Here is a 64,591-nt window from a genome sequence, read left to right on the forward strand (position 1 = left end):
TTGCAGCAGGTGGGCGGTTGGTGGAGTTGGGGAATGGGCGCCAGTTGGTGGTGGTATTGCCTTGTGGTGGTTGTGGTGGAGAGGAACGCCAGTTTCTGGTGTTGGTTCTGGACGTGGGATTTGCAGTAGCTGGAAAATGGTGTGGCTCAGGTGGGGTGCTTTGAAGGGAGGCTTCAAAGTTGAGGAGTTTTTCGTGAAGTTCTTCAAAGGTAATAGAGGTATCTCTTGCTTGGACCGCACGGACTAACTCTTTGTACTCATCACCGAGGCCATCGAGGATTTTGTCTGTGATTTCTTCTTCATCAAGGGGGGCGCCAAGAAGAGAAAGATCATCGGCTCGAGTTTTGATGGATTGCATAAACTCAGTGATGCTAAGGGAGCCTTTGGTGGTGTGCTTGAGGTGGTGTTTGAGTTGTTTGATGCGGCCACGAGAGGGTTTAGCATAGGTGTTGGCTAGAGTTGTCCAGGCTTGTTTAGAGGTTTGGGCTTGAGCTATGAAGGAGATAATGGTGGGTGAAAGGGAGCCAATAATGGCGTTGAGAATCAGTTGATCCTGTCGGATCCATAAGCTGTAGCTGGGATTGGGTCTCGTGGTATTTTCTTGGGTCAAGGTGGCTGGCGGACATGGTTTGAAATATAACAATCTCCACAGATTAAACTTGCTGTTTTGGGTGATGAAGCCGTGACGGAAAAGTGATTGTGGCCTTGCTTTGCTCCAGCTGGTCCCTTACAGCTTGGTGCCATTAACAAGTGTCTTTTAATTTGATTAAGACACCCAAGGATAAAAATCCTTGTCCAAGTAAAGTCTAAATTAAACTCCTTGTTGATTTGGAACCGCTGGATCATCCAGGAAAGTAAACAACTTGTCCATATAGGATTGGGCTATATGTATTTCTTTTATATAAACAAAAAAAATATATGCACCACAAGTTAAGATCAGTTCGTACACTTGCACAAGCCACAGCCCCTTTTTTTAATTCATTGTTATATATTTTTTAGGCTTATTATCATAAAACGTCCCTGACGTTTGCGAAATTATCACATTGCATCCCTAATGTTTTTTTGTATCATTAATGGTCCCTAACGTTAATACATGTACTCTTAAATAGTCCTTCTGTCAAAAGAACCGTTAAATCTAGGGGTACAATCGTCAAATCAATCCAAAATTATAAAAAAAAAAATTCTTCCCTTCTCTCTCTCTGTTTCTCTTTTTTTTTCTCCTCTCTTTCCTCCTCTTTTCTTCTTCTTTTCCTTCGCTGTTTCTTCTTTTCTCTCCCTTTTTTTTTTCTTCTTTCCTTCTTTGTTCCTCATTTTTCTTCTCTCCTTCTTTCTCTTTTTTTTTTCTTCCCTTCTCTCTCTCTGTTTCTCTTTTTTTTTCTCCTCTCTTTCCTCCTCTTTTCTTCTTCTTTTCCTTCGCTGTTTCTTCTTTTCTCTCCCTTTTTTTTTTCTTCTTTCCTTCTTTGTTCCTCATTTTTCTTCTTTCCTTCTTTCTCTTTTTTTTTTTCTTCCCTTCTCTCTCTCTGTTTCTCTTTTTTTTTTTCTCCTCTCTTTCCTCCTCTTTTCTTCTTCTTTTCCTTCGCTGTTTCTTCTTTTCTCTCCCTTTTTTTTTCTTCTTTCCTTCTTTGTTCCTCATTTTTCTTCTTTCCTTCATTCTCTTTTTTTTTTTTTTTTTTTCTCTCTTTTTTCTTCCTCTTTCCTTCTCTCGGGGTGGTGATTTGGGTGGCTAGAGTGCTGGGTTGGTGGGCTATGGAATGGGGCAGGGAGAGAGTTGCAGAGAAAGTACATAGAGGGGGTGGTTATGGAGGTCGAGGTGGTGGTTTGGGTGGCTAGAGTGGATGGGTTGGTGGGCTGTGGGAGGGGGCAGGGAGAGAGTTGCAGATAGAGTGGTGGCTTTGGTGGTCGGGGTGGTGGTTTGGGTGGCTAGAGTGGTCGGGGTGGTGGTTTGGGTGGCTAGAGGAGACAAAAAGAGAGAGAGAGAGAGAGAAGGGAAGGAAAAAAGAAAGAAAGAAGAAGAGTGAGCAGGGCCAGGCGGAGAGAAAGAAGAAAGAAGAAAGAAAAGAAGAGAGAAGGGAATAAATTTTTTATTATATAGTTTTGGATTGATTTGACGATTATACCCTTGAATTTAACGGTTTTTTTGACAGAGGGACTATTTAAGAGTACATGTATTAACGTTAGGGACCATTAATGATACAAAAAAACATTAGGGATGCAATGTGATAATTTCGCAAACGTCAGGGATGTTTTGTGATAATAAGCCTATTTTTTAAGCTGCCTTCCTCTTTGTTTTGTCTCTTTGCAAACAAGCAAAACCACCACTTTTCTTTTGCTCCATTCTCTCTCCCTCCGCTGGTTCTCTTCCTCTTCTATCTTTATCTTCCTTTTTTTTTCTTTGTTGACTTGCTGGTGGCAAGTGCTCATAGGGAGGCATGCGTTGAGAGATCTCTGACTTTTTTTATGATGACAGAAATCATCATAGCCAGGAACATCGAAACCTGGAGTTGTGAGCAAATAAGAAAACTAAGCCATAGAACTAAGATTTTAGTTTTACCTTGAGATGGCTCTTGCTTTCTCTAGTATGCTTGCTGTCTTTCTTTTCTTCCTGTGGCTGTTCTCTTTTCTGCTCCTTCTGTTCTCTGCCTCTCTTTTTTAATCACAAGCTTGACTCTTTTATAGGTCATGAGTTTTGAGGAGTTTGAGATTGAGTGAACTATCACTCATTGGTTTTAGTGTTTGATACAGACATTCTAAGTACAACCATTACATCAAAAGAACTTTTATTCCTTTTAAACACATGCTGGATGAATTATTATTATTGTCACTCACTTTTAATAAATTTTCACGTAGACAGCCATTCCTATTTAATTCATCAAAATTATCGTTTCAACACATGGATTTCCCAAACCTTGGTCAACTCTTCCACTTTTTTTTTTCTTTTCAATTTGTTTTCCAATTGGGCATGTAGTTATACTCACAACTGTAAAATCAGTTGGCATTGGAAGGGTAGGTATTATTCTGCATTGGAAGGGTAGGTACTATCCTCAAAATTCTTCCTATATGCCACCATATTTTTTGTCGTTCAGTATATGAGTGCAATAGATTCAAAAAAGAGAGGATATTTTAGGCAGTGGAAGAAACATATATCAAGCTTAATTGTAGTAATGTTCAGACCGTCGGTGACTAGTATTGGATTGAATTGAATACGATCAACTAATCTTCTCAACTTCGAATTAGATGTGTAGAAGAAAAAAAAAACAGAGACAAAATAGCACCACGTGGGTGAACAGCTGCAACAACTCAGAATAACCTGCTAGCTAATTAGCTAACTAATTATTTTCTTCTTCTAATTATCTAAATTAGGTATGATAGAAATTTATTATACCCTAAAATTAGTTATGACCCAAGAAAATTTCACAACTTATCTACCTATTCTCCGTCCTCATATCATTCAATTTTAATCCACCACCACCACCTTAAAAACAAGACATAAATACATGTTAGAAACTATTGACACAGAATGACAGAAAGCACAGAATCCATGGAAGATACTCATGAAATCACAAGCCCTCTCAGTAAGCAAGCCCTTCCCATCAATCAATAAATTCCCTTTTTCTCTTTCTAATTTTGTTTTCTGGCTGTGCAGTTTCTAAGGACAAGAAAGATGAAGACTTTTATGGCCAGCCCTCATCTTCTCAACCAAAACTTCAAAACCCAGAAGAAGAAGAAGAAAACTCACCAGTGGAACAGGTTGCTCTGACTGTACTAACCACAGACGATCCCTCCCTCCCAGTCCTAACATTTCGAATGTGGGTTCTGGGCATCCTCTCCTGCACCCTCCTCTCCTTCCTCAACCAGTTCTTCTGGTACAGAAAAGAGCCTCTTTCGATCACCGCCATCTCTGCCCAGATTGCTGTGGTGCCTCTGGGGCAGCTCATGGCTTCCAAAATCACAACCCATGCCTTCTTCAAAGGCTCCCGCTGGGAGTTCACCCTCAACCCTGGACCCTTCAATGTCAAAGAACATGTCCTCATCACCATCTTTGCCAACTCTGGAGCTGGAACTGTCTACGCCATTCATATTGTTACTGTGGTTAAAGTTTTTTACAAGAAGCACATCACCTTCTTTGTGTCCCTGCTTGTTATCTTAACAACTCAGGTTAATATTTTTATTTAAGTAATTTGTTAACTTCTTCCAGTTATATTATATTGGTTTTGTAGAGTTTAATTGAAGATGATTATTTTGAAATTTTGTTGATTAGGGTTGATGATGGGGTTTGAAATTGAATTGAATGGTAGGTGTTGGGGTTTGGTTGGGCTGGGATTTTCAGGAGGTACTTGGTTGAGCCAGCTGCTATGTGGTGGCCAGCAAACCTTGTCCAAGTTTCATTGTTCAGGTAATACCTTCATCTTTTTCTTTTCATTTTTACTTACTATATATATATATATATATATGTATGTTTATAGATTATAGAGTGTTTAATTTTGTCATATCTTTTTTTTTGTAATTTACTATGAATATTCCATTGATTCCGGTGTGTTTGGATGGCCATGGAGTGGAGTTGATTGGCCTTTGACTGGTTGGTATCTTGATTGGGGGATGAGAATTTGGAAAGTATGGGTAGGTGTTTGCATTCAAGTAGTGTCCTTTTCAGTCTTTCATTTCACGCATGCCACGAAATAATGAAGCGACAGAGCTACTAATTTTCTCTGTGTAATTTTATCTACATTTATTCACGTTTTTTCTTATCAAATATAACATATTTTGTATATATGGATGATTTTGTCGAAAGATGCTACAGTCAGTCGTCCATCTATTACACATCATCATTCGCAATTATAGCACATCTTTATTTTCAGTCGCTTTTTTTTTCATGTAGAATACTTACATGGGGTTTTTACTAAAATTTGAGATCCCAACTATAAATTTACATTTGTTTATATCCGACGGTATCACTCGAATCTCATTTATTTATTAAGTAAAACACTAACATGTCACATGCCACATTATTTAGTGACTAAAATGTGAGAAAATTTCATTACCACAGGGCCCTCCATGAGAAAGAAGCAAGGCCAAAGGGAGGATTGACCAGAACGCAGTTCTTCCTCATTGCCTTCATATGCAGCTTTGCTTACTATGTATTCCCTGGCTACCTCTTTCAAATGCTAACTTCCCTCTCTTGGATATGTTGGATTTTCCCCAAAAATGTCCTGGCCCAACAGCTTGGCTCAGGTCTTTATGGGCTTGGAATTGGAACCGTTGGGTTTGACTGGTCAACCATCTCCTCCTACCTTGGAAGCCCACTTGCAAGCCCATGGTTTGCCACGGCCAATGTTGCTGCTGGTTTTTTCTTTGTCATGTACATATTGACTCCATTTTGCTATTGGCTTAATGTCTACAAAGCCAAAACCTTCCCAATTTTTTCAGACTCAATGTTCACATCAGATGGTCAAGAATACAACATAACGTCTATCATTGACTCCAATTTCCACCTTGATATCGCGGCATACGATCGAGAAGGTCCTCTTTACCTCAGCATAATTTTCGCAATAACTTACGGCGTTGGCTTTGCTGCACTCACTGCTACAATTGTACATGTTGCTTTGTTTCATGGAAGGTAACAATTTAACAATACACTATGTTCGAGTTTAGAGAAAATCTTCGCTAGAACTAGTTATATACAACTATGTACCGATTTCTATGAATCACGTTATGATAAAGATAGACACATAATTGTATACGATCAACGATAGAGAAGATTTTCTCTTAAATTTTTCACATTTGAGTCAATTGGTTTAGGCAGTGTTTAGAAGCTCATTCTTTGGCCATATGGTGTATTTGTAGGGAAATATGGGAGCAAAGCAAAGCAAGTTTCAAAGAGAAGCAAATGGACATACACACAAGACTTATGCAGAGATACAATCAAGTGCCTGAGTGGTGGTTTGTGGTCATACTTTTGGTCAACATTGCAGTCACTATTTTTACCTGCGAATACTACAATGACCAGCTTCAGTTGCCTTGGTGGGGTGTTTTACTAGCTTGTGCTATTGCCATTTTCTTCACCCTCCCAATTGGGATCATCACAGCCATCACAAATCAGGTACCTATTTTCTGGTACTTTCCCTTAACAGCCAATGTTGTTGGACATTTTAGTCTTTTAACTAATATGTTGCTTCATTAATCAGTTCATCTTTCTAATGACAGACACCAGGCTTAAACATCATCACTGAGTATATAATTGGGTATATATACCCAGGTTACCCAGTTGCCAATATGTGCTTCAAGGTGTATGGCTACATAAGTATGACACAAGCCATCACATTTTTGCAAGACTTCAAGCTTGGTCACTACATGAAAATCCCTCCTAGAACCATGTTCATGGCTCAGGTCACTTCCTATTTTTTTGAGTGCCACTATTTATACCTCATTCACAGATCACATAATGTGATAAATAAATATCGTACAAATAGTATAGTTGTATTTCTCTTCTTAATAATTTCCTTCCAATCCCAATATCCTTAACAATTAAAATTCACCTCTCAGGTTGTGGGTACCCTTATAGCTGCAGTTGTCTACTTGGGCACTGCTTGGTGGCTGATGGAAACCATCCCAGATATATGTGAGGACACATCATCAGTGTGGACTTGCCCAGGTGACACAGTGTTCTATGATGCCTCAGTCATATGGGGCTTGATTGGCCCTAGAAGAATATTTGGTAACATGGGCACATATGAGGCAGTCAATTGGTTCTTCTTGGGTGGGGCAGTTGCCCCCCTTGTTGTATGGGCAGCTGCTAAGGCCTTCCCAAACCAAGAGTGGATCAGGCTCATCAACATGCCAGTCCTAATTGGTGCCACAGGGAGTATGCCACCTGCAACTGCAGTTAACTACACTTCTTGGATCATTTTGGGTTTTCTGTCTGGTTTTGTTCTGTATAGGTATAGGCCAGATTGGTGGAGGAGGCACAATTATGTGCTCTCTGGGGCACTTGATGCCGGCCTTGCCTTCATGGGGGTGCTTCTGTATTTTAGCTTGGGGCTGGAGGACATTAGCCTTAGCTGGTGGGGAAATGACCTTGATGGGTGTCCCTTGGCTACTTGCCCTACGGCTAAAGGGGTGATTGTTGAAGGCTGCCCTGTTTACACTTGAAGAAATAGTATATAGTTTTTTTTTTCATTCATTCTTAAAGAATTGCACTAGTTGGATAGAAAATAGGATGATTTCTTTCCAGTCAACTGTTGTTTTCTTGGTTTGTAATGGGGAAAGCAACGGATTTCATTTGTAATTTGTGCATGGGCAGTATTCATGCCTAAATTTGGTCCAACAAAATGTTGGAGAAGTTTCACAAAAACAAAAAAAATGTTGGAGAATCCTACGAGATTGAAAGATTCTACAGAAATCATACTGGTGTGATATAGTAAGTTATCTTTTGGTATTTATATTTATCTTCGTACGTATATGTATCGTTAGAGACTTCTTCAATGATCGTTTATCTTAAATTGTAATGTTTGTACCATAAAAAAAATTGTACATGTTAAACAGAATTTACTATATAAATCATCTTATTTGATGGTCATAAAAAAATTAATGAGTCTCCTAATTAGAGGTTTGGAAGTAGCACGATCAACCAAATAGATGCTATTGATTTTCTTAAAAATTTGTGTACCTTCATTCATCAAGTAGGGATGAAATGGCCTCAGAAGAAGTAAATCATAAACTAGTTGGTGAAACCAACGTCGCAAAAGAAATTTATTCTCTAAATATTTTTTAGATACATATCTATTATTTTTTATAAATATTATGGTATTAAACTATACCGACTATAACATTTAAACAAAATCCAACCTTAATCAACCATACCATTTTAACAACCAAAAAAAAAATCAACCATAACATATTGGCATGAGGAAATTCCCAAATATATATCTAAAATATTTTGAAAAATCATCTAAAAACTAAAAAAAATAAAGAAGGGAATTGTTTGCCTATTCCCTCCTGTTCCTATCCTATGTATATATGTAGGTTTGACTGCGAACATTACAAAATCCCTCGCTATTCGGAGAGGGAGAGAGAGAGAGAGAGAGAGAGAGAGAGAGAGAGAGAGAGAGGGGGAAATTGTTTTGCTTGAACAGCTTCAGCTTCAGTCGAACTCAGTTACTTACACAGAGAAGAAGCACAAGAAACCCATAGCAATGGAAACCCAATCAGACGGCGAAGGCTCCGCCATAGCCACCATCAGAAACAGGAGCCAACAGCTCGAAGCTCGAATGGAGTCTCAGCGCACCACCCAGCTAGAACTCCTCTCTTATCTCCAAACCCAAGTCGTCCCTGCCATTGTTCCCACCATTGATCTTTCTCTCAAGGTCCTCTCGGCCTTCAATGGCCGACCTTTCACTCCCACACCTTCCCTCCCGGACCCTAAACCCAACCCCAACAAACCAATCGAACCAATCGAACCCACTCGCCCTTTAACCCCAGAACCCCAACTCAGTCGCCTCCCTTCCCCTGAACCCAAACCCACAAACCCAATTACCGAAAGCCCGAAGCTTTCTCCGAATCGGCCGAATCCGGAGCCGACCGACCAACCCGAACCCGAGAACTTCAGCCCCATGGATGAGATGGGAAACCCATTGTCTGTGGTTCGGGCTATGGTTGCGGTTTGCTTGCTTGAAAGGGTGCCCTTTTCGCGGGTTGACTCGTTGGCGATTTTGCGAAAACTTGAGGGCGACCAGAATGCGACTTCGGAGGAGAAGGCTGCGCTGCGAGAGCTCGGAGGAGAGTCGGGAGCGATATTGGCGGTGGAGATGGCGTTGAGGTCAATGGCGGAAGAGAACGGTGGCGTTGAGTTGGAGTTTGTGGTGAGTGGCAAGTCGAGAGTTTTGGTTTTGGGGATTGACCGGACTCGGCTGATGAAGGAATTGCCTGAAAGCAAGCAGTTTCAGAGTCAAGATTCGAATTTAGGAGATGGGAATGGGAATTTGAATCAGAATCAGAGTCAGCAGCAAGTGGTGACTAATGGGGTTGATGGTAATGGTGGGGGAGTGTTTGGAATGGGAGGGCCTGGTTCAAGGCCAATGCAGGACATGTGGATGGGACCTAATGATACCCATATGGCCGGTTTGCCGCCTATGTTTCCTGGGAGTGGACCGCCGGGTTCATTGATGGGTCCAAGGGGTGCTCCTAGTCCTAGAGTAATGGGCATGATGGGCATGCCTAGAGGGATGAGTGGTGTTCCTCCAATGCATAGAGCTGGTAGTTTGGGGCCAAATGCAACAATGGATAGCCCCAATTCGATGTCTCATAAGCCTAGGAGTGAAGAGGAGGAAATGAAGGATCTTGAGGCATTGTTGAATAAGAAGACTTTTAAGGAGTTGCAAAAATCAAAAACTGGTGAGGAGCTTTTGGACCTGATTCACCGGCCAACTGCTAAGGAGACTGCTGTGGCTGCCAAGGTTTGTCAAATGTCAATACTTTTACTTGTATTGTTCTTAATAGACTCATTTAACTGGTTCTCTGCATAATCTGGAAAGCTTTTTTTTTTTTTTTGGGTCAATAACCTGGAAAGCTGGTATATGTAAAAAATATTTCCTGTCTGCTATTTAAGCTATAAATAGGCTTAAGATCACAAATGATCGTGTTTTACCCTATATGTCGAAGGTTTATAGATAAGTTCTTCGGCTTTAATTTTGTTAATAATACCCTTGTGGTCTACTCCGTTACCAATTTTTAGTAAATCTCTACCTTCCATGAATGTGTGTTATTAACAAAATTGAAGATTTGAGTAAACTTGGTAACCAGCGTAGACCACATGACTTACCTTCCACTCAACTTGTCTCCAAAGAGACTCGCAACATGTACTGTAAACCACATGGATCCTTTGTGAGTAGTGAAATGGGTGGAAAATGGCCATAATGCTCCTGCACCTGATGTGCACGTGGATGACCGGTTACAAAAATTGACGGAAATTTCACTAAAATTGGTAACAGATGTAGACCACAAGAGTTACTATTAACAATACTAAACAACATGACTTGTCATATAGGGTATGTGTGACAGTAATGCCACAACCACGTGGTCTTACTAATCAAGCACCAAAATTATAACACGTGGTGGCGACAGGTTTATAGTTTAGGGTTATTACTAAATATACACATGCTAAAACACAGGTGGATTGGTAACACTGCGTAACACCGAAAAATTACATGGAAACTGCAAGGACCGTTTATGCTTTTAGACTTTATAAGTATTGATGTGATATTTTCAAATTTTGTGTTCTCTTCTCTGCTTATTGACCAAGAGCACCAAAGCAATGATTTTGGGTTCTGTAATCAATGAGTAGGAGGCTTGTGGTGAACATATTATTTTGCTTACAGTTTGTTGTTTATGTTAATACTGGGAATCAATTATTCGATGGACTCATTGCTTGGGCATAAGAAATGCTAAAACTGGGGTTGGCTGCATCAGCAGGAAAGTCTGAACTCAATTGATGTCTTTTTTTGTTTCAGTTCAAGACTAAAGGTGGTTCACAATTGAAGGAATACTGCACATCCCTAACAAAAGAGGACTGCCGGCGCCAGTCTAATTCTGTACTTGCATGTGAGAAGGTCGGTAAGAAATATAGTGCATTGACTGTTCTTACAAGTGCAAAAGATGCTTTTGATCATGACTTCTGAAGTCTTGAAATTAATAGTGATCAGAATGCTGCCTCTTGCTTATTATTTTGTTCTATGTTGTACAATTTCAATTCATAGCATGCGTCTAGTTTAAGTTTTATGTTTTGCACTGGGGTCTTTGAACTACCTAATAATGTGCTGTAACGATCTTGCCAGAAAGTGTAACCAAACTAAATGATTGAGCTCTGATTTAATGTTGGCTTGTGGCATCCAACTTTCGAGGATTGCATCATTGGATTTAGTTTTGTCTGTTTCCGAAATTGAAATTTATGTGCACACTGGCTATTTCAGTTCTACTAACTATAATTTGTGTGAACTTATTCAAAGTTGTTTTGAGATGTTCTACTTTTCCTTTTGGTGATTCTATTTCTAGTTTTTATTCTAAAATCACTGCAAATAACTTTAATCTTAGTACTTAGAACTATTGTCCTTTTTTCACATTGCATTTTATTTTCTCCTTTCAGGTTCATTTTAGGCGAATAATTGCTCCACATACCGATGTCAATTTAGGAGACTGTTCTTTTCTGGATACTTGTCGTCACATGAAGGTAAAGTTTACCTTCATTACTTGAGTGATAAATTAATTATATGTTAGTGACTATTTTTCATAAAGTAATACATTGTTGTCTCCATTGTTAGACATGCAAGTATGTACACTACGAGCTTGATCCAACACCAGATGTGTCACACATGATGATGGGGGCTCCAGCTCTCAATCCCCATAAACCATTGAAGCCTCAGCGTGCTGAATATTGTTCTGAGGTTGAACTTGGTCAACCACAATGGATTAACTGTGATATCCGCAACTTTAGGATGGACATTCTAGGGCAATTTGGAGTAATAATGGCAGATCCACCATGGGACATTCATATGGAATTGCCCTATGGGACAATGGCTGACGATGAAATGCGCAATCTTAATGTTCCTGCATTGCAGACAGATGGTCTGATTTTCCTTTGGGTCACTGGACGTGCAATGGAGCTTGGGCGTGAATGGTATGTGTATACTTTGACCATCTGTCAACTGTTGCATCAAATGTATAAGTTATAACCATAGATGCTAAAATTGGATCTGCTTATTCTTTGGCTTTCACTCACAGAGATATCACCATTCTTGTTGCAGTTTAGAACTTTGGGGATACAAGCGTATCGAGGAGCTAATTTGGGTAAAGACTAATCAGCTTCAACGAATAATTAGAACAGGGCGGACTGGCCACTGGCTTAATCATAGCAAGGAGCATTGCCTTGTTGGAATAAAAGGGGAACCATTAGTAAATAGAAATATTGATACTGATGTCATTGTTGCTGAGGTTAGAGAGACAAGCCGTAAGCCAGATGAGGTTAGTGGAATATGCTTCTTATAATTGTGCAGTGAAATATCTATGCAAAATATAGTTCTTCATAATGAGCTTACAGGATGAACTATATTATAATTGTACTTTTTCCCTTGCAATTTAAGAGGTGGTGATCTAGAAGTTATTGCCTTCTACCACATAGTGTAGTAATTATCGTCTTTATTGTATTTTTATCTATTTAGTTTTGTTAAAATTTGGCTAAATATACATGCATTCCTGCAGATGTACCCTTTGCTGGAGAGGATAAGTCCAAGGACTAGAAAGCTGGAACTGTTTGCTCGCATGCACAATACTCATGCAGGGTATGCTTTCTTGACTAACAGATGTAATTGTTAAATGAAATTCCTTCGTTATTGTTCATCAACAATGTTGTATGTTGTGATTTTTGGCATAACTTGATAACGAAACCGGTGACAATCTGAATCTAGCATGGTCTTGGGTTTTCTGTAGGTTAAAATGTCTTTGATAGTGCAAGTAAGCAAAGTTCAGTATCATGCTAATGTGGGTAATAACCCTTTCCCGTATTTATAAGGCCTGTACCATTGTTTTTTCCTTTTTTTTCCTTTTTCATTCGGCTTCTATTGTTTTTGGGGGTTTTCTTAGAACCAAAGGTAAGTGTGAAGGGTTAAATCGAAAGTGCAACTCTTTAAGTAAGAAAAGTTGAGTCTCATGCTAATGAGGGTAGATAGCCATTTTAACCCTTTCCCGTCCTAAAAAAGCCTTTACCATCGTTTACTCTCCAAAAAAAAAAAGGCCTTTACCATTGTCTATTCTCTCTTGTTGTCTGTGGGGCCTTTACTTGAAAATCAAGCTTTCTTGGGCATGGCTTTATGTTTTATTCTAAACTTTTTTGTATCAGGTGGATGTCACTCGGTAATCAACTGAGTGGTGTAAGATTGGTTGATGAAGGCCTGCGTGCACGATTTAAGGCTGCTTATCCAGACGTGGAGGTGCAGCCTGCTTCCCCACCCAGGCCCTCTGCTATGGAAGTAGACTCTAATGCTGCCCAAATGCGAAATCCATTTTCAGTAACAGAACCGAAGTCTACGGCCACTCAATTTGCAGAGCCTGCAGTTCCAGATGTACCCTTTGCTGCTTCCGAAGTGAAGCCAACACCAGTTGACATTGACATGGCCGGTTGAGTAAATTTTAGATCCATCACAAGTACTTGTCCAAAACAGCATCCCGTCTCATCCATCCGTACTGAGATGTTGAGATGAAATCCTGCCTGGCCCTCATCAATTTTGTCAAATGTGTTATAACTCTGTCAAATGTGTTCCAACTCTGTCAAATGTGTCTACCTCCATGTACTTTTAAGATGAGAAAAAAGCTCAAGTGCTGTTATGAGGCCTTGATAGGCTGTGTACCATATATAGTAGAGCATGCAATATTTCACAGTTACTGTGGTTATGAACTTGCTGCTGTTGATCCTTGTGGTGGCAGAGTTACATTCGCTTATTATACAAGCATATTCTTTCAGACTTTCGGTTCATCTCTTCTTTCTTTTTCTTTTTTCAAATCTTATTATGATGCTACATTTAATTGGTGACCCACGTAGATGAGACACTGTCTTGGGCAACATGTGCATCCAGCTGGATACTTAATAATTGTATAATCTATACAAACTACAACTAATCACCGCCACAATCACCGGGCAGTGTTCTGTCAGGCTGTCCTTGGTACTTTGAGATGGAAACCCATGTTATCTTCTCTTCTCTTGATAGCAAAAAAATGAATTTTTTTTAAAAAAAGTAACTTTGTAACTTTCTCTTTTAGGTTAAAATGATCCTTTGACTGCCCTCCGAAACTCGAGGGATTCACCAAAAGAAAGTAAGAAAAGCAATGCTAAATCACATATGAACATGATATGCTTCATTATTCTATTGGATTTCCAAAAAGAATTACAATACCAAAATTCCATATATCAACCAATATGCCAATGTTTGTAGAACCTTTCATGAGAAGAAGAAAAAAAAAAAGAATCCAAAAACAGCCATGTTGAAGCTGTTCAGAGATTGCCACTGAGCAGTGAACATACCACAAATCCAATAACAGCTACCATGAGAACTGGGAAACTTTGTGATGGTGCAGAAGAAGGGGGTGCTGGGATTGTGCCAAAAACTGTGGGGTAAGAAGGTGCAGAATCAGGCAATGCACTAGGGCCATAGGAGGGAGAGTAGGCAGAGCCATTGCCAAAAGAAATGTGGAGCTTCTGGTTCTTCTGGCAATGACCCGGTTCACCGCTGGTGAAGTAAAAGTCCCCCAATGAAGTGAAATTGAACAGAGAGTTGCCATTGTTCATGTACAAGATTGGATCTTTGAGGTTGCAGCTGGTGTAGGCTTGTGCTGTGACTTGAACCACTGAATCTTGGCTTGGTGGGTACAAAAACACTGCATTACACCGGAAAAAAGAACCAATTTTTTTCTTCAGTGGTTTTGTAATGAGAAAACAGAAAGAACAATATTGAAAGAAAGAAACAGAAAACTCTTACAGAGAGAATCTCCCATCTTGAATTCATGGGTTTTTGACCATTTGGTGTAGACTTGTGGATTTGTTGAAGTGGGTATGCCCCAAGCATCTAGATCTCCAACTTTGTACTGGTAGCAAAGCACTTTGGATTGTATTAGCATAAGGACTTGCAAAACCAGTAAGAGCTGAAACCTTGGACTTCTAAGATTGGCCATCTTTAACTCCTCTCTCTCACTTCAAACTTTCTCTTTCTCAAATGTACGAGTGAGTTGAGAGAATCAGTGGATGGGCAAATCTTATTGGCTCGAGGGTGTCTGCATACAGACAACCTGAAGACAAAATTACCAAATGCCCCCTCGTTTTGAGCGAGAGTGGTACATCTTTTTAGATGGTCAAAGACTCAATATCAAACCAGCTGTGTCAAAACTGGTTAAACATCAAAAGAATAATATAAGGATGGTGGAGGTCTCTGTAGGGAGACTTGGTTTGTTCCTGCTGAGTGGTAAACAATACATAGATAGATACAATACAACTTACAAGTAACTACAGAGATGGGCTTTGCTGAAAGGGTTTAATTGGAAAACCAATCACATGGCCAATAATGGCACATGCGCAAGTTGCATGTTCATGACTCTAGCATGAATTTAACTTAAAATGGGTAAGTTAAATAACTATGTTAACATCAGTCGTTTACGCGCTAGCATAGTTCTTAAAAATCCATTAAAGGTACACATTCTTTCACGAGCATGAGCCACTAATGTTATAAGTGCTGATAAGTTGAAAGGTAGAAAAAGGAGAGTGGGGTTGGAGAAATTTTTTTGGAATATGACTAGGAAGATGAATTGAGTTAGTTATTGGATCATGATGTGGAGAAGACATGAACGAACATGAAAGCCTGTCTCCTTTTCACATGGTTTGTCGTCCGGAATTCAGTCAGAAGAGGACACTCATGGGTAACAGCTACTTGGGGGTTGTCTAAGGTTATGTTTTAAAAAAGAAAATAAAACATCCAAGCAATAATTGAACAAAGAGTTACACTCGCTAATTAACTTCCATCTTCCGTCTCCGATGATAGCCGTGAGCATGAGTTTTCCCCCCTCCCCTACCTCCTTTCGGCAAAAACTTCTATTTTCTGTCTACAATTAGGAAATTGTTAAACATTCTCTTTATGCCTTTATGCACTTCAGATTTACAAAAATTCAAGACTACCAATTTCAAATTAGAAATGTAAACCAAATTGATATTATACTTCCACGATGCTGCCTCTAAGTACGTCCAATAGAAACAAAACAAAAATGAGAAGTTGAGGGGAAAAAAGAACGAGAACAAAATGGCCAAGAGGAAGAAGGAAAAAAAAAACACAATTTATAAGTGACTGAAGGATCCTTACATTTTCTAACATCAACCATATGACAATTTAGCTGATGCAAGCACCAGTCTACAGCGATTGGAAAATACATTAACTACAGATAGCAACTAGACTCGTTAGTTAGTCATTTCTTTGTGTTATAGCCACCCCCCTGAAACTCCTTCATGCCTTGTTTTCAAGTTGGCATCAATCAGAGACAGCAAACAGAAAACCAAGATGCAGCTTGAACGTTCACATTAGAATAGGTGGCTTGTTTCAAACATCAAAAAATTTCCAGGTGTCTTTTCTTTTATTGTTATATTCATCATCAATTAGTCATTTAATGGCTCTGCTTCTGTGTCCCTCTCATGTGTTGTCCATTCTTCTGGTTCTACGATGAAACATAACATATTCATTATTAACCATCACCACAAGAAATCCACAAGAAAAAGGGGTGGAATGCAATTGTGATAGTATAGCATACAGTCGAAATATATCAATTAATTAGGAAGAAGCAAGGACTACAGCAGAACTTACTCGATTTTGGGCCATCAGCAATCACCATAAGCCGCCTCTGCAATACAGCAGCCACAGAGAGGAAAATCGAGCACATACCAAACATGATAGTGATGGGAAATGCATCAACCTTCGAAAAGGAAACAAACCAAAACATTATTTACAGAAAAATGTACAATCATATTTGTATTTCTATGAGAGAGAAACTATTTGAGGATACCCTCACAGTTTTTGTTTTTTGTCTCGTTTTGTTTTTGTTTTTTTGTCAAAAGCATGTACTGGTATGCAGAGCCTCAAACGATCATGAGTACATGAAACCAAATCACTCACATTGTACAGCACAACACACACAAAGATGTTGAGAGGAATGCGGAAGAAGTTCATGATGGTGCTTCTTGCCTCCTCTGGGATGTATTGGGACCTCATTTTCATGATGGATGGCCAGAATATGCCCACACAGGCCTCAAATATGCAGAAGCCAATGAGCTGAGTATACCCTGATAACGACATGCTCCCACCTTTCACATTGGAAGGTGCAATGAATAACTGTACAAATTCATAGACAAGTTGATAACCATGGTTTAAAAGCAAATTAAATTCGTAAATTTGAAGAAGATTGATATATTAAAATTCATGACATACAGTTGTCACAATGGGAAGCAGAAGCGAAGCCGCAGAGACTACAAATACAATCTGCATATAGCTCTCGACTTTGGGGGATGAAGCTGCCATCAGCCGAGATGCAAAAGAGCTTCCCAACATTGAGGCTAGCATGAATGTTGCAAAAATGAAACCATGTGGAATCTCCTCGTCATTTGGGCTCAAAGCAGGAGTCCAGAGGAACACAAAGGTGTACATTGAGCCTTCAAATAAGGACTGTATGGCACCCAGCAAAGCAATCTTCTCATCTGCTCCCAATGGAAAATAATAGAAGAAGAATTTGTGAGAAATGCAAGAGAATAAGGTTAGAGTCCTATGAATGTCAGCCCACCTTTATTTAAAGTCTTATATTATTTAATTGGAGAAGTTTCTTTTATGGACTTAACCATTAATGAAAAAAAAAAGATGGAAAGAGAATAAGGTCAGGGATTCACCGGAAGCAATGGCTACAGCAGCACCCCTGAACTGGGTGAGCAAGTTCTTGTTTTCTGAAGAGTCTCCATAATTTTCACTCCATGATGCCAATATAATTGCCATGCCAATTGCCAAAAAGCATGCAGCAGCATCAAATGGAGCAACTGGGCCAAATCCCAAAGTATCTACCAGAAGATTCCCAAGTAGCCCAGCTACTATGGCAATTAGACCATTGCCAAGAAAAATAGCCTTAGAGAATGTTAATGAAAGCCACTGCTGCTCAAAGCCCCTCTGCAAAAATTAGGGGACACAAACAGTTAAAGAGCAATTGCATCTGTGAAGTAATATTGAATTCTAAAATCCCTCGCGTGATAAAACATGGAGAAAGCAATTCAACTGAATGGAATTTAATTTATGACACAATAACTAAATTGACAAAAATATGATCTGAGCCCTTTGGACCCAATAATTGACTGGTTCCAATTTCTACCTTCTATGACATGCAGAAATATAAACAGTAATATGAGTAGGCTTTCCATACTATCAAAAGAAGGATAAATTGATCCACAGCTTTTGTAAGACTAGCTATAAATTAGAACCTGTCAAGAAAATGAATTCCATAACTGCAATTAATGCAGACCAATCACAGCACCTTATTGTGTTCTGCAACAAGCCAAGACTCAAAAGCTGAAAAAAGTAGAGAAGTGGCAATGCCTCCCAATATGCGTCCCAACAGTAAAACCTTGTAGTCAGGAAAATGTTTGGTGAAGCAGCTTAGAATGTAAGTTATGCAGTACGTAATACATGCCCTCTTCCGACCCCTGAAATTAGCATATCATTATTGAGAATCAATAATATGATCAAGTTTAAGGAAACACAACAGCTAATCAACATGAAACCTTACTGTTTGTCAGCTAGAGATCCCACAACTGTCCCAAACAACATGGATGACCCAAACCCAGCAATAAAAAGCTGTCCAATATCCCCCTTGCTGAACCCATACTGGCTGTAGAGGTAATACACATACGGACCCTGCAACCAATCCCCGGCTATTGCCACAACCAATTTAATCAGATCCAGAATGATAAAACATTTCAAGGATGATTCATAATGAAAAGCAACAATCTACTTCAATTCCAAGCAATTTTCAAATAACATAATACTCTTGACCTTAAAGATTTATATTACCATCCATAACCAATGCAATCAAGTGTAGCACTACAATCAAAAGACTCAGACACCATAGCAAAGAGCAGCACATCAATTACAGCACTGATACCATCAACCAACGTAAACAGATAAGGGAGAAGCAACAAGAAGTAATTAGTAGGGGTTATAATGACTGGAATATAACTAGATCAATAATCTTGAACAAACAGCATGCTTGCTCATTACATAAAATTGCCAATCCAAAAAACATTACATAGTTGAATCTCTAATTTTAGTCCAATTTACATTACTTCACCATGGAATCAAGAACAGTAGTAATTCGATCTGAATATCCAAATCCAAAGGAAGAGCGACATTGCAGTACATACAGCACTTCACCATGGAATCAAGAACAGTAGTAATTCGATCTGAATATCCAAATCCAAAAGAAGAGCGACATTGCAGTACATACAGCACAGAATAAAGAAAACCCAGATGAGAAAAGAGAAAGAAATGACAGATCTAAGCTTACCCATCATGAGAGAGTAGATGAGGAGGTAGTTGTTCTTGAAATCATTGAAAACAGAGGAGGTATGAATGCGATCTTTGTTGTTCTTGCTCAGCTCCAAAGCTGCCACAACCGCAGAGAGAGCCCCAAACAGAAGGAAGTAGAAGAACTCCATTGCTCGCTCTCAGCCTCTCACACAAGCGAAACAAGCTCACAGAGAGAGAGAGAGAGAGAGAGAGAGAGAGGAAGAGAGAGGAAGAGAGGAGCAAAAGCAAAGAGAGTGGTAAGGAGTGCTGTTGTGTAGAATGACGCTTAAAAAGGACTGGCTACCAACCCTGAAGTGGACATGAAGCGAAGTTTAGACGGTGAGAGTGGGATTTGTGAATTGAGAAAAGGCTCTCAAGATTTCCCGGGGATTTCAATTCCCATGAACTCACGCAGACACAAAGACTGGTTTTGGTCCGATGGCGGTGATGGGTTTGTTGACTGTGTTTGTTTATTTTTCTTTTCTTTTCCTTTCTTTTCTTCTAATTGGGCAAATAGGAAGCCAAGATATGATAAGTAAGGTTTTCCTGACTTCTCTTTTTCACTATTTTTTTTCCCGACTCACGCTATAACATACTCTTCCCAAAAATTCTCATAGGTAACTGATTTTTATTTTCTTAATGGCCTCACAGATCAAATTTTAAGTCTCCATCAATACAACTCTTAATTTATTAAATTTATGTCACATACTGATTAACGACTTACTGTCCATGCGCAACTGATAATAACTTTATTTTTATACTATGTCTTCTAAACGTGAAACTTTCATACACGTTCTACTCTTGAAAAATTTAATCATCAAATCTAATACATATGTCTCAAAACTCAATCAGAAAGCAGAAAACTTGTTGCAATTCTCTTAGGAACTTATAAGTATAATGCAAACCATCTTTTAATCCACAAATTGGCATGGTAAGGTAAGAGTATCATAGTGAGTTAGGCAGGGTGCACATAATTACACTTGAGTAAATGAATATTTCCATTTCAATTGGTAAATTACCTGCCAAACCCATATGTTCTAGAGGCTTGGTGCATATAATATAAGCCAGCTATGAAGACAAAAACTTGCAATACACTTTCTTATTCATGACAGCATCGTCGTAACATGTCACATCTCTTCTTTTACTTGGTCGGGTTTTTTTCCATGTGCCTTGTTTTTTGACCAAAAAATACAGTCGGCAAACTTGTCATTCCGAAAAAATATCCATTAATTTTTTTATTAGAAGAAAAATATTCATTATTATTATTAAGACATGCTAAATAGTAAATCCATTAATAGCTAAGAAAAATAATATTTGTTATATAATTTGGCCGGCGATTTGACCTTTTATTATATGAAAACAGTCCCCATGGGCCCAAACTCCACTAGAAAAATAAAAAAGCCCACTCAAATTCACAAGTCCAAGATTCTAAGTTCTAAAGTTTTCTTCAATATTTTTCCTCGCCAAGAAAAAGAAAAAAAAAACAAGAGTTTTCATCATTCGCTCCAGTACTTCTCATCAGCATCTTTCTCATGCTCCTGCTGATCATCAGAGCCGTCGATCAAGTTCATCTTAAACCTCTTCACGTCCTCCACCGCAGCGCTCCTAAACAGCCCAACATCAACGGCTCCCGACACCATGTGGTATCCACGTGTCCAGAGATCGCGAGGCCCGTCGTGGGGCATAGCGAAGCCAGCCAAGTAGGCCCCACCCTGTTTTGGGTCGGACCCCAGCACGGCCTTCTCGGCGGCCTCCATCATTTTCCTAACCTTCTTGTTTGCGGGGTCCCACAAGTACCCTAGGCTGGCGCTCAGATCCAACGGCCCCATCTGAATGCAGTCAACCCCATCGACGGCCGCGATGTGCTCTGCGTTCTTCACGCCTTCCTCGCTCTCCACCTGGCACATGATCAGCAGCTGATCCTCGTAATTGCTCAAATACCCTTCGTCGATGCCGTAGCTGGAGGCCCGAACGACGGTGTGGGCCGACCCGCGGACGCCGGCGGGCGGGAAGCGACAGTAGGAGACGGCCTTCTTGGCGTCCTTGGAAGATTCGATCATGGGGAACATGATGCCTTGGGGGCCCAGATCTAGGGCTTTCTTGGCCCAAGCTGCGGAGGCCTCGGGCAAGCGAAGAATGGCCGGGGTTTGAGCGGCGGCCAAGGCGTGGAGGCAGGGGAGGGCTTGGGAGATGCCGCCATGGCCGTGCTCCATGTCGACGACGACAAAGTCATAGCCGGAGAGGCCGGCGATCTCGGCGAGAGTTGGGGAGAAGGAGAGGAGGAAGAGGCCGTAGAGAGTCTCGCCGTTTTGGAGGCGGGACTTGAGGTTTTGGGGGGAGGGGGAGATGGAGGTGGTGGTGGTGGTGGTTGTGGCGGTGGAGGTGTGGTCGGAGGAGGAGGTTGATTTGATGGGTGAGGCGGAGGTGGCAGTGAGATTTAGCGTTTTGAGTGGGGAGAGAGGGAAGGAGATGAGTTTGGTGGGTTTTCTGAGAGATAATGTGGGTTTGGTGGCTCTGATAGTGGTGGTGGTGGTGGGGTAAGTCAGTGTGGCCATGGCTGCTGGTTGTGAGTTTTGGGGTTTAGGGGAAAAAGTTGTGATTTTTCTTTTTCACTTCACTGACTGGTAGGGGGGAGAGAGAGAGAGAGAGAGAGATCTATTTCATGACATATTAACACAGTCACGTGTGCAGCTGCATGGTGTACTCTTGGAAGTGTGGCAGTGTAGCTTGTAAGTTGTACTTTACTGAGCAACAACTTCAATGGCGTCCGGAGAGAGATTGAAAACAAACACAGAGCCCAAAACTTATAAAAGAAGATAAAAATTGCAGAGGTTCGAGTTGAAGGAAGCAAGTTGGCTGGTGATCCAGATTTTGCACTTTTAAAACCAAAAGAACCATTTGGTTACATTTCATTTCTTTCACCATTTAGTATGCAAAATGATTTGGTATGGATTTCAAGCATCTGAATAATTATAAAAATCGTCTACGAGGCCAAATCAATTTCTGCTCAACTGAGAAAATTGCATATTCAAAGTCATTGAGAGAACGTATGCATATTCCAGTTTGTGGGTTCTGAAATCACTGCATGAATGTTTACTCAACACTTTGTAGAAACCAAATAGGGAAAATTTCATCGAAGGCGATATCGTAGGAACATAAAACAGGCTAAAGTTTAAGAAATTCGCAAAGATCCAGCTGAAATGCCCAAAATTTACTAATCTGAATTAGTAATCACACCAATGCAAGTCAATCTTGTCTATCAAAGCTTCAAACTAGCTTTTGCCATGGCCAGAGCGCCCTCATATGTTTGATTTCCTCCAATAAACCCGCTCATGTGGACAAAAACACATCCGGGGATCGCAGCCTCCTTCGAGAGCTCCTCATCCCTAAGTCCTCGCCATTGCAATGCTAGAGGCTTTCGGCTCTCAAATCTATCAGGAGCTATTGCCACCGCTTGAACTCGCCAGTGTTTGCTCCTATCATCCTGCACATTGTTTTTATTTTGATAATAAAATTAGCGACTCTTCTCAGATAAATTTGCAGACAAATTAGCTACACAACTAAAAATAATGTCAAGGGGGCAAAAACATTACAGCAGAAGAAAAGAGACAGAAACCACTGCAGACCATAAACAAAAAAAAAACTGAATCATTACAATCCAAGAAAAGATAACAAGGACATGAGATTGATACAAGTACCTGATAGAGAACATATTTTATGGGAGGGTCAATCTTCATCTCTTCTTCAAGTTCAAATAAATGAAGCTTCCACTGTAGGGCATGAAAATATACAGATGTCTCAACTAAGCCCAGATATGGATAACAAATCGCTTAAAAACATTTGAAGATGTAATGAAGAAGTTCTAAAACTAATAGAATCAGCATCAGTTATAAGAGACAGCTTAAGCCTAAAGTTATTAAATTGGCAAAAAGAATACAGCACTGCATACTTACAGGGCAGAATCGAGTCAAAACCATGATTTCTCCACTAGGATCAACACTCCATCTTGCTAAGAGACACTCCATTACAATAGACCGTGCTGGTAACCAAGATTTTGCATGAAAACGAACACTCTGAAATTCGGAAAAAGGGTCATTGAAAAGGGATGTAAAAAAATAAATCCCAATAAAACACAACCTCATTAAAGCATTCCCCTTATAGTTATGTGCTCAGAGACGTGAAAGAAAATTATTAGATACAGATGTTTGATGTGAATTTACCAAAATAAATAATAGAGAAAATTCTACATATCTGTTAAGTCTTGATGAAAGAAAGACGCACACTTAAAAACTCACTGCCAGCCAGTTCCATGGCTCGATGAAAGGCTTCATTCTCCTTCTCAGGTGATTGATCGGGATCTATCCAATCCAAATTCAACTTGCCCAGCCTTGAAGACAAATGTGTGTTATTCACATATCTTGGAGGCTGTTCCGTATCGTACTGATTGATCCCATTGTCAACAGCATCAATTGCCTGTTACAAGTAACCAATAATGTTAAAAACACAGTTGGACTAACAAAAAATGCATGTCAAATTAATTTGCTGAACATTCAAGAAAGCGAAAAGAGTAACTACAAATAACATTTCAATAAAACTTTGAAGAATAGAAACATCTGCAAAACGTGCATCCTTATAAGGGTTTTTGTCTCTTTTATAACATAAGAGGTTTGTCAGTATCTATGAGTCCATTTGAGTTCAAATTCGCATGGAGTGAAAAATAAAGATGCAGAACTTGGTAGTACCTCCATAAAGCTTTTGTAAACAGCCAAGAACAACCGATGCACATCTAGGTGGCCTTCATCAACTTGAAGCTCCTTGGCTATTATTTCCTTCCCAAAATGCTACAACCAGATTTAACACAAGTAAAGTTACACACTTGAAATGCCCATAGTTCAAACCTCGAAAAAAGAGAGAACCTTTTGAAAGTAAATACCTTGTAAACCAGACCAGCACTACTCAGCTTAGTCTTAAACCCATGGCCAAACATCTCCTCGAAGCCCTTCTGGTGATGATCATACCGATCCCTACTAGGATCATATACACCCCCAACATCAAGCACAGCATCCAGACCCTCCAAAACCTAAAACCCACAAACAAACAATAACAACGACAATAAGAAATCACAAATTCCTGCAAGAGCTTCCAATTTCCAATCAAGTAACTTCATTTTGCATCAATTTTCTCGGGAACCAAACAGAAAATGGTGAAGGGTTACAAACCTGGGGGTCACGGGTGCGAATGATTTCGGCGTTGGAGAACTTGTCGGTGAGGCGAATCATGAAGCAGCCGAGGGCTTCGTCGCAGTGGAAGCTGCCATTGTGAGTGCCGACTCGCTTAGCTGAAGTAGCGGTAGCCATGAGAGAGCGAGAGAGGTGAAGGCGCAGGTGATGGTGGTGGCTGGGGAAGACGAATGGTAGCGTGTGCTTAAACCCTCTGCCTACTAGCGGAAGCATGCCTTAGCGGGATTTCAATAGTCGGGCGTTATTTTATTTGCACTATTTATTTTTATTTTTATTTTTGTTTTGTCATTAATTTTGCTCAGCACTTAGTGTACATAATCATTTTGGAATTTGTAATTTTTTTTGTTTTTTCAGAAACTATATTTCTAGAAAGAAAAAAAATTCAGTACAAAATTATATACTTCCTCAGAAATTTAAATACTAAATATCCTTTTGGGAGGGAATTATTGTTTGAGTGTATTCAACTTTTTTTTTTTATAAAGTACAAGCGATAATTTAAAGGGGTTACTCACACACACTACCACGGTGTAATTGATTTTTGAATTTGAGATCGTTATTGAGATCGTTAGTTTGCAAATTAAGGCCCTTTTTAACTGGGTTAGACCCGTTGACACAATCACATTTATTTCGGAAATTTTTGTGTTAAATCCTTCATCCCTCACTGTTGTTGGTATAGAAAATGAAAAAAAAATCTTAAATTTCATCTCTCAATATCGTTGGTATTGAAAATGAATATGGATATTTTAAAAAAAGATAAACAAAGTTCTTAAATTTTAAACAAGAGGTCATTTGAAAGATAATATAACAATATAGCTTAATTGCTTGAGAGAAATAAAGGGAGAAAAAAAAGTTCAGGGTGAGATAAGATATTTTTTGGGTGTAGCACTTGCAAATGGAAATTGGGGTGAGTATCTTCCTCAAACAAAATATGAAATAGGATAACAAAATCCTCCAAAAATCAGTGATCACCATGCCCTTAACCATAAATCTCACTTGGGTTTCCTCCACAATCCCCATATCTCTCCTCCCAAGAGAACTCATCGCAGCATCAAAAACCTGCTCTACAATCTTTCACAGAGCTTCTTCTCCTTCAACATCTCGTCCCCTCATAGTCAAATGCACGAGAAGCGCCTCTGGAGAGAGCGGTAGCTTGAAGGACGCACTGAGTGGCATTGTGGGAGAGCAAGTAGAGGAGCTCTTGAAAAGAGAAGAGAACAGGGATTTGCTTGATGGGTTGGAAAAGGCGTCTCAAAGGGTAGAGATGGCTAAGAGAGAGCTGGCTGAGATTGAGAAACAAGAACTTGAGGCTAAGCTTGTGAGAGATTATATTAACCAACTTGAAAGCAGGGCTTCTGAGGTTCTCATTCTTCCCAATTCCCATTTTTTGTATCCATTTCTGGGTTTGTTTCTGAGTTGGGTTTTGGTTTTAGATGCCTTCTTCTACTTCCTTGAAGTGAAAAACTTAAAAATTTGGGATCTTTATGTATATAAATTAATGTTTCCCTAATTTTGTTATTATTCCTGTGGTTGATGTGTGGAAATTGTCAGTTTTATTTGATGTTTAGATAATTGGTTGTTATCTAACAAATTAAATCTGCTCTATGAGAGGAATTGTGTTCATTTGATTCCTTCTTCTGTTGTTGAGACATTTTCTGTTGCTGCTTACGGTTGGTTCTCTGTGAATTCAATATAGCATGATATTGCTTGCACATGGTTGTTCATGAAACGAGTTAATTTTGTTCAAATATAATGACAAGTTATGTGTTCAGTTTATTTGTTATTTTGTTGTTTTTGCATTTTTTGCTGCCACTGATAATAGACTGTTGCGTGCATTAAAGATTGCAGAATGTCAAAAGGAGATATTAGAAGCAAAAGCCATGGTTGAAGAAGCTGAGCGTGCCCTCTCACAAGATGGGGATCAACTTGGAGATGGATATGGATTTTCAGAGACTGGAAATGGGGAAATTGACAAGGATAAAGAGAGATGGCAATCCATAAAAGCAGCTTCTATTTCTGCCCTTGTCGGCACTGTTGCTGGATTGCCCTTCTCCTTCACTCAGGTGTCCAGCAGTTCAGAGCTGATACTCCCCCTGGCAATCACATTTGTTAGCTGTGCACTATTTGGAGTTACCTTTCGATATGCAGTTCGAAGAGACTTGGATGATGTTCATCTTAAGACAGGAGCACCTGCAGCTTTCGGCGTTGTCAAAGGTACTAATTACACCACTATGCAGAACAATTGAAATCTTCAAGCATATCAAACAGTTTTGAGATATGACACTGCGTGCTTAGTTTTGCCTTGAAATGAAAATGTATTTGCCTTTTGCAGGTCTTGCTACACTGGATGGTGGACAACCTCTTGAGCTAAATGCTGGTAGCTTCTTATCACATGCTTTTGATGGTGCATTGTATGTATCTCAGAGTCTTTTTGTTTTTCTTTCTGCTGCTATTGCCCTGGATTATTGTTTTAAGGCAAGGCTCTTGAGTCCTTTTCCTATCAAGAATCCTGTATCAGGATCCAATTCTTGATGATGTTCTAATCAAGCAAAGGTGTTCATACTTAGGAGAAATGCAATTACTTTGTATCAGAATTGCAGAATGTTTGCTGAACACAGTTCTCAATGGTTCTGCCACCCACTTCCGATCACAAAAATACTCATTCAAAAGTGTGCTTTACGTCAAATGTCAATAAAAATTAAAATGTCTATTTCTTGGTAATGTTACTGTGCTTCATTTTCATTCCTCATTTCCTCAAATAAAACAACCCAATTAATAAATAAAAAACCATGGCCCTTAGCCAACCAGAGTCGAAAATGAAAAAGCCATCCAGAATGTGCGAGCCGATTCAACATATGCATAACAAATTCATTTCGATGGTCTGCAAGCCGATTCAACATTCTACATTCTTCATGTGAAAGCATCATATGCTAAATCATAACAGTGTGCAGCCAGTAATATCGGACAATTATGGTATCCCTCTCGACTCTCCATGCGCTGAGCTTGCAATCGTGGTCATCTTTACTATAGTAAAAGACAATATCAACATTCACTACATTTTTGTCTGGGCACAAAAGCCACGTTCTGCAATTCAAATTGCTTGCCTGCAACTCTGACCATGGTCTGACCTTCTAGCGTTTGCTTCTTTCATCATCATCCGAATCTTCATTCAAGCGTTCATGATCTTGTAAAGGCTTCTTGGGAACCCCCCACCTCCCAATCTCTTCGCTGGATGGTAGGTTCTTATTTTCTCTTTTCCTCCCCTTCGGATTATATTAAAGTGATTAAAGCCGTTGTCAGATAAGAACAAAAACTATCCAGCATATCTAAAAACTTACAAGGACCCTAAGTAGTTAATACCTCCTCAGAGGTCCCTTCATGCCCAGTCAGGTCTTTCTTTCTACTCGTGAATGAAGTATGCTTTGCAGCCTCGCTAAACAATTGAAAGCCCTGAAGATCTCCATTTTTAATACTGGCTTCCAGCTGCAAGGGAGAAAATATGGAATCACAGGAATAAGGTTACATGATATACAAACAATTGAATGAACTCACAATCAAAACCCCTTGAAACCATAGCTCTAAACCTTGCCCCCAGCAACCCACCAACAAGAAGATATTGCATGCGGGCGTATAGTTTCTCCATGTTAGCAATATATTTCCTTTACAGGTTGAACTGGGTATAAAGAAGTACCGAGAGGACTTATACCTGGACATGAATAATGCATAGAACAATGCTAGCAATAGGCAGCCAGCTCTCCTCAGGAGACAATGACAAATTCGACCTGATAAACCATAGGAAGTCAAGCAATTACATTAGTGCCTAGAACTACATATATAAATCATCAAAACCCATACAATATCTTCTGCATAGGATTATCACTATTACAAATCATTAAGCTCAATCATTTGTTGGTGATTGGTATGAGACAAACTTTCCTCATTGTCCACAAAATAAAAAACAATAAGCTCTCAAGTGGTTCAATTGCCACAGAACATGTAAGCATTCAATTAGGAGTAAGGCAATGAGAATGAAACCTGAGGTAGGGAACCAAGTAGACAAGCGCATACACCGCATAACGCCTTTTCCCAGTATCCAGCAACGCAAAAATCCAACTCTGCCAAAATTATTCATTCCAACTCAACAAAAATTACAACAAAACCCAATCAATAAAAAGTTTAAAACACATAAACAAAAACTTCAACAATGCACAACCAAGAAAAAAGAAAAATGTGTTATTTACCAGCCAATTGAAGTAGGGAATGAAGCTAACGATGCCCATGACTGCAAACCTGGCATCGGTGGAATCCATAGGAGAACCGCCACCGCCATCTTCCTCTGGAGTAGTGACCGGAAGCACCAGAGAAGAGAGCATGCAGGCGCCGATGGCTGCAGCAAACGGTGCGTCGTTTGAGAACTCCGCTCTGCACGTTCTGTATCTGGTGCCGATCTTCTTCCTCGTGTTTGGGGATTTGTTGCTTTTGGAGAGGAAAGAGGGTTTGAGGTTGCAGAGCTGAGAGGGATGAAGCGGTGGTGGTTTCAGACGGTGGAGAGTAGAAGAGAAGTGGATTGAAACCATGGCTTTGGCTTGTGTTCTTCAGAGCTTACTGCACCATTTGCACAGCTCAGCTGAGTTCGATCACCTCGAGTCTCGCGCGTTTTGGGAAAGAGAAACTAATCGACGGCGTTTTTCAAAAAGAAAGAAACGAGAGAAAATATCGTTTACTAATTCCTCTCAAACGACACGCCATTTGCGTTGACTTCGCCTGCTATCACTATTATATTTCGAGATTAACACCAACTTCTTTTCTCATAAATTCGTGCTATATGTACATTACACAAAGATAATACGGGAGTTGCAGATTTGGGATGCATTCAAAATCCCCATATTTCTAAAGAAAGCAAAAATTGAATAGTTTGTGGAAGCGTACATAGGAATAGGAATAGCACAATTTGTATAAATGAAATAATAAACAGCATTACGTTCTACCGCCATCATATACAAGCTCATAAATCCATTTTGACAAAAATAATGATGCCATAATGTCTGTTTTAACCTTATAAATATAAAATACACCCCTATTATATTTATAACTGTAGAACCAATTTGACCCCCAGTCCAGGGGTTAGATCGCTACAGAGCAGCACCTATTTTCCAATTTTGAACAGGACAAATCACATCCGGGTGAATCCATAAGCTCGATTATTACTCGTCTGAATTCTGAAGTGGCCGAAATCCTTGAGGGAACTTATTAGGTACAGTGGGAGAAGAGATTCAGGAACATCAAATTGCTACCTTCTCCATGCATCTACCTTTACCAGCAGCCAATGAACGATTCCCGTTCAGCATAGAGAAAAATTTTTTGTTGGAGAGAACACATTCAGCACGATCTACCGCTCTGGGCCGGATGTACATGGATTCACTTTACACTAATCACAACTTTGGGTTTTCAGGCACCCCTTATCTTCCGTCCCCATTTTCTTCCTGCCCAGATACAGCATTTAGCTGTTGCTGCAACTGTCACCAGATAACCAATTCATTAATGAAAAACTATACGCAATCAAATAACCAGCAATAATGGCAATGGCATGCATAGAAACCTATCACCACCAACTGGTCCAACTCCCATTTTCTCAAACCCTCATACCAGACTCGACTACAACATTATGCAAAAAGTAAAGTTCTTTCTTCCTTCAACCATATAAGGCACGAAAACTGTAATTATGAACCCTTGAGCAACTCACTTGAATGTGTCTCGTCTTTTCAGCAGTCAGTTCATCACTCAAGTTGTTCATCCTGGAGAGAGAGAGAGAGAGAGAGAGAGCATTAGACAAACTTATATGAAACCAGGAAAAAAAACACAGAAAAGGACTTCAAAGGCATTCAGTTTAAACTTAAGATGACTAACCTAGCTTGAAGCTCAGAGACCTTGAGGAGCAATAGACGCTCCCTCTCAGAAACTGCAGCTTCGACCTGTTGGTTAAACAGAGTAGAAACGTGATAAGTCTACAAAGCTAATGACTTATCATGATATCAGTCCAATAGAGTTTTGTAATGAACAAAAAAACAAACATAAAGAAATCTGCTTTTCCACAGTATCACATAAAGTGATATAGTAAACAAGTCCAGTTCAAAATGAACTAATCTAACAGTTATTTTTTTCCTCAATCAGTCAAAGTTGATGGAATTCTTTCAAATAAACAGTCAAGAGTGATCTACCATTTGGAAGAAAAAAAAACAAAAGAAGCTGCTAAGAACCAAATTTATATCATTCCCATGATAGTAGTCATACCCACATCATAACAATCATGGTGACAAAATGAAATATACTTACACTTCCATTGTTCTCAGAACTGCGGGGCAGTGGAGGCAACTTTCCATTTTGAGTACCTGAAACAAAAATGGAGTACCTTACTAACTGGTTCAATGCCTCCTTACTGATAGACGATTAATTTCAAGTATCAAACTCATAGATATTTCACTCACCTTCTACTGCCTCAGCTGGTTGCAAGGTGCTCAGTAAATTCATAATTATATCCTGCAATCAAAAGAATAAACAAGGATACTCTTTAGCTTCAGAAATAAAATTCTTCCAAGTCAAATATCCACTATCTATGTTGTACCAAATTTGTTCTTTACCTGTTGAATCGACGTCTGCTGAAAAAGATTCTGAAGGTGAGGCAGGAGAAGTGATGCAGGTACGTTGCTGTTGTTCAACTCCTTGGCAGACGGAGTGGTAGGCTGAAACATAGAGAATGAAATCATAAATGGACAAATACATTTCAAGCTACCACAGTTTTAAGTTAGTGACTGGACCTTCTATGTTGTCATAATAGATATTGAATATGGGGAAAAAACTACTGGCACTATGCCACTATCTAATGTTGTTCATTGAATAAACACACAGACACGGATATATGAATATGTGCACACACATTCAATTTAGATCTCTCGGTTATCGATGAGCATTAAGACCATGCTCACCACCGTTGGATCAAAATCTAGAGCTGTTATCCAAATCAAATAAATTTCAGCCGTTGGATTTGAATCCAATAGGTTGGAAAGTTGAGTTGGATTTGAATCCAATACGTTGGAAAGTTGAGTTTTTATGTTCATTAGTGAGTAAGATAAAGACATCACACACACACACACACACACGTATGTATGGATGTATCTGTATACAACTATCGTTATATATACACACACAGAGAAGGGGGTGGGAAGGAGAGAGATTACAACACAAACCATTTGCCTGGATTCAAATACCCAATCACCAACGCTTGCAGACTTTCTTAGAGGTGATCCCTAAATAATAACAAAAGAGAATGTGAATTAGAACTGAACAAATTACTTGAGAAAGGGTTAGGAAAATACTGGCTACCTACCTGTGAAGATCGACGAGGTATTGTACTTGATGGGATATCCTATGGCAATTTTTTTTAAGTTAGTGATTTGTAAAAAATAGAATAAGCATACCATAAGAACAAAGCCTTACCTTTACAAGATCTAAATTTTCTGATGTCACTGAAAACCTCCCCTTAATTTGCACCAAATTAGCCTTTGACTTGTCATCCAAAGAATCTCTAAAACCTATTAAAGGTGAAACGCTTAGCACTACAAGAATTCTGGGCCCAATGTACTCATAACAGTAGAAAGAGTTGCATTTTTTATTGTCATCTCTAAAAAATAATGGACATCTTCATTACCTCCAGAAGATTTTATAGGAGCTGATAAACTGTTTGCTGAAGCTCGATTTGGAAGCATCAGTGGACCACTAAAGCTTGGTGTTCGTCGTACTTCACATTTAGCTTTATCAATAGCCGATTGATTTTCATTCTCACTCCTAAAGATAACAAAGCATCAGGCTCTTATCCCATGAGAGAGAGAGAGAGAGAGAGAGAGACAACACCAATAGCTTCAATTTTGGAGCATTATTTAACCATGACAAACCTTTCAAAGATGCGAGACCTTTCTGATAATGAATGACTAAGCACAGCACCAGGTGTGAGTGGGCCACTCTGCGTTTGACGACTTTTCACCGATAGATTTTTAGTCTTGGCCTGTACCATGTCTTTTTCTGATGTAGATGCTGTTGCCTCAGAGCTTGATCCATTTTTCTTCCAGGCTGTTTTCTGCTGGCCACCAGATTCCAGTATATTACTTTCAAGAACCTTGCCTTTTTTGTTCAAGCTTTCAACCTGTTGTACCTCATAATCATTTACTTCTTTGTATTCCGTCCAATATGGTTCACTATTTTCGTTCAACTTCCCCAAACTGGATTGGCAACCAGTTGCTTCCTGCTAGCACAAAAACAAAAACAAAACAAAGCAAACAAAAAAATCATTTTTCTGCATAAGAATCATATATTTAAAAGAAAAGACCAGCAACGTGCACTATCACCAAAAAAGAAACTAATATCTTAGACTGCACTAAGAATAGCATGACAAATGTCTCGTGAAAAAAAGGAAATTGATGACCTTATAACTAACAACGGATTTCAACTTTTCATCGTCTTCCATCATTTCTGGACTATCATCATCATCTCGCACCTAGCAAAAACAACAGATATTAATTCAGATTCACTCGCCAATATAGAAAAACAAGGATGCTACCGCCCAGAGATACCACCATGCTGATAATTGCTAATACAAATACGTGGCATACCAGGGATGCTTGAGCTTTTAAATCCTCAACATCAAAGTTCCAGGCGCTAACTCCTCGCTGGTACTCACTCTGATCAAGGAAAGACAATAACACCACTAAAGATTAGGGCAAAAGAAATTATGAGGCATGCATTAGCTATCAAGTTGGTATACAAAAGCTTTGGATATGAACATACTTTGACTCTGTTTAAGTCAATTTTATGTGAAAAAATAACAGCATCAAGAGATGTCTCAGACCTGTGATATTGCCTCTTGCTCTGCTGAAGGCATTTTCTTCAAAGCTAGTTGTGCTGCATCTTTAAGCTGCGATATTCCCATATTTTAGCAATTCATAAAACAAGTATACCAACACATGTCAAAGACTGAAAGCAAGGACGCAATATAAAAATGGAGTGAAGCTAACCTGGAGTGCTTTTACACGATTCCAAAGTGGTGGCAAGTCTGTAAACAATTTCTTTACAGAAAGCTCTGGAGGTTTTGCGTTCTTGAAAAAGGAGTGTTTCAATAATTTCTCTGATGTTGGTCTCTTTGTTTGATCTTTTACCAAGCACATTGCAACCATCTCTTTAAAAGACTGATCACGACTGGAAATCCTCCAATTAGAATATTATTCTGTAAGCGAAATACAATACAGGGCAACAACTACACTTGAAGCCTTTGACTATTTACATACCTATTAATGACGCACAATGTACTAATAAATGTTTTGCAAGCATCAAACACATATGTGTTAATGTCACTCTATCTAGAAAGAAAACCAATACCTTAGAGAACTTTTTATCACGATCATAATCAAGCCCTGGAGGGGCATTCTGTATGGTCATAAGGAGAACCTGTGCGAACAAACAAAAAGAGTTTGACGTGTCAGACGTTTTACTAAAGAACCACTATAGAGGTTGCAGTCTAGTTCAATCCTGGTAACATAAGTACCTTCATTGGAGGGTACTTTGAAAATGGTGCATGACCATGGGCCAACTCCAATGCCGTTATACCAAATGACCAAATGTCAGCCCTGTAAAGAGATCAACCAACAGAAAACTAAGCAATAAGCACATAGGACCCTTTTTTTTCAAATTATACAGTACAGCCCAGAATTTATCATTTCCTCCAAAAGTTAAGTGAAGAAGTTAGCTTTCAAAGCAGATAAAACATTGAACAATTGCAAGAAATACGTTACAGCATAAAATAAAACTCACTTGGAATTGTATCCACTTCCTGGTTGCAATACCTCTGGTGCCATCCTGGAAAGCAAAAACCAAGTTCTAATCTCAAATACATGGATAATAAAGCAGTTAGCATAACATGTGGCACCAAACCAGGAATTAAGTAATAATTTATGTGACTTAAAAACTCACCAGCATGGCGTTCCTACAAAAGTGTTTCTTGAGCGTTGCCTATCAGCTGCATCAAACACGCAAGCTGAAACACCAAAGTCGGCAAGTTTCACCACCCCATTAGTATCAAGTAGTATGTTTCCCGCCTGTAGCAAAGACATTAAAACAATCAAAAAGTAAGAACCTCCAAACAAACTTATGACAATGAAACAGAAAGGAAGGCAACCTGTAAATGAAACAAACCTTAACATCTCGGTGAATATGACCTTGTTTATGAAGGTAAACCAGAGCCTTAAGGGTTTCCTTAAGGATGGAACCGATCGCAGACTCCTCAAACCCATCCGGATATGCGATTTTCATGAGGTGCAAACAAGAACCCTCTGCCATGAATGGCATGATCACCCAAAGGTTTCGCTCGACAACAAATGAACAATACGCCTTTACAACATTTGGGTGATCTATCAAGCTCATTGTTTGCGCCTCCCTCCTTATATCTTCCTATGAAAGAATACAAACATAATATATCAAATAATGGGTTATGTATTTTCACCCAAAAAAATAATGGGTTATGAATCAGCTATAATACTAGAAACAGTAGAACATGGGTTTTCTTCAACAATATTCATTTCAAAGAGAGTACTTCAGCGATAATAGCATTTGCAAAAGTTGTGATTTGTGCTCATCAATACAGACCGTTGAGGATCTGAAGCATAAATTAAAACCAAATTAAACCCTACACCAATTAAAAAATGAAAGTCTACCGATTCCTAACTAATTCCGCATTCACAAATCAAGCATTCAAGTTCACAAATCGAAGTCCAATCTCAAACCCAAGCAAAGATCTTAAGCTCATATCAAATCTAGCTTCACTCAGTAAACAAACAACTAAAAAAGATCCCCCAAAGTTCGTTAACAACAATAAAATTGAGATTTTGAAACAAGCAGAGCAATAAGAAACTGACGAAATTGCTGCCGCAGCGATCGAGATCCAAACATTTTACAGCGACGACTTCATTGAAAGGGAGATAGATCGCTCTGTACACTGTAGCACTGGCGCCATAGCCAACCTCTTCCAGAAGCTTGTAGTCGCTGGGGTTCGCAGAGTGAGACCTGGAATTGCCTCCCATCCTCCCCATGCTCCTCCTCTTGGAGAAGAAGCGACTAGCGAGGACTTGCGCTTTGGCTATACGTTAAACAGAGTTGCGCGCCGTTTCGAGGCTATGGGCTCTGCGTTTCGATGATATTATATGAACTCGTTGACCGCCATGATAAGCGAAAAGGAAAAGGCGAGAGAGAGTGAAGAAAGAGAAGAGAACTCGGAGCAGAACTTGGCTTGTGAATTCACTGAAATGTGAGGTGCTGACGTGTCGGAGGCGGTAAAGGGTGATGGGGATGTTGACACGTGGATGGGTCATTATAAGGGACGGCTGGGACCCGCGCTGGGTGTCTTTGCACCTTTGGTGAATTTTTATTATTTTTGTAATTTTCTGAGGTGGCTGTGGATGAGCTGAGCTGTCAATAGTTTTGTTGCTAATTATTATTAATTTTCAGACAAACCCCTATTTTTGGGAATTATGAATTTGAATTTCTTGGGCAGATTTCTTGTTTTGTCCGAAATGTATTATTATTTTATTTATCTTTTTTAACGAAAAATTACGGGAATGACATGCTGCCTTCCATTGATTAGAAGATTTAATTCGGTTGATTAAATGTCATTAGATCATCAAATTGGAGGAATTCTTTTCTTTTTTTTTTTCCTTTCAAACACAATTTTCCAACAAAAAATACGTAGTTTATTTCATGCTAAAACTGTTGCATTTCAAAGGGAAAAACTTCCCCAATTTAAAATATTCTTATGATTATTTACGCTTGTTTGCTTTAGTATCATTTTTTAGCTAAACGAATCATACACGCGGTATATGCGTAATGCAATAGCGGTTTCACGTTGGCCGTTGTTATCATTCTCTAGCTAGACAGGCATGATGATAAAACGACAGAGATAACCGAAATGGAGAATAACATGGAGTACTTGTATAGTAGTACTGTCTCGTAGGCTACGGAATTGTCAAGCTCCTCCAACTATTAAGCATGTTCATGTGTTGGTGGTTTGCTCACTTTCTCATTTTCCCTTTGGTCGACCAAGACCGGCATTTATTGGTCTTGTCAATTGTAAGGCTGGTGTCCCTCACCATCAGATAATGATACACAAAGGGTAGGCTGGTGTCAATGTTTGCCCATCCACTGTTTCATATGCACGAAAGAACATATCATCAACTTTAAATGATCTTTAATTGACATGTAATGATAAGGCGCTCATTAAATCTTGTATATGTACCAAATAAACATGTTAAATGAACTATGTTTTTCTTAATTTGATGTGTATTCATTACAATTAGTGAACATGATTAACGATATTGAGGGAAAGGGAATTCGAACACAGGACATTAGGTGCATGAATAACTGCTCTTAACCACTTAAGCTACAAGCTTCTTGTGTGGACGTAACCTAACTAGAGCGAATCATATTGTATAGCACTTTTACTCAACCTAAGGTACCTTGCATGTGCAGTGGCGGACCCAAACTTCCTTTCATCTAGGGGCTTAAAAAAAAATCCAACCGATATATAGTCAAACAAAAAATATTTGGGTTTAAAGTGAACTTGATGACTAAGTTCTCCACAAAATTACAGAATGAGTGTACTTGGTGAGATCTTTATTCTTCTTTTATAACATAGGGTTTTTCTTTTTTAATATAAACTTTAAGTTTAAAGTGTATGTATTGGATAGGCTATGTGGGGGCTCCACCTAAGAAAGACCTAAAAAAAAATTAAAAATTATGAGTTTGGGTGGGATTATACAGCTGCAACTTTTTTGTAAGTGTGGGCAAGTGCCCACAGTTGTCCTTCATTGGGTCCGTCAATGTGCATGTGGGTACATACCCTAGAGGTAGAGAGGATAGAAAGCACGGCCCCGTTTGGTTCACGGAATGAATTTGATGGGAAATCATTTCCCATGTCATTTCCCAAGGGATGAGAAATGTTGATTCCTTTCCCATGTTTGGTAATGCCGGGAAAGTGATCCGGAAATATCACTTTATTTCCTTTCCCATGTTTGTTTTGAGTAGGAATGGAAAACAAATTTTGTTTAGTTTCCCAATTGTACCCCTATTAAAAAAAAAAGAATACCAATAATTGTTGGATAAAAATTGTAATTATGAATTGTTAGTAAGGACAAATTAGTCAAAAAAAAATTGTATTTAATGCTAGTTTTACTTTCCCATGGGAAGGGAAAGTGAAACCCAAGGAGTAAGGAAGGATTCACTTTCCCTCCTACTTTCCCATGTGCTAGGAATCGCTTTCCCATACCTGACTTACCAAACATGGGAAAGGAATTGATTTCCCATGCCCAAGATTCCTTTCCCATGAACCAAACGCAGCCAAAAGGATTGAGGAAAGGATTGAGGAGAAAGGATATGATTTTTTTGGGTGAAACCCAAGGCAAAAAGGTTATTGTGATTTGAAGCCCAAGGATGGAAAAGGCTTTAATTAAATGAAAACAACACAAACAGGGGATATTGGAATCTTCTAACCAACGTCCCACAATAGAGAAATATAAGCTGTGATGTGATTAGATCTTTGAGTTGACCCCATTCATTATCTTAAAAACGAACTTGATTAATTCATTGAAAATTGACATCATTATGACCTTTACTGTTTTGGGTCTTTGATTAGAGAATAATTACATTTCAAAACATAGGGCCAATAGGCTTTACAATTGAACTCTCAACAACGTGTCAAATTTCAAGATTTGAAATTACAAAAAACCCATTGGGCTTAAAATAATCTTCTTCGTCTTAATGTTTTGGCAGAGGCTTTGGAAACGAAGTAGCCCACGCCTAAACACATGACCCAAATACCCACGTCAACGGCCCATCTCACTCCTTCCATATCTACCTCCAACTCCTCATCCTCTCCGTCCACGTCACCACCCACCTCCGAATCTCCACCGTCCGATCCACATTTACAACAACAGCCGTCCGATTCATAATCCACCTCTCCCTCCTCTGGAATCTCCTCCAGCCGCTTAAACCCGCAGTTCGGGTGCTTTTTTGTTTTTTTAACCACCATTCTCACCCTCTCAATCATCGCCACGTGTCCCTCCACTGCCACGCAGACCTGCGCCTCAGCTATCTCCGTCGCGACGCTCTCGCTCTCCAGCGCGCACTTACACTCCAATTTCCACTCTTGCCCCTCATCTTTCCTGAAAGTTCCCTTTAGCACCTTCTCTTCCCTCAGATAAACCTCGAACCGGATCCCATCGCCGGCCTCGACCCGCTCTCGGGATCCGAATATCACTTCCCCGTCCTTCACCTTGGCATTCACGACCCGGTAGAGAGTGAGGAATGCCGGCGTATCGGGTCGGATCTTTGACCCGTCGATCTCTAGCTCGTTCTCGTTAATCCGAGGAAGAAACGAAAGAGTGAGGGATTCGGGTAACGGTGCCCGGGTATTCAGACCGGAAAACCGCAGAAAGAGAGCCCGAATCTTCAACCGGTCTCTCCTCGGTTGAAATCCGTGGTAGTCAGTCGATCTACACATCTCGTTGTTCGGAGTATTTGACCCAAGTGAGATTCAAGTAAGTTGCCTCGAAGGCGTGGGTATTTATACAGTGGGGGTGATGCGGGTTTGGTTCGGGTTTCCGGGGCAGGGAGCACACAGTTTATGTGATGATGACGTGGGGAAGACGACAAAAAAGGCGGCGAACAAGGTTTCTGAGATATTTCTGCGTGCTCGATGTACTGTGGACGAGCGATGGAGGTGAGACGGCTGTATGCGAATAATGATGAGTTGTGAGGGGATTGGATGGTTTGGGAGGTGCATGAATCCAAGACCATCTATATGGTTTTTGTCTTTGGTCTGGTTTTGGGTCTCAATTTGCGTTCAAAGTTCAACAACAAGCATTTGGAAACGGTCCAGAGAGTTGTGATACTTTTGGCAAGCTGTGATTTCTCCCGATATGAGTTGACCCTAAGTTGACCCTGTGGCTCTTTTGGAAACGGTCCAGAAATATATAAATTACTTGCCATAGGCCCATAGGGGATAAAAAAGTATAGGATTTCTCCCAACATGAGTTGACCCTAATATGTTTTTTTTTTAGCTTAAACAAAGGTACAAGTGCAGTAAATTGTTGGCTCCCAAAAATGAGTTGACCCTCAACTTTAAAGGGACAATTAACAATACCATGGGTGTTCTAAACTTCAGATCCAGCCCAAACTGAATTAATGCTCCCATCTCCCAGGCCTATTTTAGTTTGTGTGTGATGAAAGTAAGCAACAGTGTCTTGACATCTGGCAATCTTGCAACTTGACAGCTGTTCCTTTGTTTAGCACTCTGTTTGATGGTTTAAGCAGAGTTGTTTATGATGTTAAGCCCAATGTGTCAGCTTAAACCAAGGTGCAATAATGCCATTATTGAGATTATAGTGCAATAGAATCTTTCTTTATGATATCATAATAGACTATTCACGTGAGTTATGAATCGAGTGGAAGAGATTCGGGACACTTGGAGAGGTGAAATGTCAAGTCTTGTTCATGAATTGTTGGTTTTAGGCTTGGAGTTTATCACTAAGAACATGCTTGTCCTTTTTGTTGTGGTTTTAATCAATTGCAGCCTCACACTCTTCCCTTTTGCTTTCTGAAGCTGGAGAACAAGAAAAATACCAAAGCCTGCCAAGAGGTATGGTGCACAAAAGCCTGCTCCATGATCTTTATGGTTACAGCAATAGCATGCCTGGCCCAAAATGAAAAAGTGGAGGCAGGGACCATAGCAGCAATTACCCCAAATATTCTGAACCAGTAATACTAGAATCCTACAAAAAGTCAAGCTCAGAGTAAAAGGGATGATATATATGTATCTGCTGTTAGTGCCAAAACGAAAGTTACAGCTTTTGAGTGTGATTGAGTTGCAATCCCATATCTATTTGTTGAAGATCACCAAAAGATTGCCCAAGGCTCCACTAAGGTCATCATATCTATGATTAGAAAAGCCACTTTGGATGAAGATTTCTTCTCCATTTTCTCATTTTAATCAACTATAGCAAATGGGTTTTTCAACCCACCTTGAGATCTCAATTGAAAAGTTGTATATATAGTAGGAATATAGTTGCTTTAAAAATATATGGGATATGTACTGATCAATATCCAAACCAAATAGAACCCAAGGACTGGTTAGGCTTACAATATCCCTCAATTTGGACTTGCCCAGAAAATAAAGCAAACATATTTGATTATTTAAAGAAAATACAAGAAAAGAAAGGAGTAAACATATTTGATTGAGACCCACAAATAAGTCATAATAAGCTTGAGTGTTTTTTCTTATACAAACAATATTGGAAGCGGGACATGATTTTAGGTGCATATGTAACTGTTCTAAACCACTTGAATTACGAACTCCTTGCGTAAGAAGCTTGTGCTTCTTTATAGTATCTTACAAACTTTTGTTAGTCAGCTGATCTCTTTAACAATTATTGGCAACCTTATAATATTGGGATCTTTTAGTATGACCTCAACAAGTTGATTATATACACACACATGCATACAAAATCTTGAAATGAGGCCATGCCTAGTTAGTCCTTGCTCAAAGTTTCAACATGGGTACCCACCACTGTAAATATTCTATATATATTTCTATTGGTGATCTTTTGAAGAACAGAACAAAATGTTCCCATGATTTGATGAAGTACGGATGCTTTCAAAAGCTAGAAATAAAAATTAAGTCGGCAAGCATAATGCATAAGCCAATATTAAGTCGTGTTTATCTAAGCCATTTTGTTTGTTTTTTGGTCAAAGAAAGAGATGGAGAAGAAATAAATGCATCAAGCCATCATTGAAGCTTAATTAAATAGCATGGGGTCTGAGGTTTCAATCAGTAGAAGTTTATTGTCATCTTTTTTTCTGGTGCCAAAGGTGTGAAAGCCACGTGCAGGCACAGTGCCATTGCTGAATGTTCCTGAACCACAGCTGGGTTGAGAGTGCGTGTGTATGTAGACCTCATGGCCATTGCCCTTTTCCACAGGGGACAAAAAACGCCCTCCCTTCATTCTCATCCACAGGTTATCCTCCCTGCATTGATTAGCTTCCTCTCAATTCCTTTTCTGATTAGGTTTGCCAAGTAAAACTTTGATCATCTGTCTATTTTACACTTAATGATTCAAATTTAGTGTTGACAAGTAATTGCTAGATTTGAAGTATTGATTAAGCATATGAGGACTTTGTTATTAAAAAACAAACACTAGCTTCACATGTTATGTCTACAGAACCCAACAAACCAGCAAAATGTACAGAGAGCAACATATAAAATATAAGTCATAAACTTTTAGACTTGTACTTTCTCGATTGAAAGGTCGTCGTGTGTATATAAGAAAGCAAATAATTTTGCGAATCAAGGGTTCAACATATGAGCATTTCGGTGGGTGAAATAGTAAAAAAGTTTGCGAATTATTTAACTTTTAGTTCGACAGTCAAAAAAATATCAACTTGTTAAAAGCAGTTATTTGATGTGATTTCCTTACATAAAAAAAGGATACGCGGAAGAGAAACACTGTGATTAACAGAGTAATTGTCAAATGCCAATAAGGAATCTTCTTGACTTTCATGCTCCAGAAACAACATCAATGTATTGTTTTTCTTCTGCAGCTATCATTTCCTACTCAATAAGGGGTGTTGCTTGACCCACAAATGTACAACTTAAAGATTCCCAATGGTCCAATTTAACCACTTCATTTCATGGAGAGTAAAGGATAAGGTCACCTAGCAAAGCCAATGCTTGTGAAGTAGGCAAACATATATATGGTTATAGTTGTGATCAATATCAAGCACTTTCTGCCTTCCTAGCACTTCAAAAATCTTATTTATTAATTGGTACTTTTGCAAGTGGTTGATTTATATATAAAATAAAGACCATATATCAGATATTTTTACTGTTATGTGTGGAATTTCCATTGACAAGATGTATTTATGTGGTTTTGGAATTTGTAGGCTAGTGTGGAGATAGAAGAGGATAGCCTGTCTGATATCAGTTGCTGAATTGTGGGCTATATATTCAGGAAGGCAACAACACATGCATATATTCTGGCTGTCCTGTTCACTACAAAGGGTCTAAATTATCAGCTAAACAAAAAGACGAGGACCAACATTTGTCAAGCTTTAAGTGATTTCTATAGCCAATCCAGCCCCATCATCCATTGCAGTAGCGACCTAGAAGGGAAGGATTAAAATAAAAGAGCTCCAAGGTGATTTCATCATGCATTGATTCCTTTTTAACCTTTTTTTCTTTCTATGTCTACAACATCTTCATGCTAGAAGTGGCAAGTTATTGTTTAGATTTTATCCCACTTTCTCTGTTTGCCTAACAAATAAGCTGACCCCAAAGAAGTGGCAAGTAAATACCTTGCTGGGTTCTTACAAAGGACTTGCTGTAATTTGAGTAGTGCAGAGATAGTAAAACTGAAAGCCATCAGCATGGATTTGGAAGCAAGAGAGAAGAAGGAGATTGAGAGAGAGGACGTGGAAGACGAGACAGTAATCGAACCCGAGGAGTTAGCTGGGACAATCCTTCCATGGACAGAGCAGATAACGGTACGGGGAGTCGTTGCAAGCATAGTGATTGGAATGGTGTACAGTGTGATAGCCATGAAGCTAAACCTCACAACTGGGATTGTTCCTAACCTCAATGTCTCTGCTGCTCTCCTTGCCTTTGTGTTTATCCGGACATGGACAAACCTGCTTCAAAAGGCAGGATTTGAATCAAGACCCTTCACCCGGCAAGAGAATACTATGATACAGACTTGTGCAGTTGCATGTTATAGTATTGCTGTGGGAGGTATTTGGCTTTCACATATTAAACTAAGCTTTGTTATTAGTTCTCTTTTCTTCTACTTTAAGTTGTTTTCATTTATAATTAATCTTTCTTAATCATTATATATCTTTATGCTTTTGGGATACACAGGTGGATTTGCATCCTATCTCTTGGGATTAAACAAGAAGACATATGAGTTGTCTGGGGTGAACACAGAGGGAAACTCTGCATCTGCTGTCAAGGAACCTGGGCTTGTTTGGATGACTGGCTTCCTTTTTCTAGTCTGCTTTGTTGGCCTTTTTGTCTTAATTCCTCTCAGGAAGGTATTTCTATATTGGTCTTTTAGTCTTCAGTTTCTTGTTCAACTTTTTCTGATAAATTTGATTTCTTTTGCCTTGAACTTTGAAGTAGATTTTTTTTAAGGAACTTTCCTTCCTTCACAGATCATGATAGTTGACCTGAAATTAACATATCCAAGTGGTTTGGCAACTGCTGTTCTCATCAATGGCTTCCACACTCAGGGAGATAAGATGGCTAAGTAAACATCTTCCAAAAGTACTCTTCTCTTTCTTCATAGAAAGACATGTTAGAATCAAACCTCAACAGAAAATTCTGACCATTTGCAGGAAGCAAGTGCATGGATTCATGAAGTACTTTTCAGTCAGCTTCTTGTGGGGATTTTTCAAGTGGTTTTACAGTGCCAAAGAAGAATGTGGATTCGCCCAATTCCCCACATTCGGTTTGCAAGCTTGGAAACACACGTACGTATCAATGGATTTTCTTCAATCACTCTTTTCCCTTGTTTCTGCTAGCTGTAACTGATCCTTTGCAAATTGTGGCTACTATCGATTGCAGATTCTACTTCGATTTTAGCATGACTTTTGTTGGAGCAGGCATGATATGTTCCCATCTAGTAAACTTGTCCTTGCTTCTTGGATCTGTTCTCTCTTTCGGAGTAATGTGGCCGCTTATTGGCCAGCTTAAAGGACACTGGTTTTCTGAGAGTTTAGATGAATATGACATGAAGAGTTTATATGGTTACAAGGTTTCCCTCAACCCTTTAAATTTTTATCCACTTTGTCCTCGTCTTGACAAAAACTTCCCTATCACCGGTTGTATACAATAAATCATATGTCTGTCTCTCTCATCCATGTGATGAGAGAGAGAGATAGATGTATGATTGTACACGACCGGTTATCTCATACTCACTGACTCACTGTTTTCCATAAACCCTTTTGCAGGTTTTTCTATCGGTTGCTCTAATCCTTGGCGATGGACTTTACAATTTCATCAAGATACTGATTTCAACCATCGTTAACATTCATGACAGAATGAAAAACAAGAATCTCAACTTGGGTAATGAGAGCAGCCTTACAATTCCCTTTCACCAAGAATCTTAATATGTTATTTAGTTAACAGTTATATTAGTGGTTCTCACAGAGACGCACCAAAGTTTTTACTAATCACCAACAGTAACTCTAATAGACATATCCACTTCTCTTCCTGCAGCTGTGGATGGCCAGGTGAAGCCAATTGAAGAAAAACAAAATGAAATCTTCCTCAGTGAAAATATTCCCATGTGGGTTGGAGTTGCCGGATACGTTGTCTTCTCCATAATTTCCATAATCGCTATCCCGATGATGTTCCCGGAACTTAAATGGTATTATGTCATTGTAGCCTACATGCTTGCTCCATCTCTTGCATTCTGCAATGCATATGGAGCTGGTCTTACTGATATAAACATGGCCTATAACTACGGAAAAGTTGCCCTCTTTGTGCTAGCAGCATTGACCGGAAAAGAACATGGTGTGGTGGCGGGGCTTGCAGGGTGTGGCCTCATCAAATCAGTTGTTTCTGTGGCTTGTATTCTGATGCAGGATCTCAAGACAGCCCATCTAACTTTCACCTCTCCTAGAGCAATGTTTGTGAGCCAAACCCTTGGCACTGCGTTAGGCTGTGTGACAGCTCCTCTCAGCTTCTTCTTGTTCTACAAGGCATTTGATGTGGGAAACCCACATGGAGAGTTCAAAGCGCCTTATGCGTTGATCTACAGAAACATGGCAATTCTAGGTGTTCAAGGCTTCTCGGCGCTGCCTCAGCATTGCCTGCAGCTCTGTTACGGCTTCTTTGCTTTCGCGGTGATAGTTAACCTGGTTCGAGATTTTTCACCCAAGATTGGAAAATATATGCCACTTCCCATGGTCATGGGTGTGCCATTTCTAGTTGGGGCATACTTTGCAATTGATATGTGTATCGGAAGTCTGATCGTTTTCGCATGGCACAAGCTTGACAGCAAGAAGGCTGTGCTGATGGTTCCGGCAGTTGCTTCCGGATTAATTTGTGGGGAAGGGCTGTGGACTCTCCCAGCTTCAGTTCTTGCTCTGGCCAAAGTAAAACCACCCATGTGCATGAAATTTTTGGGTTCCTAGTTTGAAGGGATTTACAAATGTGGTCAATGAGAAATGGGTAGCAACATTGAAAAGGGCACTTCATAGCGATAGATAGTTTGATTCTAAAAAATGTGACAGGATGTTATTTAGTACCAGGAAAATGGTAAGAAGTTGTATCCCTAAACAATAAAAAATTTCACCTTGTCCCCATCCCACTTTGGTGGGTGATTGACCACCACTTAGCAATATTCCTCTACATTTTTACTTTTATTGAATGGGGATAGTGGCTCACAGCCTCGTACGAATTGGAGCGATATTTGTGATAAAACGAAAAGCCTCTTCCTGGAAAAACCTTCATGTTTTTTTTTTTTTGGTTTGAACCACAAGGTGGTCCTGGATGGGCCCCAACTATGGATGGCACCTTTAAGCCTTAACCACAACCCAGACTAATCTCCGCTCACACCGGGTCGGCCCGTAAGGGGTAAAGTGCTGGTCAAAGTGGCGACTCCATACGAGAGCAGGGATCGAACCCCTGACCTCTCTTAGAGCAACTCCACCCATTTGCCCCTTGCCATGGTAAGGGGGGAGCTAGGGCAGCCACTATTCACGTGAATAGTGGTTGCCCTTGCAAATAGTATTGTGTGTTTCCACCCGTTGCCATGGCAAAGGGCAATTACTATTCATTTTTATGTTTTTTTCACAAATTTATTTACCTAAACAATTAATTTGGATAAGATTTTTGGGTTCGTATGTGTCAATATTTATTATAAATTTCATATCTCAATCGGATAAAATTTTGGCATTTATAGAAGAAAAAAAATTAGTAATTTTTTTATAAAAAAAAATTCAATTTTTTTCTTTTTTTTTTATTGCACAAAAATTGGCTGCCGTTGTATTGGAGTAAAAAATCTGATCGGAGAGCCCAGAGCGCAACACGTGGACTTTAGTGGCACTGTAGCGCGAGTACTGTAGCGCTGACGTCACCCAACACGCGAGTTGGACCTCGGGCTGAATTGGCCTTCGGGCCAACCTGAGTTTGTGGGACCCACTCCTTGCCCGAGCTTGTGCTGACCGCTGGAACAAGATTTTTTTTTTTTTCTCCCCCCAACCTTGGGCTGGGGGCTCCGCTGGAATCGCTCTTAAGGAATGAGAGTGTCGGACCACTCACACCAACCACCTTGGTTAAACCTTCATGTCTTTGAGAAAGCCTTCAATAGGGCATATCGTATACCCTTCTTGGTGTGCGAGTAAGCGAATACGTTTGCTATGCCGGCGACACTCATGATAATCGGCTCTCTTTCATACGGTGAGCAGCCAGATCCAGCTCAATGCGAATGGTGGTCAGTTAAAGGATGATATGCAGACATCAAAAGAGAGATAAAAAGAGTTGCAACTGTATGTAAATGCCAGTTTTCCTTTTAGCTTTCTAGAGATAGAAAGAACAACCAATTGAGTAAAATAATCTGACCATTCAGAGAAAAAAATGTATTGAACGTATCCAAATTTTATAATATACAGATTTTATTTGAACAAGTCATCCTCGATACAAAAATTATACGTCACTCAAAACAAAATCATGGAACTGGTGATACATTTTTAAAAAATTAAATAAAAAATCAGCCTGTTGTAATACCTGCCAGAACCTCACTCTTACCCCGCGCATAGATTGTGTAAACTAAACGGATTGCATCAAGCCATCCGTCAAGGAACTCCCATGAATCAGCAACCTGGAGGTTGAACATTCACATTAGAATGGGTTTTTAATATAAAAAGGCAATGTTTTCTGCCCCCTTTTTATGCACTTGACAGAATGCCAATACAATTTTAATGATTTGTTGACATTTTCTAATCATCATTCTACTCATATAAAGGATTTCTCTGTAACAAAAGGTGTTCCTTACCAGATAGACAGGTCCATGAATTGTATCAATGCAGAGGCCTGCACCAGGTGGTAAAGTCAGATCACCACATGATGAAACAGAAACGATATCTGGAACATCAACTTTTATAGCTGCTTCTCCTGATCTGCCAGAGATGCTTTGTTTTTGCTCACCTTTGTTAACCTGCTGAATGGAAGTAAATAAATATAAAGAACACATATAACAACAAATAGATAAAGAATATACCTGAAGTAAAATGCACACCTAATTCTGAGATTCACTGTGCACATCATATTTCTTTATTTAATACAATAAAAAAACTGATAAAGAATTACCTGTTGAAGCCCTTCATTATTCAAAACAAATTGTGATCGTTTCCAGTCGCTATGAGGTGCAATTGATTTCCCCACTGGTGGTGCAGTAAGATATCCAACTTTGAGATAAGGTAAAGGAAGCTGCAAAGATTGAGTTCTATTTAGAACATATACACAACCAAAAAAAAAAAGGCAAGAACTAAACGACATCAAAGTGCGACCACTGAGAGCTATGCGACTGAATGACTAGCTTAAATCACATGTGCATCATCCCCAGCCAAAGGTGATGTCCAAAACGAGTATGCACATCATGTATAATTCCATAATAAGGACCATTTCTCATGGAGAACAGCTAGACACCAATATCATAACTCACCAAAAATTATTTATCCAAAAGCCTAGAGAGTTTATGGCAGAAATTGGTATTAGTACTTACCATGGATCGCACCAGCCGCAAGGCACTACTGTAAACCTGTAAGTAATTAAACACAAAAACTTAGCATGAACAATCAAAGTTCACATCCTTAAACATCAAGGGGAAAATAAAATTAAGCAAATCCCCTGTCTCTCTAACTTAAGTGTTGTTGTTTTCTCCTTCTATGGTATAATTGGGTATTCTATTTTGAGAAAATATCAAATGAAGTTGACTGAGAAAGAAAACCATGGGATCCTTACATTGTAATTTGGTTTCAAAGCATGTGCAGCTGCAATGTAGATGGCAGATTGACTGTACAACTCATTAGGTGAAACTTCTTTGGGATTGCCAGATCCCCCGGTTCTTAGTGTGTCCTCTGCTAATCCATACTGAAAGTAGGAAGAAGAAAAGTTTTGGTGATTCAAGTTACATGGGATTATTAGATAAAATAACTAGTGATCTCTTGTTACCCGGTATAGAGGAAACTGATCCTTTTAATTTATGGAGTATTGCATTATCCTAAATTATTAAGGATGAGTAACAAACTAACCAATACAGTTCCAAGGTTGTAAATTGCTCGATGAAAATCAAACTGCAACTGAATAGCTGCGCGGAACTGCAACAGAGGAAAGTGAAATAAGTCATGGCAGTATAAATGAGGAACTTACACTTCAGACATGAAATTAATTTTCTGGTTTTCCCACCAAATTCAACCAATCATTCTGATGTCTCCAAACAACCATAATACCTTACTAATTGCAGTTCTCACAATTGTTTGCTTTTCTCGTGCAGGAACAATCGCGCTGAGTTCCTAAATTGCATAATCAAAGAAGAAAAAAGTCAAACTGCAGTTTGTAACATAGAACATAAATACATGCTGAGCAAGGGGAAAATTCAACAAGATTTTCTTTCTTCTAAAAGAAGCTAAATTAAAAGCCAATACTAATGCAACTTAAGATACCTGCAGAGCAAGTCCCCAGTTGTTAAGTGCCTGAAAGATATAACATGGAGTTAGTACAAAGAAACAAGTGGCAAACAACTACATTGTGTTCCTTTCATCTGGCCAGAAGGACTTCATTACTCTCTCCCTCTCTCTGGAAGAGGGTTCAAAGTCAATGGCAATAAGATGAACAGTCATATAAGAGGAAAAAACTGTACAAGAAGTTGGTTTTCTCAGAATATCATAAGAAATTGGAAAAGGCCTAATACAACAATTTCTTGCGCCATACCTGGGGACTGTTCCAGTTGAGCAAGACAGCTTTTTCATAATTTTTTGTAGCCTGCAAATCAAATTAAGAGATGGTAAAAATCACTTCACCCTCTTGACATTATGTTTTCTTACAGAAAAAAAGAACTCAAATTGGTTATGATTTGAAGGGAAATGAGAACTATTCCAACGTGATGCCAGCACAGCACCGCCATATCTGACGAGAAACAAAATTGCTTTAAGTAATAGACTCCTAAGTTCCTAATTTCCTAAAGCTCATAAAGATCACCTAGTCCTTAAGTCCTAACGTTACAACAAATGAGGCAGATAAGAAGTAGCAGATTATTCATATTAAATGCTATTCACTTTTGAATATTAGAGGCATATCCAGCTTCCAAGTGCTAGAATCCAGTTGCCAAGTCTCAGTGTTGCCACAACAGCGGCAGAAGAAACTAACAAGAGCAGAACCTTTTCTAAGACTCTGTATCGCTTGCAAGGCTGAAGTACTGAAATTGTAGTCTAACCTGCTTCCATAGTTCTTCAGCTTCCTTTGTACGACCACGCATTTTTGCCCGATCAGAGATAGCAATAGCCCAATTATAGAAAGCCTGGCAAGTAATGATAACACATTATTTTCACACAAGTGATATAATTAATAAGAAATTATCAAGTAATGATAGCACTTTTGAGATCACTAATTTCGCTGGCCATCTAATGAGATTATATTGACAAAGGATATGCAAACATACATCATGAAGTGTTGGGCATAGATGAGTAGCCTCATCATATTTTTTGCAAGCCTCCTCAAGCAAAGCATCTTTAGAAGGAGAAGTAGAATCTGGACTAACATTATCTGCACTTTCCTGCATTCCAAACGAGGATTGATTAACAGAGTAATTCGCACTGATGCAAAATTCAGAGGAAGACAAAATGTGCTTAAAAATAAGAATTTCAATTGAAACTTCCTGTTATGAAATCATTTATAGAGAAACTGAAACATCTAAGCGAACATTATTGGAGGAGAGAGTCAACATATGTAAGGTAACTTTAGCCTTTTTCACTCCAAACATATGACCCAGTTAGAAAACGTTGACTAATGTAGAGTGAGTGGGAAAATGTTGATTAATGTAGAATGAGTGATGTTCTCTAGCTTAGGAAACCACATATAGCAGTATACAGAGTTTCAACCAGCATATTGTTCTTACTATCATGTGCCTCCAACCCTTATAAAATAACATGATTTTCACAACTCTCTTGCTAATAAATAATTAAAAACAAAGAAAACCATCTGGTTGAAATTTAATTATCAAAACAATAACTAAATCCAACCAGGAATCAAACAAGACAGTATCTCAAACCTGAAGAACCAGTGCCCAATTGTATAGCGCATCATAATCATCTGGATTTCTCTCTATTGCACTAGCATACCTACACAATGTACATACAAAAAGGAATTTCAGGAAATCAGCACTACAGGAAAACAACCTGTGGTTGCAAGCATCGCATAGTTCCATAAAATAAAAAATAGAAAGGAAGTGTGATCGTGCACATAGCAAATAACTCAAGCTTTGTTTTGGTAGTAAATTATAAAATTATACTATTACCTACCAAGCTGACAAGTAAGAAGAAAAGATAAAGAAGACAGTACCTCTTGGCAGCAAAAGTAAGAACCCGTTGGCGAGACCGACCATCATCATCGGCACCTGTGACGCTATTGATCAACTCCATTGCAGCATTGTTCTGCTCTGAGTGCTGTTCCTGTGGGCTTTCTTCACTGATACAATTCATACCCACAAATTGGTGGCAAATAAGTTGTAAATAAATTGTTAAAAAGTATTAAGGTCATCCACTACACTGACCATATAAAATTTACATTTTTGCCGCCCCAACCACAAATTTCATTCATAATAGTTTGATATAAGACTAAAACTGAAAAAATTTAGTCAAAAACAGTTACATGCTAATCAACCATAACCAATTTGAAGTGAAACTAATATCATTCTTTGTATGAATTTCAGTCTTAGAAAACCCGAAAGTGGGTATTGCAGGCAAACATTACGAATTGGAGCAATTGTCTACATATAACCGAAATTCAAGCATAAAAAACAGAACTTTGCACAATTTCACCCCTAAAAGAAATGCAGAAACAATAAAATGAAGGAATGCAAACCTGTAACTGTATGGGGAGCTAGAATCATTAGCGACGTCGTTCGATTGGTCATTTTTCAAGCCACCGAGCAACTCTCTCATTGTGAATGTACGGCTTCCTTCGTCCTTTTTCAGCTCTGGATGCGCACTTGCTTGGTTATTCGATTGGATCGCGGCTTCTACGACTTCCTCCACCTTCGGATCCGCACCATCGGTTACCACTGCTTCTGGTTCAGGTTGGAGTTCCGGTTTAGCTTCGGGCTCTGGAACTGGCTCGGGTTTAGCTTTGGGCTCTGGCACTGGCTCGAGTTTAGCTTCGGGCTCTGGCACCGGTTCTGGTATAGCTTCAGGCTGTGCCACTGGTTCTGATTCGGATTCGGGTTTCGGATTTGTCGTCGGGTCCGGTTCGAGTCCGTTCTGGGACTGGGGTTCTTCCGGCGCCGTGGACATTGTGAGATCGGAGGAGTGATGAGATTTCTAAGATTGATCCGACTGCGAACACACAGAAAGGTCGTAGAGAGATGAGATCCGGTTGTTTCAAAGACGAAGACTGAGGGAAGCCAAAAAAAATATCAAAATTACGCAGCTGTACGGATTAAGGAGGGGTTAAATAAATAAAGTAACCAAGTCATAAACGTACTTTTACTTCCAATTCACTAACACAGTAAAAATGTATGGGTAAGTTGGGAACATATTCCCAGCTTTTACAAAAGAAATTACCGTTTTAATCTTTAAATTTTTAAATATGTTTTTTCTTTACTCGTAAAGAATACGAATAATCCTGAAATTTTAATCCTAGCTGTCCACTATAAATCTTGCGGCCAGGATTTGCTTTCCTTTATATTTTTAAAAGTAAAGTACTATACGACATCGTTTATGCTTAAAAATCCACAAATCCTCTTTCTTTCTAATCCAATGATAGCTGGAAAAACTTGTAGTAATGTTCAAATGCCATTAAGTCCATGAAAAAAATAGTATAAGTAGTAGATTGACCATTATGAAACTAGGGCAAAATGGCAATTAATCCTTTCATAAAATATGTCTTTACTAAGAAAAAAGTAATAACTTTCCAAACCAAATGACAGACCAAAATAAGGATTAATTACATTTTCGGTCACTAGAATTTGGCTCAAAATCAAATTTGGTCACTGTAATTTTAAAATTTTTGATTTCGTCAGCGTAGTTGCAGCAGTTAACAAATCAAGTCCTAAACTTCAATTTCGTCAATTTGTTTAATATTAAATATATTAAGTAAACAATAATTAACATCAATATAAAATTTAATATTTAACAACAACAAAAATCCTACCCCATCCCACGTCCCACCGTCAGCCCCCTTCCCCACCAAAAAATAAATCAGACAAAGTAATAAAATCCTGAAAAACTGTCAATATTTATTCCCAGTAATTATTTCCATTGGTACAATTACAAACAATGAGCAGATATTGGCTTGAGTGGATATGCTTCCCACTTTGCACCCAAGTCGGAGTTCGAATCCAAATAACTAGTTGTGCTGTGCCACTATTAGTTTAGTTTGTATGTCGTGGATTAGCTCTGTGCGTTTGCAGCTCCATATACTAATCTTGTTGCTGTTTTTATCAGACCATATACTAAGCTTTGATAAGTTGAAAACAAGCCTTGTTGTTGTTGTTTGGATTTCTTCGTCTATTTCGTGGTCGGGAAATATCTGTTGGATAGGCTCTGTTGATAAACGGTCTTGGTCTGTATTTGAGTTTTTTGAGGAGGGGCTTAAAATTGAGAAGAATCCACCTGCCCATCGCAACATTAACGGCATCATCCAGCGCAACAAGCAGTCCTCCAACTCCAACTAACGCCACTGTCATGAATGATCCCTCACAACACAAGAAGCAGAAAACTATATATATATATATATATACTCCCACTCTTTCAATCTAGACTAGTAAAAGCAACCTTGTTTGCGATGAGTGTTGTGCTAAAGTTGGAAATATAAATACTATCTCAAACCAAATCCTATTGATACTCGATATTATAAATATTATACGTCAGAAATCATTTATTTAGTTTCAAAACGTAGATCGATTTTCAAAATATATATATAAATATCGTAAATTGAGACACGTTACACTTCACTCACTTCCTTGAAAGTTTCCTTCCAATGGCAAAAAGAAAAATGGGAGTGAAAGAACCAATATCATCCCACTCAAAAGTGGAAAATTCGTTTATGAATGAGAGTGAGGTTGATCTGAATTACTAATTCTGCATTGCTGTGCCACAGTCACTCTGCAGAAGCACAGAGTGCGGGCAATACATTTATATATATAAATCCCATAATTTTACTCCCAATACAGAAAGTGCCTATCAGATGCTTGTTTCAAGCAGTGTGAACATGACCTCAAGATCCTTGCTTTCAAAGGGATCCTCAGCAGGTGCAACATCAAATTAAAAATAATTAAAAAGGGAAAGAAACAAAGAAAAAACCAAAGCCTACCATTAGCATTGGGTGTTTCTAAATCTTGTCATGAAGGTTCACCACCAAGTCATGGGCATCATCCAAAAGTTTCCAAACATCCAGACGGCCGGCCATGCTATTGCACTCCCTCATGATCTCTTCCATGCTGCTGTACTTCTCTATTATTAGCTTCCTTCTTTGTAGCACACAGGCCGCTATTGCATAGAGCAAGAGATCATCGGTAGGAGGGGCTCTTAGTCTCATCCTCCCCCCAGCCGACTTGGCGATCCCCGCTCTGATTGCAGCCTGGTCTGCCCACATTACCTCCCAGAGGCAAAGAGTGTCCTCAAAGCTCAACTCCCTCCTGAAGAGAACCACCACCATTCTGTACACAAAAAAGCAATCCTCCGCTTGAAGCTTCTCCAGGTGTCTGTAGAGAGGAACATCTTTGCACTTGATAATCTTGGAAACAAGGCCAAGCTGCCTTCGGATTCCAGCCTCATCCAGCCGGAAATTATGCCGTGCCTTTTTCATAAAACCCACAAAGCACCAGAAGGCTTCATGGTCCTCTTCCATCACTGAGATGATTGGAGTAAGTAGATCACTCATACCCTGGCAGTAACCAATCTCAGGATCATACACCGCATATGCTTCCAGGATTGCAACCAGGCGAGAAGCATGAAAAATCCGGCACGGCTCCAAGTGATCGTAATCCTTCAGCCCGACACTCTCAGCTAGTCTTTGTGCCTTGATCTCTGATACATCAGCCTGTGATGGTGAATAAATGATCCATTCATCATTTGCACGCACAGCATCAAGGCGGATGATCCTCTGCCATGTGGCAAAATCTTCTGCTGTGTGGAATTTGGACTTGTTTTCTATACTGGAGGGAGAGGAGCTCTCCTTAGCACTGTCATCAACATAATTTTCTCCAGTTACTTCAGTGGCAAGTAATGGTCGGGTGATATCAGCGTCTTCAGAGGAATCAGAATCAGTTGATTCTGTCTCACCACCAGCACAGGCATCTTCACAGGTGACCCCACTCTTCTCATCATCTCCTTCGCATGATTTAGAAGTCTGAACACCTTGATGGCCAACCGTCTTATCAGGATCCTTGGCCAACTGGCTTCCTCCCTCAGTTGAAATGGACTCCCTGGCACTTGCAACATCCCCTTGGCCAGAAGAATCTAAAACTTGACTGAAATCCCCACTGCCCTCGGTGCTACTGTTTCCAGAAGCTTCCTTCAACTTAAAGCTCTTATCACTATGTGTTAAAATTCTCCGGCACTGTTTCCGCAAGTTCTCATATTCTTTTCTGCGTTGCAAATGAATAAAAGAATGTAAGAGAGAGAGAGCAAGAGAAATTTGATAATGATCACCAATGCATATGTATGGGAAGCAGCCAAAGAACTGAATGAATACCTTTTCTGATTTTTAACAGATTCTCTTTCTTCCATGGAACTGTTCACGTTATAGCTGTTGATAAAGAGCAAATGAATGTTAAACTAGCCAGCACCATAATCCACAGGCAAAAATTTCCCGCAGCCAAAGAAAAAAGCTTTTATAATGTCATTTTTCTTGAGAGACTACAAGGCAATAGAGGTGAGGCTCCACTATCATTTATGCAAAAAACTGGAATCAAAGGTCTGAAATATGGCTACACTTCCAGACAGCAGACTAAGCTAGATAAATAATGAAAAAAGAATTACAAAAAGAAATCCTCATCATAACTTAACACCGTGCACTTACATGCAGATTGCCATGATAATTGACTTTAATAAATACTGGAACTTATAAAACATACACATAGGTATTTCAACAGTCCCTCGTGTACCAAATCACAGCCACTAGATAAACACAGAAAGTACATAATGAAACCAGAGACAAAATCAACTGTTATGATGGTTCTATTCTTTGTGCATGTAATCCAACTCAGAAAATGGACACACCAGAAAAGACAAAGTATAACTGGGTGATAGATGAGAAGTTCATCATAATTCATAACAAATACCTGCAAGGGTCCATGGAACCAAGCATTCCCCAGGACCAGGCAAACTAATATTCAATATTGGAAGAAGTTCTCAAAAGATTTCTAAATCTCACACTGACTAATTTATATATAGCATACACAACTTGAAACATTAATGCAATGACATAGAAATAAAAAAACTTACACTCCAAGAAGAAATGGCCACACTTCAGCACGGATCTTTGGATCAACACCCTGCATCAGAAAGTGTAAGTGATTAATATCAAACAGCTGTTGCACATACATTAATAACAAGGAGAAACGCCTAAAAACAATTACACAGAAAATAGAAAGTAGGTCTGACAAAAGTCAATAACATACTCCACTGCGAACTTTCTTCAAAAACTTGAGACCTCCATCAGTGAGTTTCCCATCAGGTGTAAAAAAACTTTTCCATTGTTTGGGTAGAAGGGCATGTTTTTTTCTCCTACGGGACCAAGGTGATTTAAGACTACCCCTGAAAAAAGAATGAAAAAAAAGTGATTACATTTCATATGAGGAAAAAGCATAATTAAAACAAACGTATCTAATAATCCAAAGTGGTATATAAATGACAAACGAAGATATTAGGAAAGAACAATGTGCAATTCATCAGTACAAATAAGGTCCACTAGGAAGGCATGAAGAACAATATTGCCACCAAAAAAGAAAGAATAATTTTGATGGACAGTTTAAGGTTTATGACTAAATAGGAAACCCATTAAGAAGCACTGTTTTTATGAATCAGAGACCTCTAAAATTGTGACACGCTAATGCCTGATTGAACCCAATTTCATTTCCAAATATCCTTAACTAATGCATGGTACAAAAGGCACAATTCGATCCGACCAATATAGAATAGCAACGAAGCAATAATCTGAATCTGAATCCCACAGAGAGAGTAGTAAAGGAAGACTGACTGAGGAATAAATAGCTGAACATGACATTTTTGGACACAAAGGAATCAATTGGATACTTCCAGATCGGATCCAGGAGCACATCTCCAAATTAAAAAAGATTAAACTCCGTTTGGGTGCTTAGTAAATGTGAAAACGAAACCAAAAAAAATTCCAGCTTTTCTGCCTATTCATACGATTTCTAAGTAACCAAATAGAGTGTATGGGACCAAATTTAAGGGACAGAGATAGGGGGAAGATGAGGAACAGTGAAAACTCACCGATCAGTGGAAACTGGTAAGGAAGACGAGGAAGCAACGACTAACAAAATCGATCGCAAATGAATCCACGACGACGATGACGGTGAAGATGTGGAATTTGACGACGGTGGAGATGAATTAGAGGAAGTGTGACTCCGCCGTAGGGCTCTCATTAAGGGTTTCTGATGCGTAATCATCTATGTGTGTAATGTCTACCTATCAATCTATCTAGCTAGCGAAGAATCTAGGGTTTTCCTCTCACAACAAATTAGGGATTTCGATTCAGTTTTTTTGGGGAATTTGTGTTTGTTTTCTTTACCTACGAGAGTAGACGACTGTGGCGGCCAAGGCGATACCGGCCATGGCCGTGACGGCGACGGCTAAGCCGACATTGGGGGGAGCAGTCCAAGACCAGAAGCCGCTTCCGCCACCGACGCTGGCGCCGATGAGCGAACCGCTTCTCCCACCGCCGCCGCCGCCGCCGGTGCTAGCCTCCGCGAACACGATCCATTTCCAACCATCGGCTCCACCGCCGAAGAGCATCAATGAGGAAACGTACAGGGAAATCCGACGAGCCCCTTCTCTGATTGCGATTGTTGCTGTTTGGTGTTAAGGTCCTTCGTATAGGGCCAATTCTTCCTCTTCGTCAATCAGGCGCTATAGAGCTAATTCACCATTACCAAACTGAAACCCTTGGCACTCTCTCTCCCTCTCTCCAACTACCTTTGGCTTTCTCTTTTTAGAGCTTTCGCTCTCTTTCCATGAAAGGCAGAAATTAGAAAAAATAAAAATGAAAACAATTATTTTATTTGCGATATTATATCCATACATCTCTCTCTAGTCTCTATCTGCGTATGCGAATCTCTCTCTTTCTCTCTCTAGCTCTGAAGAGAGAGAGTGGGACTGTGGAAAAGTAGATCGAAGGCTTGGAGGATCGGACTGGGAGCTCTCACTACAATGGCGGAGACACTTGCGATTGGTCCGGCCCAATTTGGCCCAACTTCACTCTTTTTCAATATTACACTTTGTCTTCTATTTGAGTAAAAAAATAATGCAGCAAATGATTTCTCAATAACTTTTTTTCAGTATATTCACAATTTTTTTTATAAACAAATTTGGGGTGTAATGTGTTTCCACAGTCCCGATCTCTTGGACTACAGGGGTCCAAGAGATTTGTGGTCACTCACCGTTGGATGCAAATTCAACGGTTCACTCACTCTTGCACTCCTTTTAAGAAACTTTTTTGAACTATTGGATTAATATCCAACGATGGGTGACCACAATTTTTTGGACTCCTGTGGTCCAAGAGATCGGGACTGTGTGTTTCCATACCATTGATATATATCCCTTTTTTTTTTTCTTGGAATATAAATTTACATTGTTTTAGAACAAGAGAACAAAGAAATTAATTTTCATTCCCATCTTATTTTAGATTTTACTTTCATTTCGAACCCTAAACCCTGAACGCTCATAATGTGCACTAAAACATCTTCAAAACTTTCCTATCATGCGAATAAGGAAAACCATTTGTATCATATTTTCAGAATGTGTATGGTACAAAATTTTCCAACTTGTTATGTTATTTCGGGACCAAAGAAATTAGTCCTTCTGAGTTGCCAAACAAAAGAAAAAAGAAAAACTTTTAGGAAATCAAATTTGGCAACCAAAAAAAAAAAACTCTAGGACATCAAATGAGAGTGTTTAACAAGTACACTAAATTTCTTTTACATTGATCCCTGGCTTTTTTACTCCTCCCACAAGCACTACGATCTGCACAATTGTAATATTTCATTATGGCATGTGTCTTAAAAGTGAATTACTTCAAAAAAATAAAAGGGAAAGAAAAAAAATTATTTATTAAGCATACAAAAGTCAAAAGACAAGTTGGGTTTATATTATAAGTGGGATTAAGATGGAACACATGGCACACAAAATAGACAATGGGGAGACAAAAGCACTGTCACTTATGCCATAAGAACCCACATGCCCTTTACTTTGTCCTCAACCCAACTCAAATTCTAAAATTGAGATTGAATTTTCCTAATTTATTTTGGATTTTATTAAACATTTAAATATATTTTTTAATTGGTCCTCTACCTCTACAAATATATTTAAATTTGAAATCCTAAATGTTTATAACGAAATTCAAGAGGAATTTTATAATTAATGAGATCTGATTTGTCAAAGCAAGTTTCAAAAGCCTAACTAATTTAGTAAATGAAATTTAACAAAATAGAACATCAAAACTACGAGTCATTTTATATAGGGAGCTTTAGTTTTAAAACCATAATATAGTTTACTAATTTAGTAGAAAGAAATACAATTTAGTCTAATTAGCAAAAGGCCAAACACCAAAATGTAACAAAAATACCATTACAAAATATGAAAATTACAACATATGCCATTTTCAGTATTTAATTTTAAACCAAAGCTGAAAAACGACATCAACTTCACTTCCAGAAACCTCTTCAACTTCACCTCCAGAAACCTCCAGACCACCAACGATCATCAAACGGTTTTCTGCATCGCAGTTTCAGTTTCTGCATCACAGTTTCGTTTTCGTTTTTGTGGAAAATAACTCCGAAATTAACCAATTAAACCTCAAAATTTATGAAATCTTACTCAACTAACAGCTAGATCGTGGAAAATAGCTAGAAAACCATACCTCAATCGAAGGATTTGATACACAAGAGTTGAGAATCTCAAAATTTTCCAGTAAATTCTAATAAACATTCTATAATTTCAACGAAGATAAAAGCTATTTTATGTGTAATTACATCCTATCAAACTCCTTGAAGCTATTCAGTAAGCCCTCCACCTCCGCAGTGCTCGTGAACACCATCGCATCCAACGCTCCCTCCTCAATCCTCTCCACCACTTGCTTAGCGCACCCCGGTCCGGCCCACCGCGTCTCATACGCATTAACCCTAACCGGAACCCAACGCTTGGACTCCAAATCTCTGAGAAAATCCGGGACCACATGAGGCTCAACCAGTCCCACCACGACCTTGGAGTTACCGGCGAAGGTCGAAGGGATGAGCAACTTGAGAATTCCATCGCAGCCGCAAGTGAAGGCTATGGTCGTCGTTGCTGCGGAGAGAGAGAGAGAGAGAGAGAGAGAGAGAGAGAGATCTATTCTGATAAAAAAAAGAGACCAATAAATATTTTAATAAAAATGATATAATTGTCTTTTCAGTAATTAATATAAGGTGGGCCAACGAATCTGAGCCTCCTCTTTGGCTTAATCCAAAATAACAATTCTTTTATAGGTATTAAAACCCAAACTAAAATACCCAATGTCTCAAATACTAATTAATAAAGTTAATTATATCTAATACCTAATTTTCCTTTTTATATATCCCTAAATAAAAAAGGTAGTCCGGTGGGCAAGTAAGTAACCAAATATTTATGAATACATTTTTTTCAAAGTGATTTATTTATGAATAGTTTAGGTCACATTAAGGTTTTGACAGAATTGGGCATCTGGGATTCTGCCACTTGGAGGGTTCAATCAAGGATGATGCCGCGTATGCTTACTTTTTTTTTCTTTTTTTTTTTTGGTGTGTCCTTTACGAGGGACCAGGTGTCCAGATTCCACGATGACCGAACCCAAACCCGTGATGAATCAAGGGCCCCACTAGTAAGTTATGGGCTGGGCCCACACTGAATCATCAAGTTGTTTGTTGGATGGAACAGGCATGAGATTCGGAGACAACCAACCAACTACTTTCTTTTCGATCCTATTAATTCAATATCCATGAGTTGTTTTTTAATTGGACATTTTGATGTACGGACCTGGAATAGATAATCACCAACTGGTCTTATTAAATCAAATCAAATTATTAAATAATATAAAGATCTCAATTTTTTTTTGTCTGAACCATGAGGTGGTACTGGATGGGCTTCAACTATGGGTGGCACCTTTAAGCCTTAACCACAACCCAGACTAATCCCCACTCACACCGGGTCAGCCCGTAAGGGGTAAAATGTTGGCCAAAGTGGTGACTCCGTACGAGAGCAGGGATCGAACCCCTGACCTCTTTTAAGGAATGAGAGTGCCAAACCACTCACACCAACCACCTTGATTAAAAATCTCAATTTCGCTTGTGTTTGTTTGTGTTTAATACTTAAATAATATGTTTGCAAAATAGAGTATTTTATACGTTATTTGAACTTAAACTCTCACATTATATAGGATTGAACTTTTGGAAAATATAAATATTAAGAGTTTTCGTTTAGTGTAAAATGTGGCTCAAAATGTGATGGAGCAAGAAGCATCCTCTACTTTTATTTAAGTTACGGATTCCGAGTTTCTGCATTTAGGAATTGTGCATTTACTCGTATTTCATAAAATATAGACCATCCAATTAATCCTGAGTATGCCACATCCCCTACAATAAGTTTGTTTCCTTTTTCTATAAACTAACGCCGTCAACTCTCTCACTCGTCTTCTCGTCATGTCTTACTAGTCTATTCGCCTGCGAGAGATTTTTTTTAAAAAAAATTAAATTTATTTTAGAATTAAAAAAGATAATGGGTAGTTGTGTTTCATAAAAATAGAATCCATTATCTGATTTTTCTTTAATTTTTAATTTTTTTAAATATAAAAAAGTATGAATTTACCATATTATCCTCTAATAGCTAGATTATACAACATTGATTTCTATAAATAAATAAAACAGTCCCGAAATGGCTTTAAAAGTCGAGAAGAAAAGCACAAAGTCATTGCAAGTCTATCAAATTCCAAATACACAGCTTCAATTGTTTGATATTGTAGTCATCAGCCGATAGCCAACTGATTGCTATATATTTTGATTGACAAATGGGCTTGGTTGTTTAATTTTCTCCAATCCTGGGGTACCCTCTTCAATTACTATACATTAAAGTAAAGAAGAAGCCAAAGGAAAAAAAAAACCAGGTTACAAGGACACACAGGAAGAAACGAGGGAGAGATGAGTTGAGAGGGGACAGGAAGACAGAGGTAAATGGCGTCGGTTTTATATATAAAGGAAATAAACTCATTGTAGGTGATGTGGAATACTCATGAACATTGGATTAAGTAGATGGTGTAAATTTTATGAAATGCGAGTAAATGCATCATCTTTAAATGCAGAAACTCGGGATTGTAAGTTACATATATTATTATGTTACAAATTGAGATTGACCAAGGGTTGCTTGAAATAATCCTTTCTTCTTCTTCTGATATATCATCATAGCATGGAAATATTATAATAGATATTTGTGGGACAAGAAAGCACCGAAGTTTGGTGCGGTCGTTGTGGTGGGAATTGGATAACATACCCCAAAACTAAAGCCATTGATTCCGAAACCATTATCTCACATCCCCTTTTATTTGGCAAGATTTTACACGTTAGTTACTTAATGCAATCTTCTTTGACTCTTTTTTGATTGAAACTGTAGATTCTTTCTTATCTTCATTCCCACCACCCACACATTTCTGATAAAAATATTTATTTTTCTTTGTTCATAAAAGGAAGAAAGGAAAAAGGGTAGATTTCAGATGTAACAAGTCCACTTATTTACGAAACCCTATCATTTTTGCTACCCACCGATTTTTCATAAACAATCCCAAAATTATAGCCTTTCAATTATTATGGATTTCAATTTTTTTGAAATCCCTAAAATTTCTCTAGCATTCAAAAGTTCAAAACATTCAAACACACACACATATATACCTAAACCCTAATCGTATGTACATCAACCCTAAAATTTTATTTTTTACTTCTCTTTAATTGAGCCATGGCAGTGCAAGTCGAAGATTTTGAAGTCCATCACGAGAAGGATAGCATGGATTTTTACGTGTTACTCCTTGAACCACACTTGCTAGGACGTGCCTACCAACCTTCTTCATCATCGCCTGCGGCGCCTCAATTTCTGATCAAGTTTGACTATCATATCAATCATATCTACTATGATATTGGTTCCTCATATGATATAGGAACTCGTCGTAACACCACCCTCGTCCACCAACATCAAGAAAAACATGAAAAAATAGTTGAACTTGAGAAGCCTGTGTTGAGGAAATGCGGCAAGTCGTACGAGTCTCTTTCTAAGGTGTTGTCGACGATTGGAATCAAAAGAGGATCATGTGATAATGGCAGATTGCATGATGAAATAATGAGTGGGATTATAAAGTGGGGTGCCAAATTTCCACAGACAAAGTTGTCCAAGGAGAGTCCAGAGCTATGGGGTTTGTATGTTTATATTGGAAAAGACCATGACATGTATCGGTGTGATGAGTGTTTAATGGCTAGGGTTACGAGGAAATCAATGGCGAACAAGGGGATGGTGTCGATCAAGAAGGTAGTAAAAAATGTCTCAATTCCCCGATATCGATTGTATTGAAAAAAAAAAAAAAAGTTATACTGGTTACGGATGAAAGTGAGTATTGTTTTATATGGATATGATTAAGAAAAAAATCACGATTAATTATTTATTTAAAGTTGATCGTTGTGGATAGATGAATTTATATTAATATTGTAACCAAATTGCATATGATCTATTATGTACGAGGAGGGTTTAGTTGTTTAGTATTTGTTTGGCTGTTCCGGCTTAATTTGTTGTTCCCTGTTAATGTGAATTGGTTGGCATACATGAGATCCTTTTTTGTTTAACGTGGACCTTCCACAGGTGATCTAGCTTGCTGCAATAGAAATGGGAAAATATAAAAATTAAAGTAAAGTGCATCTTGCCTTTTGTTCACCAGCTCTATTCGAAAAAGAGAGATTTTGGGTCATAGAAGACCTGATAGCAGGCAAGATATGAGAAGAAGAAGAGGCTAATGAATATATCATCATATATGCATATATGTAACATGATCAATACTAGCTAACATAATATAGCACAAGAACTATGTGTAGCCTAAGCCTCATGAAATTACACTTACTTTAGTATTGATCAAATGTCTACGAAGGTCCCCCAAAACACTTCGATAGAGAAAGGAAATAATTCGGATTCTTTTTTACACAACTCGAACCAAACGAGGGTGACCAACTCCTAAAGAGTCATCAATCAAAATGGAATCAAGACAACTAGGAGCCTCATCTAAAAACCAAACACCCAACTCCATATTATAGCTCAATTTAACAAGGCAATCAGCAGCAAAATTCTTCTCCCAAGAAATATGATGCACCTCCACACAATCCAGAATAATTTGGATTCTTTTGATATAGGCCCTTGCAATTCTCATATATCATATCTACATATAATAATTTACCTATAAAATAGATGCAAAATAATTTTGAGTTTAAACAATGGAGAAAAAAAAAAACCATTAAATTTCACATATAATTAGAAATAAAAAAAATGAAAGTCTCCCCTTTCTCCGTATCATCAAAATCCTAGCCAACTGACCTACTTCCTGGATAGTCCAAGAATCCAAGTATAATGGTTGGTTTTGAACCATGCGTAGGTCCATTA

General features: G+C 38.9%; 13 protein-coding genes across 22 annotated transcripts; 4 read left to right on the forward strand and 9 right to left on the reverse strand.

Annotated features, from left to right (window-relative positions):
• The first annotated feature begins 3,362 nt into the window (after window positions 1–3,362).
• Window positions 3,363–7,436, forward strand: LOC110758953 (oligopeptide transporter 7). 3 transcript variants are annotated; one of them, XM_088253491.1, is made up of 7 exons: window positions 3,363–3,576; window positions 3,644–4,155; window positions 4,296–4,393; window positions 5,045–5,614; window positions 5,842–6,097; window positions 6,202–6,384; window positions 6,541–7,436. In XM_088253491.1, the coding sequence occupies exons 1-7, from the start codon at window positions 3,552–3,554 to the stop codon at window positions 7,144–7,146; spliced, it is 2,250 nt and encodes a 749-aa protein (XP_088109617.1). In that variant the 5' UTR covers window positions 3,363–3,551; the 3' UTR covers window positions 7,147–7,436. The 3 variants fall into 3 exon arrangements, with proteins under 3 accessions (XP_088109617.1, XP_021816626.2, XP_021816627.2); XM_021960934.2 differs by having other exon boundaries at window positions 3,364–3,572; XM_021960935.2 differs by lacking the exon at window positions 3,363–3,576 and having other exon boundaries at window positions 4,017–4,155; window positions 4,259–4,393.
• Window positions 7,437–8,043: 607 nt separating this feature from the next.
• MTA (mRNAadenosine methylase) lies at window positions 8,044–13,503 on the forward strand. The gene is made up of 7 exons (XM_021960887.2): window positions 8,044–9,449; window positions 10,503–10,601; window positions 11,135–11,218; window positions 11,310–11,665; window positions 11,793–12,009; window positions 12,247–12,326; window positions 12,884–13,503. Exons 1-7 carry the CDS (start codon window positions 8,190–8,192, stop codon window positions 13,164–13,166), a joined length of 2,379 nt encoding a protein of 792 aa, XP_021816579.2. The 5' UTR covers window positions 8,044–8,189; the 3' UTR covers window positions 13,167–13,503.
• Window positions 13,504–13,874: 371 nt separating this feature from the next.
• On the reverse strand, window positions 13,875–14,886 carry ENODL8 (early nodulin-like protein 8). Its single transcript, XM_021960881.2, has 2 exons — window positions 14,517–14,886; window positions 13,875–14,415 (listed from the first exon to the last, which is right to left on the reverse strand). Exons 1-2 carry the CDS (start codon window positions 14,707–14,709, stop codon window positions 14,033–14,035), a joined length of 576 nt encoding a protein of 191 aa, XP_021816573.1. The 5' UTR covers window positions 14,710–14,886; the 3' UTR covers window positions 13,875–14,032.
• A 957-nt stretch (window positions 14,887–15,843) lies between these two features.
• On the reverse strand, window positions 15,844–19,638 carry LOC110758910 (uncharacterized). 2 transcript variants are annotated; one of them, XM_088253418.1, is made up of 8 exons: window positions 19,114–19,638; window positions 18,337–18,481; window positions 18,085–18,253; window positions 17,453–17,723; window positions 17,001–17,266; window positions 16,689–16,904; window positions 16,380–16,488; window positions 15,844–16,227 (listed from the first exon to the last, which is right to left on the reverse strand). In XM_088253418.1, exons 1-8 carry the CDS (start codon window positions 19,262–19,264, stop codon window positions 16,175–16,177), a joined length of 1,380 nt encoding a protein of 459 aa, XP_088109544.1. In that variant the 5' UTR covers window positions 19,265–19,638; the 3' UTR covers window positions 15,844–16,174. The 2 variants fall into 2 exon arrangements, with proteins under 2 accessions (XP_088109544.1, XP_021816572.1); XM_021960880.2 differs by having other exon boundaries at window positions 15,844–16,233; window positions 19,114–19,634.
• A 776-nt stretch (window positions 19,639–20,414) lies between these two features.
• LOC110758908 (uncharacterized) lies at window positions 20,415–21,973 on the reverse strand. Its single transcript, XM_021960877.2, has one exon. It carries the CDS (start codon window positions 21,668–21,670, stop codon window positions 20,612–20,614), a length of 1,059 nt encoding a protein of 352 aa, XP_021816569.1. The 5' UTR covers window positions 21,671–21,973; the 3' UTR covers window positions 20,415–20,611.
• A 142-nt stretch (window positions 21,974–22,115) lies between these two features.
• On the reverse strand, window positions 22,116–24,591 carry LOC110758909 (Metal-dependent protein hydrolase). The gene is made up of 7 exons (XM_021960878.2): window positions 24,335–24,591; window positions 24,049–24,195; window positions 23,858–23,956; window positions 23,397–23,588; window positions 23,069–23,188; window positions 22,814–22,885; window positions 22,116–22,599 (listed from the first exon to the last, which is right to left on the reverse strand). Exons 1-7 carry the CDS (start codon window positions 24,566–24,568, stop codon window positions 22,375–22,377), a joined length of 1,089 nt encoding a protein of 362 aa, XP_021816570.1. The 5' UTR covers window positions 24,569–24,591; the 3' UTR covers window positions 22,116–22,374.
• Window positions 24,592–25,196: 605 nt separating this feature from the next.
• LOC110758927 (homer protein) lies at window positions 25,197–26,965 on the forward strand. Its single transcript, XM_088253567.1, has 3 exons — window positions 25,197–25,712; window positions 26,194–26,566; window positions 26,685–26,965. The coding sequence occupies exons 1-3, from the start codon at window positions 25,326–25,328 to the stop codon at window positions 26,882–26,884; spliced, it is 960 nt and encodes a 319-aa protein (XP_088109693.1). The 5' UTR covers window positions 25,197–25,325; the 3' UTR covers window positions 26,885–26,965.
• Window positions 26,966–27,040: 75 nt separating this feature from the next.
• On the reverse strand, window positions 27,041–29,121 carry LOC110758928 (zinc finger matrin-type protein). Its single transcript, XM_021960904.2, has 5 exons — window positions 28,594–29,121; window positions 28,388–28,467; window positions 28,059–28,134; window positions 27,713–27,835; window positions 27,041–27,615 (listed from the first exon to the last, which is right to left on the reverse strand). Exons 1-5 carry the CDS (start codon window positions 28,927–28,929, stop codon window positions 27,484–27,486), a joined length of 747 nt encoding a protein of 248 aa, XP_021816596.2. The 5' UTR covers window positions 28,930–29,121; the 3' UTR covers window positions 27,041–27,483.
• Window positions 29,122–29,284: 163 nt separating this feature from the next.
• On the reverse strand, window positions 29,285–35,673 carry LOC110758912 (serine/threonine-protein kinase BLUS1). Of its 3 annotated transcripts, none has more exons than XM_021960882.2 (21): window positions 35,311–35,673; window positions 34,592–34,846; window positions 34,370–34,494; window positions 34,211–34,255; window positions 33,945–34,026; window positions 33,779–33,847; window positions 33,418–33,588; window positions 33,252–33,317; window positions 33,016–33,084; window positions 32,829–32,900; window positions 32,302–32,651; window positions 32,058–32,194; window positions 31,847–31,941; window positions 31,737–31,775; window positions 31,597–31,656; window positions 30,991–31,092; window positions 30,838–30,889; window positions 30,686–30,741; window positions 30,260–30,324; window positions 30,096–30,147; window positions 29,285–29,868 (listed from the first exon to the last, which is right to left on the reverse strand). In XM_021960882.2, exons 1-21 carry the CDS (start codon window positions 35,482–35,484, stop codon window positions 29,812–29,814), a joined length of 2,193 nt encoding a protein of 730 aa, XP_021816574.1. In that variant the 5' UTR covers window positions 35,485–35,673; the 3' UTR covers window positions 29,285–29,811. The 3 variants fall into 3 exon arrangements, with proteins under 3 accessions (XP_021816574.1, XP_021816575.1, XP_021816576.1); XM_021960883.2 differs by having other exon boundaries at window positions 32,302–32,648; window positions 35,311–35,672; XM_021960884.2 differs by lacking the exon at window positions 31,737–31,775.
• Window positions 35,674–38,000: 2,327 nt separating this feature from the next.
• Window positions 38,001–39,325, reverse strand: LOC148294541 (NADP-specific glutamate dehydrogenase). Its single transcript, XM_088252933.1, has one exon. The coding sequence runs from the start codon at window positions 38,943–38,945 to the stop codon at window positions 38,181–38,183; it is 765 nt and encodes a 254-aa protein (XP_088109059.1). The 5' UTR covers window positions 38,946–39,325; the 3' UTR covers window positions 38,001–38,180.
• A 2,785-nt stretch (window positions 39,326–42,110) lies between these two features.
• YSL1 (YELLOW STRIPE like 1) lies at window positions 42,111–45,838 on the forward strand. 2 transcript variants are annotated; one of them, XM_021960889.2, is made up of 9 exons: window positions 42,111–42,265; window positions 42,383–42,636; window positions 42,835–43,226; window positions 43,353–43,525; window positions 43,646–43,740; window positions 43,829–43,963; window positions 44,058–44,247; window positions 44,444–44,558; window positions 44,712–45,838. In XM_021960889.2, exons 3-9 carry the CDS (start codon window positions 42,866–42,868, stop codon window positions 45,629–45,631), a joined length of 1,989 nt encoding a protein of 662 aa, XP_021816581.1. In that variant the 5' UTR covers window positions 42,111–42,265; window positions 42,383–42,636; window positions 42,835–42,865; the 3' UTR covers window positions 45,632–45,838. The 2 variants fall into 2 exon arrangements, with proteins under 2 accessions (XP_021816581.1, XP_021816582.1); XM_021960890.2 differs by having other exon boundaries at window positions 42,840–43,226.
• Window positions 45,839–47,041: 1,203 nt separating this feature from the next.
• LOC110758925 (Tetratricopeptide repeat (TPR)-like superfamily protein) lies at window positions 47,042–52,132 on the reverse strand. Of its 2 annotated transcripts, none has more exons than XM_021960900.2 (14): window positions 51,579–52,132; window positions 51,057–51,182; window positions 50,767–50,836; window positions 50,158–50,271; window positions 49,933–50,016; window positions 49,431–49,481; window positions 49,163–49,192; window positions 48,950–49,012; window positions 48,752–48,817; window positions 48,462–48,590; window positions 48,223–48,258; window positions 47,808–47,927; window positions 47,494–47,655; window positions 47,042–47,319 (listed from the first exon to the last, which is right to left on the reverse strand). In XM_021960900.2, exons 1-14 carry the CDS (start codon window positions 52,004–52,006, stop codon window positions 47,209–47,211), a joined length of 1,590 nt encoding a protein of 529 aa, XP_021816592.1. In that variant the 5' UTR covers window positions 52,007–52,132; the 3' UTR covers window positions 47,042–47,208. The 2 variants fall into 2 exon arrangements, with proteins under 2 accessions (XP_021816592.1, XP_021816591.1); XM_021960899.2 differs by having other exon boundaries at window positions 47,494–47,658.
• Window positions 52,133–53,775: 1,643 nt separating this feature from the next.
• On the reverse strand, window positions 53,776–58,061 carry LOC110758913 (Ypt/Rab-GAP domain of gyp1p superfamily protein). 3 transcript variants are annotated; one of them, XM_088253434.1, is made up of 6 exons: window positions 57,471–58,061; window positions 57,173–57,319; window positions 56,338–56,473; window positions 56,162–56,211; window positions 55,410–55,463; window positions 53,776–55,302 (listed from the first exon to the last, which is right to left on the reverse strand). In XM_088253434.1, the coding sequence occupies exons 1-6, from the start codon at window positions 57,692–57,694 to the stop codon at window positions 54,045–54,047; spliced, it is 1,869 nt and encodes a 622-aa protein (XP_088109560.1). In that variant the 5' UTR covers window positions 57,695–58,061; the 3' UTR covers window positions 53,776–54,044. The 3 variants fall into 3 exon arrangements, with proteins under 3 accessions (XP_088109560.1, XP_021816577.1, XP_021816578.1); XM_021960885.2 differs by lacking the exon at window positions 57,173–57,319 and having other exon boundaries at window positions 57,471–58,058; XM_021960886.2 differs by having other exon boundaries at window positions 57,173–57,471.
• Between the last annotated feature and the right edge of the window lie 6,530 nt (window positions 58,062–64,591).

Source organism: Prunus avium, chromosome 5 (genome assembly GCF_965620075.1).
Source record: "Prunus avium chromosome 5, drPruAviu1.hap1.1, whole genome shotgun sequence".
Classification (NCBI taxonomy): Eukaryota; Viridiplantae; Streptophyta; class Magnoliopsida; order Rosales; family Rosaceae; genus Prunus; species Prunus avium.

Excerpts from the sequence above, each read along its gene's own strand:
- LOC110758953 (XM_021960934.2), top strand. The coding sequence starts at position 3,518 with ATGACAGAAAGCACAGAATCCATGGAAGATACTCATGAAATCACAAGC. Across the intron at positions 4,394-5,044 it reads GTCCAAGTTTCATTGTTCAG|GGCCCTCCATGAGAAAGAAG; the intron begins GTAATACCTTCA and ends TCATTACCACAG. Across the intron at positions 6,385-6,540 it reads GAACCATGTTCATGGCTCAG|GTTGTGGGTACCCTTATAGC; the intron begins GTCACTTCCTAT and ends TTCACCTCTCAG.
- MTA (XM_021960887.2), top strand. The coding sequence starts at position 8,190 with ATGGAAACCCAATCAGACGGCGAAGGCTCCGCCATAGCCACCATCAGA. Across the intron at positions 9,450-10,502 it reads AGACTGCTGTGGCTGCCAAG|TTCAAGACTAAAGGTGGTTC; the intron begins GTTTGTCAAATG and ends TTTTTGTTTCAG. Across the intron at positions 11,666-11,792 it reads ATGGAGCTTGGGCGTGAATG|TTTAGAACTTTGGGGATACA; the intron begins GTATGTGTATAC and ends TTCTTGTTGCAG.
- ENODL8 (XM_021960881.2), bottom strand. The coding sequence starts at position 14,709 with ATGGCCAATCTTAGAAGTCCAAGGTTTCAGCTCTTACTGGTTTTGCAA. Across the intron at positions 14,416-14,516 it reads CAAGATGGGAGATTCTCTCT|TGTTTTTGTACCCACCAAGC; the intron begins GTAAGAGTTTTC and ends GGTGTAATGCAG.
- LOC110758910 (XM_021960880.2), bottom strand. The coding sequence starts at position 19,264 with ATGGAGTTCTTCTACTTCCTTCTGTTTGGGGCTCTCTCTGCGGTTGTG. Across the intron at positions 18,482-19,113 it reads CATCTACTCTCTCATGATGG|CCGGGGATTGGTTGCAGGGT; the intron begins GTAAGCTTAGAT and ends TTGTGGCAATAG. Across the intron at positions 17,267-17,452 it reads TGCTGTAGCCATTGCTTCCG|ATGAGAAGATTGCTTTGCTG; the intron begins GTGAATCCCTGA and ends CATTGGGAGCAG.
- LOC110758908 (XM_021960877.2), bottom strand. The coding sequence starts at position 21,670 with ATGGCCACACTGACTTACCCCACCACCACCACCACTATCAGAGCCACC.
- LOC110758909 (XM_021960878.2), bottom strand. The coding sequence starts at position 24,568 with ATGCTTCCGCTAGTAGGCAGAGGGTTTAAGCACACGCTACCATTCGTC. Across the intron at positions 23,589-23,857 it reads TTTACAAAAGCTTTATGGAG|GCAATTGATGCTGTTGACAA; the intron begins GTACTACCAAGT and ends TACTTGTAACAG. Across the intron at positions 22,886-23,068 it reads TTTTGACTCGATTCTGCCCT|TGGAAGCTTCATTTATTTGA; the intron begins GTAAGTATGCAG and ends CATGCCCTACAG.
- LOC110758927 (XM_088253567.1), top strand. The coding sequence starts at position 25,326 with ATGCCCTTAACCATAAATCTCACTTGGGTTTCCTCCACAATCCCCATA. Across the intron at positions 25,713-26,193 it reads TTGAAAGCAGGGCTTCTGAG|ATTGCAGAATGTCAAAAGGA; the intron begins GTTCTCATTCTT and ends CGTGCATTAAAG. Across the intron at positions 26,567-26,684 it reads AGCTTTCGGCGTTGTCAAAG|GTCTTGCTACACTGGATGGT; the intron begins GTACTAATTACA and ends TGCCTTTTGCAG.
- LOC110758928 (XM_021960904.2), bottom strand. The coding sequence starts at position 28,929 with ATGGTTTCAATCCACTTCTCTTCTACTCTCCACCGTCTGAAACCACCA. Across the intron at positions 28,135-28,387 it reads TACTTGGTTCCCTACCTCAG|GTCGAATTTGTCATTGTCTC; the intron begins GTTTCATTCTCA and ends ATGGTTTATCAG. Across the intron at positions 27,616-27,712 it reads ATGAAGGGACCTCTGAGGAG|GGGAGGAAAAGAGAAAATAA; the intron begins GTATTAACTACT and ends TATAATCCGAAG.
- LOC110758912 (XM_021960882.2), bottom strand. The coding sequence starts at position 35,484 with ATGGGGAGGATGGGAGGCAATTCCAGGTCTCACTCTGCGAACCCCAGC. Across the intron at positions 34,847-35,310 it reads ATCGCTGCGGCAGCAATTTC|GAAGATATAAGGAGGGAGGC; the intron begins GTCAGTTTCTTA and ends ATTCTTTCATAG. Across the intron at positions 30,742-30,837 it reads ACCAGCTGAGGCAGTAGAAG|GTACTCAAAATGGAAAGTTG; the intron begins GTGAGTGAAATA and ends TTTTTGTTTCAG.
- LOC148294541 (XM_088252933.1), bottom strand. The coding sequence starts at position 38,945 with ATGTGTAGATCGACTGACTACCACGGATTTCAACCGAGGAGAGACCGG.
- YSL1 (XM_021960889.2), top strand. The coding sequence starts at position 42,866 with ATGGATTTGGAAGCAAGAGAGAAGAAGGAGATTGAGAGAGAGGACGTG. Across the intron at positions 43,526-43,645 it reads TCTTAATTCCTCTCAGGAAG|ATCATGATAGTTGACCTGAA; the intron begins GTATTTCTATAT and ends CTTCCTTCACAG. Across the intron at positions 43,741-43,828 it reads CAGGGAGATAAGATGGCTAA|GAAGCAAGTGCATGGATTCA; the intron begins GTAAACATCTTC and ends GACCATTTGCAG.
- LOC110758925 (XM_021960899.2), bottom strand. The coding sequence starts at position 52,006 with ATGTCCACGGCGCCGGAAGAACCCCAGTCCCAGAACGGACTCGAACCG. Across the intron at positions 50,837-51,056 it reads CTTACTTTTGCTGCCAAGAG|GTATGCTAGTGCAATAGAGA; the intron begins GTACTGTCTTCT and ends TACATTGTGTAG. Across the intron at positions 49,482-49,932 it reads CTGAAGAACTATGGAAGCAG|GCTACAAAAAATTATGAAAA; the intron begins GTTAGACTACAA and ends TTTGATTTGCAG.
- LOC110758913 (XM_088253434.1), bottom strand. The coding sequence starts at position 57,694 with ATGCTCTTCGGCGGTGGAGCCGATGGTTGGAAATGGATCGTGTTCGCG. Across the intron at positions 56,474-57,172 it reads TTACCAGTTTCCACTGATCG|GGGTAGTCTTAAATCACCTT; the intron begins GTGAGTTTTCAC and ends TTCTTTTTTCAG. Across the intron at positions 55,303-55,409 it reads TCTGTTAAAAATCAGAAAAG|AAAAGAATATGAGAACTTGC; the intron begins GTATTCATTCAG and ends TTTGCAACGCAG.